This window comes from Pleurodeles waltl, chromosome 6, assembly GCF_031143425.1.
Source record: "Pleurodeles waltl isolate 20211129_DDA chromosome 6, aPleWal1.hap1.20221129, whole genome shotgun sequence".
Lineage (NCBI taxonomy): Eukaryota > Metazoa > Chordata > Amphibia > Caudata > Salamandridae > Pleurodeles > Pleurodeles waltl.
Window position 1 is genome coordinate 421,279,996 of NC_090445.1, and position 72,089 is coordinate 421,352,084.

Genomic DNA, 72,089 nt, shown 5'->3' on the forward strand with positions numbered 1-72,089 from the left:
GACGAGTGTCTGACCTCATGCGGTGAGAGCCTTTGTGCTCTCTGAGGACAGAAACAAAGCCTGCTCTGGGTGGAGGTGCTTCACACCTCCCCCCTGCAGGAACTGTAACACCTAGCAGTGAGCTTCAAAGGCTCAAGCTTCGTGTTACAATGCCCCAGGGCACTCCAGCTAGTGGAGATGCCCGCCCCCTGGACCCAGCCCCCACTTTTGGCGGCAAGTCCAGGAGAGATAATGAGAAAAACAAGGAGGAGTCACTGGCCAGTCAGGACAGCCCCTAAGGTGTCCTGAGCTGAGGTGACTCTGACTTTTAGAAATCCTCCATCTTGTAGAAGGAGGATTCCCCCAATAGGGATAGGAATGTGACCCCCTCCCCTTGGGAGGAGGCACAAAGAGGGTGTACCCACCCTCAGGGCTAGTAGCCATTGGCTACTAACCCCCCAGACCTAAACACACCCTTAAATTTAGTATTTAAGGGCTCCCCCGAACCTAAGAATTTAGATTCCTGAAACTACAAGAAGAAGAGGACTGCTGAGCTGAAAAACCCCTGCAGAGGAAGAACAGAAGACACCAACTGCTTTGGCCCCAGACTTACCGGCCTGTCTCCTGCCTTCCAAAGAAACCTGCTCCAGCGACGCTTTCCAAGGGACCAGCGACCTCTGAATCCTGTGAGGACTGCCCTGCTTCAAGAAAGACAAGAAACTCCCGAGGACAGCGGCACTGCTCCAAAAGAACTGCAACTTTGTTTCAAGGAGCAGATTTAAAGACCCCTGCAACTCCCCGCAAGAAGCGTGAGGCTTTCAACACTGCACCCGGCGACCCCGACTCGACTGGTGGAGAAACAACGCGACAGGGAGGACCCCCAGGCGACTCCAAGACTGTGAGTAACCAAAGTTGTCCCCCCTGAGCCCCCAGAGCGACGCCTGCAGAGGGAATCCCGAGGCTCCCCCTGACCGCGACTGCCTGAACTCCATTTCCCGACAGCTGGAAAAGACCCTGCACCCGCAGCCCCCAGCACCTAAAGGAACGGAACTCCTGTGCAGGAGTGACCCCCAGGAGGCCCTCTCCCTTGCCCAGGTGGTGGCTACCCCGAGGAGCCCCTCCCTTGCCTGCCTGCAACGCTCAAGAGATCCCTTGAACTCTCATTGAAAACCATTGAAAACCCGACGCGTGTTTGCATACTGCACCCGGCCGCCCCCGCGCTGCTGAGGGTGTACTTTTTGTGCTGACTTGTGTCCCCCCCGGTGCCCTACAAAACCCCCCTGGTCTGCCCTTCGAAGACGCGGGTACTTACCTGCTGGCAGACTGGAACCGGGGCACCCCCTTCTCTCCATTGAAGCCTATGTGTTTTGGGCACCTCTTTGACCTTTGCACCTGAGCGGCCCTGAGCTGCTGGTGTGATAACTTTGGGGTTGCTCTGAACCCCCAACGGTGGGCTACCTTGGACCAAAAATTGAAACCTGTAAGTGACTTACTTACCTGTTAAAACTAACAATAACTTACCTCCCCCAGGAACTGTGAAAATTGCACTGTGTCCACTTTTAAAACAGCTTATTGTGTTTTATGTAAAAAGTATACATGCTAATGAAATGATTCAAAGTTCCTAAAGTACTTACCTGCAATACCTTTCAAATGAGATATTACATGTAAAATTTGAACCTGTGGTTCTTAAAATAAACTAAGAAAAGATATTTTTCTATAACAAAACCTATTGGCTGGATTTGTCTCCGAGTGTGTGTTCCTCATTTATTGCCTGTGTGTATGTACAACAAATGCTTAACACTACTCCTTTAATAAGCCTACTGCTCGACCACACTACCACAAAATAGAGCATTAGTATTATCTCTTTTTGCCACTATCTTACCTCTAAGGGGAACCCTTGGACTCTGTGCATACTATTCCTTACTTTGAAATAGTGCATACAGAGCCAACTTCCTACAAGCGGTGCTTGACTTTGCAGTTCCTGACCTGTTCAGCGGTGCTTGCCCTGTTCAGCAGTCATTGCCATGGCGGTCTTTGCCCTGTTCAGCTGTGCTTGAGTTTGCAGTTCCTGACCTGTTCAGCGGTGCTTGCCCTGTTCAGCGGTCATTGCCATGGCAGTCTTTGCCCTCTTCAGCGGTGCTTGAGTTTGCAGTTCCTGACCTGTTCAGTGGTGCTTGCCCTATTTAACGGTGCTTGCCATGGCGGTCTTTGCCCTGGTCAGCGGTGCTTGTCATGGCGGTCTTTGCCCTGTTCAGCGGTGCTTGAGTTTGTAGTTTCTGACCTGTTCAGCGGTGCTTGCCCTGTTCAGGGGTGCTTGCCATGGCGGTCTTTGCCCTGTTCAGTGGTGCTTGAGTTTGCAGTTTCTGACCTGTACAGCGGTGCTTGCCCTGTTCAGCGGAGCTTGCCATGGCGGTCCTTCATTGCCCAGGTGGGCTGGGGCTGGCGGTCCTTCATTGGGCAGCTGGGCTGTGGCTGCCGGGGCCCTCCTGGGCAGCTGGGCTGTGGCTGGCGGTGGCCTCCTGGGCACTGACTCTGGCGGTGGCCTCCTGGCCAGTGACGATCGGGCTGCCCTCCTGGGCACTGACTCTGGCGGTGGCCTCCTGGCCAGTGACGATTGGGCTGGCGGTGGCCTCCTGGGAAGCGGGGATGATGGCGGTCTTCTCAAACGTGCTGCTCCTCCCAGACTTTGGCAAATACTTCTGCCCCTTCCCCACCTTGGGAGGAGTCACAGCTGAGTCGACACTGAGTCGACACTCCCCCCGGGACCATTGTGAGTCACTTTGCTGGCTGGAGTCTTCGCCCTCTCCCGCCGGGCACTGTCCAACTTCTGGTGCTTCACAGGGGGTGGGGGACTGGCTGTGCTGTGGCTCCGTGTCACACTGGCTACCCTGGTGCCCGGTGCACTCCACATACACTGGTCCCGGAGATTTTTTGGCTGAGGTGCTAGTACAGGACCTATGAATTGGAGGGAGGGGTGGGAAAGAGGTCAAGCTTGGTCAGGAAAAGTTTCTTAGGAACACTGGGACGGGTAGCTGGAGGGGGTTTGGGAGTGGAGGAAGAGGTAGTGGTTGTAGGAGGTGTACTTTTGGTGACTTTGGGTGAAGGAGCATGCGCTGGAGGCTGTCGTGAGGTGGATGGCTGTTGGGTGGGTGTGTGCCTGCGTTTGTGTACTTTGGGAGGGGGCGTCACAGACACACTGGGAGAGGACACAGGGGACGTGTAAATGGTAGTGGGGGTGGTGAGTGCACGTGAGCAGGGTGTGGTGGTGGGTGTGCTGGTGCGGGACGTATTGGCTGTAGTGGTAGTGCATGCAGGTGAGAGTGTAGACGAGACTGGGAGGGAGGAGGGAGACGATGAGGAGGGGGACACAGTGGAGGCAGTGGATGTTGCTGTGTCTGTATGTGTGTGATGCTTGCGTGAGTGCCTGTGGGATGTGTGGTGCTTATGTTTGCCTGAGCTTCCCTTGTGTAGTGAGGTGTGTGCATGCTGGCCTGATGGTGTGCTTGGGATAGGCTGGGGTACAGGGGATTGGGTCTGGGTGGAGGAAGTTGTAGGGGGGAGGCTAGACACAGGGACAATGGCTGCCATCAGTGCTGAGGCCAGAGTTTGCAGGGTTCGATGAAGGGCAGCCTGACCAGAATGAATGCCCTCCAGGAATGCATTTGTGTGTTGCAATTCCCTTTATACACCCTGGATGGCATTCAAAATGGTAGACTGCCCAACAGTGAGTGACCTGAGGAGGTCAATGGCCTCCTCACTGAGGGCAGCAGAGGTGACAGGGGCAGGGGCTGAGGTGCCTGGGGCGAAGGGGATGCCCACCCTCCTGGGTGAGCGGGCACGGGGCGAAGGCTGAGGGGCTGCTGGGAGGGCAGTGCTGGTATGGGGGGTGGCAGCTGTACCTGTAGAAGTGGGGGGCACAGATTTTGCCACCACCACTAGGGAGCTCCCATCGGAGGATGAGTCCGTGTCGCTGGTTGCAGATCCTGTGACCGCCGTGAAGCTCCCCTCGCCCTCCGTCCCACTGGTGTATCCCGAGTCCGTGGTGTGGCCCTCCATGGCCATGTGGGATGCAGCTCCCTCGTGCTCCGGTGCCACTGTACCTCCGCCTGATGATGCTCATGCACACAAGAACAGGGAGACCACAAAAAGGGGGGGGACGACAGAAGAAAGACAGGTTGAGTGCATGGCTTACCGCTAGCGTTGGCGGACAATACAGACACAGCAGCCCCCTAAACTACGCGCGCTGTTGGGCTCTACAGATGGAATTCCTGGGATATGGCCTACATGGCTATGGTCGACATCTGCACACATAGATGACACAGGGGCATGTATACCTGTACTTGGCACTCTACAGAGGTGTGGTGGGGTGCCACATGGCCTGCATTACGGAGGGGCCTAGCCTATGGAACTCACCCTGGCCTAAGGAAACCCATAGCCCTCCTCCCCCACCCAGACACCTTCACTGCGCGCAAAGTCCGCTGAATGATGTTGTACTCACCCCCTTGTGTCTGCTGTGATGCCCTCAAGCGCCCATCCGACTCAGGGTAGGCCACCTCCAGGATCCGGAACATCAGGGGGGTCATGGTTCGATTGGCACCCCTCCCACGTTGGGAGGCCATCCCCAGCTGAGCCTCCGCCATCTTCTTGCTCCAGCGGCGAATGTTCTCCCATCTTTTACGGCAGTGGGTGCTCCGTCTGTGGTGGACCCGCAGGGTCCGGACGTCCTTGGCGATGGCACACCAAATATCCTTCTTCTGGTGGGCACTGACCTACATGAAATGTACAGGGGAAGAAGAGAAGTCATTAGCAACTGCACCGTCGAAGTGAGTGGTCCACATCCCTAGCCTTGCCATGTGGCACATGCATTCACAGTCCTTCATGCACACAGAACTGTGCCCCCTTCCTTCTTACAACCAGCCCTCTCCACACAGGCATAGCCCATACAATGTGCTCCCTATGTACTTACCTGTTGGTCTAGAGGACCGTAGAGTAGCGTGTACTGGGGGAGGACCCCGTCCACGAGCTTCTCTAACTCCTCTGCAGTAAAGGCAGGGGCCCTTTCCCCAGACGCACGAGCCATTGTCTCTTCCAGACCGAGGTCACAGCAGCACTTGCAATGTAGGTCCTCTCCTGTTGAAAATCAGGTATCGAGTGATTGAACAGCTAGAAAATGGCGGTCACGTCCACGGCAGTGCGTAGCATCACCGCTGGCATACATCGTCATTGGCTCCTGGGACCCATAGGGTCCATTGTTAACCAATGCAGCATTGCGCCGCAGTCTTCGACCGCCTACCGCAACGGTATACAACGCCAGCGCAGTTACCTCACATCCAATTGTCCCACTTTAGAGGTCAGGCAGCCGCTGTTTCAGGGGCACACATGGCCTAATTACCAACTGCGTCACACAGACCTGGGCCTTGTCGCACAACACAAATACAGGCCAGATTCTGTGTATGAATGGTGTTCTGTGTAGACTGTGGGTACATACCTCTGAGTTGTTAGACTCTGTGGTCGCTGTTGTTCTTCCTAGGCACCGTCCGCTGGGACATGTGAGGAGATGGCGGAATCCTCCGGTGTACCGACCGCTGGTGGACCTGTTGGCAATGGAGGAGCGACATTTGATCATCACCTACAGGTTTGACCGTGCCACAATCCAGGAACTGTGTACCCAGTTGGAGCCAGACATGATGTCAGCAATCCGCCATCCCACAGGGATCCCCCCTCAAGTGCAGGTGCTATCAGTGCTCCATTTCCTTGCAAGTGGGTCATTTCAAACAACAGTGGCCATGGCATCAGGGATGTGCCAGCCTATGTTTTCCAACGTGTTGTCCAGAGTGTTGTCTGCCCTGCTGAAACACATGCGGAGCTAAATCGTTTTCCCTCAGGTGGAGTATTTGACTACAGTGAAAGGTGACTTCTATGCCCTTGGACATATCCCCAACATCATAGGTGCCATTGATGGGAACCATGTAGCTCTGGTCCCCCCCACAGGAGTGAACAGGTGTACAGGAACCAGAAGAGTTATCATTCCATGAATGTACATATGGTATGTTTGGCAGACCAGTACATCTCCCAGGTAAATGCTATGTTCCCTGGCTCTGTGCATGACGCATACATCCTGCGGAATAGCAGCATCCCTTTTGTGATGGGTCAACTCCAGAGGCACCGGGTGTGGCTATTAGGGGACTCTGGTTACCCCAACCTGTCATGGCTACTGACCTCAGTGAGGAATCCCAGGACCAGGGCAGAGGAACGCTACAATGAGGCCCATGGGCGGACTAGGAGGGTGATCGAACGCACCTTCGGCCTCCTGAAGGCCAGGTTCAGGTGCCTCCATATGACAGGTGGTTCCCTATTCTACTCACCAAGGAAGGTGTGCCAGATCATCGTGGCCTGCTGTATGCTTTTTCTGCAGGAGGATGGTCCAGGTGACGGTGTTGTGGCAGCTGTGACGCCTGTGGACAGTGATGAGGAGGAAGCAGTGGAAGAAGACATTGACAACTGGGACTCAGTTATCCAGCAATATTTACTACAATTACTTTCACACTTCTACCTCTATCCTGTCTGTCGATTTCAACCAGTATATGTTAACTGAGTTGTACATTTCCATTACGGTTTCACAGGTGTGGTTTCCAACATGTGTTATCTGCTTAGATTCCTCATGGACTTGAGATGTGTGACATAGGTATGTTGACATTACATTTGAGAACGCATTTTGTCACTGTCATTGCTAATACACATTTTCAAAATCACAGACTGACTCCAGATTGTTTTGTGCTTCAAGGGTGTTTATTGCAGTGCTAATTATTGGAGGGGGGTTGTAAAATGGTGAGGGGTGATGGTGGAGGAATGTCCATGGCAGAGTCCAGTCTATTAGTCTCACAGGTGCATTGCCCATATGGGCATATGAAGTGGAGCTGGGGCAGTTTCAATATGGACAGGGTTACAAAGTGGGACAGTAGGATGACAATCAGGGTGGTCTCATTTCTTGGTGGGGGTCTTGGCATCGTGCTCTGTCTTGCTCCTGGATCTCAGGGACCGTTTGCAGGGTGGTTCTCCATCTGCAGGGGGTGGGGTGCTGGTGTGATGGTCCTGTGGCAGTGCCTCCGGTCCATTAGCGCAGGCGGAGGTGGTGGGCAGTTCATCGTCCATGCTAGTGTCAGGGGCCCCTAGGAGTGCCACAGTGTCTCTCCTTCAGCACCCCTACGATGGTGCCCAGGGCGGTGCTGATGGTTCTGAGTTCCTCCCTGGAGTCCAAATACTGTTCCTCCTGCAGGCGCTGGGTCTCCTGAAACTTGGCCAGTACAGTTGCCATCGTCTCCTGGGAGTGGTGGTATGCTCCCATGATGGAGGAGAGGGCCTCGTGGAGAGTGGGTTCCCTAGGCCTGTCTGCCCCCTGTCGCATAGCAGCCCTCCCAGTTCCCCTGTGTTCCTGTGCCTCCGTCCCCTGGACCGTGTGCCCACTACCACTACCCCAGGTCCCTGTTGTTGTTGGGGTGGTGGGTTATCCTGGGTTCTCTGTAGTGGTGGACACACAGCTGATTGACGTGTCCTGGGTACGGAGGTATGGGCCTGCTGGGTGGGTGCTGTGCTGGTGTTACCAGAGGGTGGAAGGTCTGTGGTGGCCTGTGACTGGGTGTGGGGAACCGACTGTCCCGAGGCCCACGATGGCCCGGGGTGGTCATCTGGATCCAGTTGGACAGAGCTGCTGTCATCAATGTGGGCCTCTTCTGTGGGTGGGGTGGAGATGTCTGGACCCTCCTGTCTGATGACGTTGGGTAGTGGTCCTGCAGGGGTGTAAAGGCATGATTATTGCATCTGTGTGTGTCATGGTGTGCAATGGGTGGGTGAGCGTGTACCCCAGTGCTAGGATTTCTGTGTAGGGGCTTGTGTGATGATGGTTGAGGGGGGTGTTATGGGTATGTGCAGTGGGCATGCTTTAGTGATGGGTGTCCATGCTTTGTTGTGTTATGCAGGGCTTGGTGTTGGGATGGGTGGTTTGTGTTATTAGTACATTAGTGAGGAGTTGGAGTGATAGGGGAGGGGGCGAGGGTGGGGGGCTGTGATAGCATGCAGGTAGGGTGGGGGATATGATAATGTTAAGATTTGACTTACCAGAGTCCATTCCTCCACCGACTCCTGTGAGGCCCTCAGGATGCAGAATAGTCAAGACCTGCTCCTCCCATGTTGTTAGTTGTGGGGGTCCGCCGCCAGTCTGCTGTACCGCAATGTTGTGTCTGGAGACCACGGAACGCACCTTCCCCCGTAGGTCATTCCACCTCTTCCTGATGTTGTCCCTATTTCTTGGGTGCTGTCCCACTGCGTTGGCCCTGTCGACTATTCTCTGCCATAGCTCCATCTTCCTAGCTATGGAGGTGTGCTGCATCTGTGATCCAAATAGCTGTGGCTCTACCCGTATGATTTCCTCCACCATGACCCTGAGCTCCTCCTCCGAGAACCTGGGGTGTCTTTGCCGTGCCATGGGGTGGTGTAGGTGATGTGGGGGGTTGTGTATGTGGTGATAAGTGTGGTGATATGTAGTGGTGTGTGGTGTTTTGTTCGTGGAAGTAGTATGGGTGATGGTGTTGAGTGCCTGTGGCTGCTAGTTTGTGGATGGTGGTGTCTCTCTCTGGCCTTCTTTCAGATTTTTTTGTCGTAGGGGTTTGTGGGTGATGTGGGTGTGTGTTTTATATAGTATTGAGTGTGTGGGAGTGGTGTGTGTATGTGTATCAGGTGTGTGTCTTTCGAATTGTCCAATGTGGTGGTGTTTTGGAGATGTGTGTGTATTTTGAGCCCGGCGGTGTGTACCGCCAATGGAATACCACTGTTGAAAGACCGCCGCATGGATTCATGGGTTGTGATAGCATGGGCGTATTTCTCTTGGCGTGACGGTGTCGGTTTTGTTTTCGCCAGTTTATCACTGACCTTTGGTGTGGCGGACTTGTGTGGGTGTCTGAATTTTGTCGGATTTCGGGATGTGGGTCATAATAGCTGTGGCGGATTTCCACGGCGGTGTGTTGGCGGTCTTCTGCACGGCGGTAAGCGGCTTTTACCGCCAATGTTGTAATGACCCCCAGAGTGGCTATCATCAGCGTCCATTTCCAAGACCCAGCTTTTGTCCTCTGGGTTGCTGGCAACATGAGTAGAATTATGAGGGAGAGGTAAGTGGATGGGGTCCTCAGCCTTAGGGATGGTAAACTCCACCAAGGGGCCAGAGTCACAGAAAATGTGGGTAAGTCAGTAAGGGAAGTAAGTCCGGTGGGAGGGGGAATGAATGGCATCAGGGAGGACTGTTCAGACTGGCAAATTTTTAATGGAGTGGATCTTCTCCTGCCAGGGTGGTGCAGAAGTTTCCTTAGCCATATTGGTGGCTTCTGACATTTTCATGTTCATGTTTACATTTCTGGTTTGGTTAGCACCAAGCCAAACGGAGCCACCTTTAAAATGTGTGAAACTTTAAATGCTGTGGCTATTCTTGCACCAATGAAGTGCGGTGATTTCTCTTTCAACAGATAAGTAGGAAAATCCATATGTCCCAGACTCAAGAAGACCTTAAAGGGGTAATTTAAAAATGGCCAGTATTGGGGCATGTGCCTAATCCTGTGATACCCCCGCCTACCTCTCAGTTTGCCACCTCATTAAGAGGCCAGGGAAGCAATCAATTCTGTTATAGCCAGCTTCCACGTCAGAAACACCCTATTCGTCATTTCTGCACCATCTGAAAAAAGCATCAGTAGGTTCACCAAATTAATTTTCCTGTCCACGTCCACCTTGTGGCCGCAGTAAACCTTACATGCTATGGAATAATTATCAGAAGCACAAGTTACTTTTATAATGCTTTTTCTGATGAAAACTCAAACTAACTGCAGATTACTCGATCCCCAGAGGCCGAAGTGGATCCCAAAAAATTAAAAGCAGTTTTCCTTCATGTTAGATGTTGTCACCGATCAACTCCGCATTGGTGCCTTTTTGCTCTGAAAGTGACGAACAGAGCCACATATAAGCGCCACCCATACACGCTGATGGCAGTCTCTTTCATGAAGTCTTCTTCGCCCTTAGATGTGGACTCCACTGACAAATTAAACAAACTAGTGTACAGATTCCTAGATTAGGCTCTTTTTAGATGGAGGAGATCACAGCATAGAATGAGGAGGCGAGAGGGCAGTGAGGAATTTGCGATTGTCAGAAGATGCCTTGTGCTCTGTGTCTGAGAGTATCCACCAGAAAGAGCACCTGGTGTTCTTTGATGCAATCGATGTAAAAACGGAGTGCCCTCTTGGGGTCTAAACAAAGGAGTTCCTTGTCCTCTTTTGAGGGATGAAGAGTGCTTCAAAGTTGGAAGCGTGATGACTTGTCTAACATGAACAATCGTTAACTACCTTCGGCAGGAAAGCAGCTCTAGTCTGTAACTAACATCAGTTTGTATGGAGAAAAAGGTCCCAGAGCCCTGAAGCGTGTCTGGTGGCCAAAATGACATCAGTGACCTCAGGGGGAAGAACAAAAATGACCAATTGTTGCAGCTCAATCTCCATGCATGGAGGGGCAGGCTGCATAGTCTCTGATGCAAGACCCTGCCCTGCTGCTACAATAAAAGATCCTCCCTAAATGGCAGCCTGATCGGAGGAAAGATTCTCATACCCAGAAGCTCAAAGCAGAAAACTCTCCTGGCCCAATCTGGAGCTACTAGGGTGACGTGGGCCCGGTCATTCCTGATCTTCTTAAGAACTCAGGGTAAGAGCAGTAGAAAGGCATAAAGGAGTCCTATGTACCAATCTAACAGAGAGCTTTCTTGGGAACTCTGGCTTACAAAAGTGCTGACACTGCGCATTCTCAGCGGTGGTGAGAGACTGAGTCAAGGTGCTCCCCACTGCTGGAAGATACCCTGTGCCTTGCATATGGATGTAACTGTCCTTCATGATCTTTTTATACTTTGCGAGCTTTGTTCATTCGCTCTGGCATTCGTAGATCCTGCTAGGTGGGGTATCACCAGAGAAATGCCATGACAATTCAGTCAGTTCCAGAAGCAAACAGCCTCTTGGCATTGGCCCAGGACCCACTCTGCTCTGCTTGTTGCAGTACCACATGTCCATGGGTTTGTCTATGAGACCCTGCACCAGCTGCCACCCCATTGAGGGCATAAATGCATTCAAAGCCACGTAAATTGCCTCAGAGTCCTCTGAGCTCCATTTCTCCCAGATGACCTAGAGCGATGCATCCATCACCATCAACAACTCTGGGTGGGACTGGGAGAGAGGTCTGCTGCTGGTCCAATTGTGGTTGAACAACTACCACTGCAGGTCTGTAGCAGTCTACTCCAGCACCTAAATGGAATCTAACAGGTTCCTTTGGCGTTGTGCCCACTTAGATTTCAGGCCCCACTGCAAGGCCCTCATGTGCCATCTGTCATGGTTGGCAAGCAGAATGCAGAAGGCTAGCAGGTCAAGAAGCCTCAAAGTCATCCTCACTGAGACCCAAGACAGAAGCTGAAACATCAAGATCATAGCTTGATTGTCCTGGACTCATTGGTCCAAACGAAAGGCTTGAAAAAGCTCTAACCAGGATGGCTCTAATGAAGAGGAGCCTCTGCGAAGGAGTCAGGTGTGACATCGGCAGACTGACTGAGAACCCCAAAGATGTCAAGAAGTTTGCCATGGTTTGGAGGTGGCCTGAGACCAGCTGTGGTGAGCTGGCCTTTACCTGCCAGTCATCGAGGTAGGAAAAGACCAGTACTCAAAGATGGACAGCGACCACTACCATCACCTTTGTGAATACCCAAGGGACACTAGTGAGTTCAAAAGAGAGCATGACAAACTTAAAGTGCTCGTGGACCACCTTGAATAACAGGTAGTCTGTGGGCCTGCAAGACGGGGATGTGAAAATAAGCATCCTGCAGGTCCAACGCTACCATCCAGTGTCAAGGATCCAGGGTAGAGAAAACATGGGCAAGGGTGAATATTTTGAATTTGTCCTTGCACAGATAGGAATTGAGATGGCGCAGACCTAGGATAAGATGGAGGCTCATTTCTTCTTCGGCACAAAGAAGTAATAGGAACAGTAGTCCGGACCTCTGAAGCTGGCACCCTCTATATGGCTCTTGTGGCCAAAGAGAGGGTACTTCCTGGCAAAAACCAAGTATATGGTCCTCCCAGAACTGGTCTGATGTAGGTGGCTGGTGCAGTGAGCGGAAAAGGAATGGCAGGGATTAGCCACGCTGGGCAATCTGGAGGACCCACTTGTTGGATGTAATGTGTTGCTACACATGCAAGAAGTGGCTGATCCTGCCCCTACACAGATGGCTGTGAGCAGGTAAGGACATACATAGTGGCCAGGTTATTGTCTGTTGGGCCCACGGTCCACACTTCAAAAGGGCTGTGAGGCCTGTGTTGCAGGCAGTGGGGCCTGACTTTGACAATATCCCAAGACCCTGGCATATGCCCATAAAAAATGAAATTGTTGGAGGGATTGCTTGACAAAAGCTGAAAGGCCCAAGGAGCATGCCGTGGCCTGGCAATCCTCAAAAAGCTCCAGAACCAAATCAATTTTCTCAGTGAACAAGCAGGAGCCACCAAACAGCATGCCCATCTTGGACTCCTGGACATCGCCTGTGAAGCAAGTGGGCCTCATCCAGGTGTGGCATTGAAGCACTACGCTGGTTCCTATAGCCCTACCCAGATAATCTGTGGAGTCCAGGCATGAGTGGATAACAAATTTTGCCACAGCCTGACCATCCTGAATGGTTTGGGATAACAAAGCCCTTAATTCCTCTGTGACTGCATGTTAGTTCTCACCCACCATGTCCCTTAGTGTGTGGGTGTAGTGACCTAGCAGACAGTTTGCGATGACCTTCCTCATGACGAAGCTGACTAAGAACATACACTTTCCAAATGACTCCCTGTAAGGAAATGCCTCCTTGGCATGGTTACCCCCTGACTTTTTGCCTTTGCTGATGCCAAGTTATGAATTGAAAGTGTGCTGAGGCCTGCTAACCAGGCCCCTGCACCAGTGTTCTTTCCCTAAACCTGTACCTTTGTCTCCACAATTGGCACACCCTGGCATCCAGGTAAGTCCCTTGTAACTGGTACCCCTGGTACCAAGGGCCCTCATGCCAGGGAAGGTCTCTAAGGGCTGCAGCATGTCTTATGCCACCCTGGGGACCCCTCACTCAGCACAGACACACTGCTTGCCAGCTTGTGTGTGCTGGTGGGGAGAAAAAGACTAAGTCGACATGGCACTCCCCTCAGAGTGCCATGCCAACCTCACACTGCCTATGGTATAGATAAGCCACCCCTCTAGCAGGCCTTACAGCCCTAAGGCAGGGTGCACTGTACCATAGGTGAGGGCATAGGTGCATGAGCACTATGCCCCTACAGTGTCTAAGCAAAACCTTAGACATTGTAAGTGCAGGGTAGCCATAAGAGTATATGGTCTGGGAGTCTGTCATACATGAACTCCACAGCACCATAATGGCTACACTGAAAACTGGGAAGTTTGGTATCAAACTTCTCAGCACAATAAATGTACACTGATGCCAGTGTACATTTTATTGTGAAATACACCCCAGAGGGCATCTTAGAGATGCCCCCTGAAAACATACCTGACTTCCAGTGTGGGCTGACTAGTTTGCCAGCCTGCCACACACCAGACATGTTGCTGGCCACATGGGGAGAGTGCCTTTGTCACTCTGTGGCTAGTAACAAAGCCTGTACTGGGTGGAGGTGCTTCTCACCTCCCCCTGCAGGAACTGTAACACCTGGCGGTGAGCCTCACAGGCTCACCCCCTTTGTTACAGCGCCCCAGGGCACTCCAGCTAGTGGAGATGCCCACCCCCTCCGGCCACGGTCCCACTTTTGGCGGCAAGGCCGGAGGAGATAGTGAGAAAAACAAGGAGGAGTCACTGGCCAGTCAGGACAACCCCTAAGGTGTCCTGAGCTGAGGTGACTCTGACTTTTAGAAATCCTCCATTTTGCAGATGGAGAATTCCCCCAATAGGATTAGGGATGTGCCCCCCTCCCCTCAGGGAGGAGACACAAAGAGGGTGTAGCCACCCTCAGGGCTGGTAGCCATTGGCTACTAACCCCCCAGACCTAAACACACCCCTAAATTGAGTATTTAGGGGCTCCCAGAACCTAGCAAGATAGATTCCTGCAACCTAAGACGAAGAAGGACTGCTAACCTGAAGCCCTGCAGAGAAGACGGAGACACCAACTGCTTTGGCCCCAGCCCTACCGGCCTGTCTCCCCACTTCAAGAGAAACTGCAACAGCGACGCGTTCCACAGGGTCCAGCGACCTCTGAAGCCTCAGAGGACTACTCTGTATCTAAAAGGACCAAGAACTCCCGAGGACAGCGGCTCTGCTCCAAAGAAGAAACAACTTTGCAACAAAGAAACAACTTTAAAAGGACTCCAAGTTTCCCGCCGTAAACGTGAGACTTTGCGCTCTGCACCCGACGCCCCCGGTTCGACCTGCGGAGAAACAACACTACAGGGAGGACTCCCCGGCGACTGCGACCCTGTGAGTAGCCAGAGTTGACCCCCCTGAGTCCCCACAGCGACGTCTGCAGAGGGAATCCAGAGGTTCCCCCTGACCGCGACTGCCTGCTTCTAAAAACCCGACGCCTGGTAAAGACACTGCACCCGCAGCCCCCAGGACCTGAAGGATCCGGCCTCCAGTGCAGAAGCGACCCCCAGGTGGCCCTCTCCCTTGCCCAGGTGGTGGCTACCCCGAGGAGCCCGCCCCCTTGCCTGCCTGCGTCGCTGAAGAGACCCCTGGGTCTCCCATTGAACTCCATTGCAAACCCGACGCCTGTTTGCACTCTGCACCCGGCCTCCTCCGTGCCGCTGAGGGTGTACTTTTTGTGCTGACTTGTGTCCCCCGCCAGTGCCCTACAAAACCCCCCTGGTCTGCCCTCCGAAGTCGCAGGTACTTACCTGCTGGCAGACTGGAACCGGGGCACCCCCCTTCTCCATTGAAGCCTATGCGTTTTGGGCACCACTTTGACCTCTGCACCTGTCCGGCCCTGATCTGCTGGTGTGGTAACTTTGGGGTTGCCCTGAACCCCCAACGGTGGGCTACCTTGGACCCAACTTTGAACCCTATAGGTGGTTTACCTACCTGCAAAACTAACAAATACTACCTCCCCCAGGAACTGTTGAAATTTGCACTGTGTCTAGTTTTAAAATAGCTTATTGCCATTTTTGTGAAAACTGTACATGCTATTTTGCTGATTCGAAGTTCCTAAGATACCTGAGTGAAATACCTTTCATTTAAAGTATTGTTTGTAAATCTTGAACCTGTGGTTCTTAAAATAAACTAAGAAAATATATTTTTCTATATAAAAACCTATTGGCCTGGAATTGTCTTTGAGTGTGTGTTCCTCATTTATTGCCTGTGTGTGTACAACAAATGCTTAACACTACCGTCTGATAAGCCTACTGCTCGACCACACTACCACAAAATAGAGCATTAAAATTATCTCATTTTGCCACTATCTTACCTCTAAGGGGAACCCTTTGACTCTGTGCATACTATTTCTTACTTTGAAATAGTACATACAGAGCCAACATCCTACACTCCCTGGTTAGGAAGGCATTAGGGGTCACTCTACTGGTGGATGCCTGTGCAACCAGACTTTCAAGTGTTCGATGCTGTGTTAGAACAGGGGTTGGCGGCAGGTGACCTGTGGGTTGCTGTGGGGACCAGGACAACGTTCACCCCATGTGTCCATCAGTGCATCAGTGAGGGTTTTACCGAAGCGCAAAATAGGTTTGGTTGGTGCTTGGCCAGGCTGTAGAACCTCTTTGAATATGTTTGTGTTTACCTCCATTGTGGGAAGGTGGAGTTCACGGATCTCAGCAGCCCTCATAATCACTGTAGCAAATGAAGTGCTTTCCTATGTTGGTGGCCCTGGGGAAGAAACCAATCCAGTTTTGGGTGAGGTGTCCATCCCACTGGCATCCTATAGGTCCAAGTACCATTTATCACCTTCATCAGGTGAGGCAAACTCTTCCCTATCCTCACCATTGTGGACTCCATATATGAATTCAGTAGTGAGACTGGAAGCAGGTCCTTGCTGTTGACTGTGATCTGGAGTGGACCCGCGGACAGTCTTCTGGTGTTTCATCACTTAATGATGAACGTGAGGTGAAGCTTTCACCATAAAAGATGAAAGACTCACCATCAGAGACACAGAGAAGGACAACTCTGCCATGGAACCAGAACTGCAAGTCTTCCTGATGCTCTTCTATGCCATGCTCCAGCTGGAACACCAAGGCCGAAGAAGACGACGACAGGGAGGTGACACGCACACGCACAACACACACCAGACACACACACTATACACACAACCAGCTGCAGACGAAAATACAAGGACAACAAGAAGGCAGTAATGAGAATGTATTGAATGGGAACAGCCACCAAATGAACCAATTGGATAACAAAGAGATATGTACAAACCTCCACAAAGGGCCAATGCCCAGTCCAAAGTACTAAGGGCCCACATGGCCACAGGGCACAGTCCAAGCCCCAACTTGTTTGCTGACATCATCCACACAGAACTCTGCAGGGGCATCATTTTGCAAGTGGGCAGGCACCTCAGGGGGACGAGGGGTAGGGGGCACCTCAGCCAACGTCTGGAACTTCCCGACTGATTCTGGAGGGGGCTCCATGCCCATTATCTTTGCTGGGGAGTGCAAGGTCAGTCTCTCAAGTGGGGAACTTGCCCACTGGTTCTGGAGGGGGCTCCATGCCCATTATCTTTGCTGGGGAGTGCAAGGTCATAGTCTCTCAGGTGGGTGACTTGCCCACTGGTTCTTGACGGGGCTCCATGCCCATTATCTTTGCTGGGAAGTGCAAGGTCACAGTCTCTCAGGTGGGGAACATGCCCACTGGTTCTGGAGGGGGCTCCATGCCCATTATCTTTGCTGGAGAGTGCAAGGTCACAGTCTCTCAGGTGGGTGTCTTGCCCACTGGTTCTGGAGGGGGCTTCATGCCCATTATCTTTGCTGAGGAGTGCAAGGTTACAGTCTCTCAGGTGGGTGACTTGCCCACTGGTTCTGGAGGGGGATCCTTGTGCAGCAGCCCCTGGAGTGTGGCCTACATGCCCTCGGCTGGCGGTAAGAGCTGCACTGTCTCATCTTGAGGTGAGGGCTACACTGTGTCAGCAGGTGAAGGTGCCTCCTGGGCAGCCTCTGCTGGAGGTGAGGGCTGCACTGTCTCAGCAGGTGAAGGTGCAGCCTCTGCAGGATGAGTCGGCTGCACTGCCTCAGCTGGAGGTGAGGGCTCCATGGGTGGTGGTGTCACACTGCCAGCCTCTGCTGGAGAAGAGGGCTGCACTGTGTCAGCAGATGAAGGTGCCTCCTGGAAAGCCTCTTCTGGAGGAAGGGCTGCACTGTTGCATCTGGAGGTGAGGGCTGCACTGTCTCAGCAGGTGAAGGTGCAGTCTCTGCAGGAGGAGAGGGCTGCACTTGTCGCGTAGGCTCTCATTATCCTAATGAGCCTACTGGATTTTGAGCTGCAAGATCGTTCACAGGGTGGGGGACTAAGTCTGACCCACGGTGAAGGACCCTTGTCACTCTAAATCCGGGTTTTGCTCCGGCTAACTAGCAGTGCCTCATCTCTCCCGAAGGGAAGAGACAATTGGGCAGCCGAGCGCATGACATCTTAGTACTTCCCAGGGAAGTCGTGGTCACTCAGGTCACAACCGGTTCTCTCATACACAGTGCGGTCTCACATAGAAATGACAAAGGCAGTTTAAGGTTTAAAGATTGGTTTAATAAAATGACTGCATTTTAGATAGCAAAGCGTGAGCTGCAATAACCAGAACTACACAACACAGTAGGATTAAAATAGTAACGATGAGAGTGAAGCACAAGAATAAGGCTATCATAGTGCCACTAGATTATGTTCTCTCTAAGTTATATTCTGAGCACAGCATGTGAATCTCTAAGCCTGCCTTTCAGGTTCCCCCGGGAGGACATCAACCCTCATACTTGAGCAAAGGCCTGTAATCTGCATCAGCATCTGCAACGGGACAGTCAGCATCTAGTTGTAGGTTCCTGGCCGGAATCTCCCTCTGACCTGTACTAGGACTAGGAAGTGTTTTTATAACTAACTCGCAGATGTTCTAAGAAAATGTTCCTACGTAAGGATGTGTATTTTCTACGAATACTGGAGACTAAACTTCTACCACTTTTACCGGCAATGTACCAGACTGTAGCCTTGACTGAAGCACAGGGCGATCAAGAATGCATTATTTGAGAACACAGTGCTGAACTAAGCTAAACAGTGTGATACAAGGAAACAAAAACAAGACCATAAAACTGGTTATTGTAAAATAACAGTGCGAGGCTGAATAAAATGTATCTAGGGCAAAGTGCACAGTGGCCTAGTATGTTAAACTAACGTGCATGAAGCTATATTAAAAATGGCTACACTACACCCTCCCCTTGTCGGTAGAAAGTGGTTTAAGCCGAAGCTAAAAATGCCCTAAGCTAAAATATATTTAAAACCCTATTCAACTTTAAAAAGTTAAGAGGACACACAAGCATAAGATTTTGCAATTTTAAAGTGAGTATGCGGCCCAATGCCGAATTCAAAGGAAAAAGTCAATTTAGGATAGTTCCAAATCAAGCATTAGTCACGGAAAGCAGGAGATTCTCCACCTCGGCCGATGACAGAACCAGTAGATCCACGCCAAAAACTTCCAAGGAGCAGGTGTGTTCCAGAGCCCCAGTGTCAACCAACGCGGCATCCCGTGCAGTGCCTATGAACGAGTTAATATTAACTTCCTCCAGGAAGGGTAGCTCGGAATCAGCTTCTCTGAGCAAACGCAGCCGCAGCTCGCATGTCTGGTAATGAACCCTCATCGAGAACATCAACAGATCAGCATCAATCACTGAGAGGCGTTGCTGTGAGAGACAGAGTCCAGTGCATGTTCAAAAGAGCACCAACGGCACCGAAACACGGGCTATACACAATCCAAAACCGGTCTGAATGACAGAGACCAGTCACACTCCAAATATTCCAGGAGTGTTGCTCCAAAGTGCTGCATCATGCGTTTACGACACAGCTGCGCTGATGGGAGCGCCGACATTCGTCCTTGTTGCGGCTGGACAGCCATTGCGGAAAAACAACAGCAACAGCAAAATGCCAGCTAATAAAGCCAAAGTTATCAGAAATCCCCCAAAAATGCTTCCGAAAATTGAAGGAATAGCCAAAGGTATTAAACCCAATATGGAGGAAAAGGTGTGAAAAAAACCAATACCAACAGCTTTGAAAAAATTTGCTAATCCAGCCGTGCTGGACGCATAAAATATACGTCCCACAAGTTCACCAAAGTGTCTCTGAAAGTTTGTATTTAACAGGGACTGTATTTCTGCCGATGACCTTGCCACCTGAAGTGCGTAGGTCTCACGTGCAGATGTTAGGGCCACATGCTTCTGAAACAATAAAGTCTTTAGTCTACTTAACTTGTCAAAATTCACCCTGGAAGTAGCAATGTGAGGCCAAATATCTGCTACCTCCCTAATTTTAGTGGGGGGAAACAACACGTTCCCGCAGCATGTAACAACCTTAGTGACCGAAACAACGTAAACTATTCTGGCCCGCATGCACAACAGTCTTTACTATTGAGGAGGACGTAGCTGCCGTTTGAAAGCACCTGGAACGTGCGTTTAATCAAGGGGACTGGAACTCCCTTCAGATAGCAAGCCAAGTTCGCAACCGAGGCATTACACGCCCCATGCAAGGACAGCTGCTCACAAATCATCGAATGGCTGACTGAAGTCTCACATTCACTGCCGCTAAGAAAGACCTCTTTCATGCCATTGAGGCATTTGTACGAGAAGGGAAGCTCTCACACCTCATGGATGTAACTATCTCCCAACTTTTCATATCTGCCTACCGGAACATGTTTCAAACAAGGGTGTGAATTGTAATGTAGAAATAGGCAGATTAATGACCCCGTGTATCAACCACTCTGCTGAGGGAATCTCGGCCACGGTAAAAGGCAATCTTTCTATCTTTTCAGTTTTGAGCATGACATAAGTCACCTCCTTCTTAGCCATTAGTTGTTGTTGTCGCGTTAAATTAAAGGAAAAAAATATTTCCCTGGCACTGATGTGCTGCCACGGAACGCGACCCGCCTTCAATGTCTTAAGCGTCCAACCCAACTGCATAAAGGACCTGGTCTGACTCTGTCCATGATATAAAGAAGACATATCAGATTGTATAATGTCTATGGCAGAAGAAACAATGTTGTTAATTGTATATATCCGGTCGGACAAGGTGTGAATTCCATTATCCACAACAGCTAATGCCATTTTCAGATTTTACTGATCTATCTGCCTTAACCGGGCTGCAGCCTCTTGTTGGGAAAGTTTCCATATTTCATTGTATACCTCATACAAGAAACGCTTCCTACGTGGATATTTTTGGGACTGACAAAAAATCTTGTAAATCAGTGTTGTTAGACAGGAGACTGAGATATGTCTTAACCGCATCTCGTGAGGATGATTTTAGCCACTGTTGGCACAATTTTCCTACACTCTGGGGGTCATTCTGACTTTGGCGGGCGGCAGAGGCCGCCCGCCAAAGTCCCGCCGTCAGAATACCGCTGCGCGGTCAAAAGACCACTGCGGTAATTCTGAGTTTCCCGCTGGGCTGGCGGGCGACCGCCAGAAGGCCGCCAGCCAGCCCAGCGGGAAACCCCCTTCCATGATGATGCCGGCTCCGAATGGAGCCGGCGGAGTGGAAGGGGTGCGACGGGTGCAGTTGCACCCGTCGCGATTTTCAGTGTCTGCTTGGCAGACACTGAAAATCTTGGTGGGGCCCTGTTAGGGGGCCCCTGCAATGCCCATGCCATTGGCATGGGCACTGCAGGGGCCCCCAGGGGCCCCACAACACCCGTTACCGCCAGCCAGGTTCTGGCGGTCAAAACCGCCAGAGCCAGGCTGGCGGTAAGGGGGGTCGGAATCCCCATGGCGGCGCTGCCTGCAGCGCCGCCATGGAGGATTCCCTAGGGCGGCGGGAAACCGGCGGGACACCGCTGGTTTCCCGTTTCTGTCCGCGGCTGTACCGCCGTGGTCAGAATGCCCAAGGATGCACCGCCAGCCTGTTGGCGGTGCATCCGTGGTCCCCGGCCCTGGCGGTTTTTACCGCCAGGGTCGGAATGACCCCCTATATGTTGTAATTATTTCAGCATGTTCTGGTGATATATAGCGAGGGTCTGATCTACTCGTTCGGAAACCCCCGAGGAGGTGACAAAACATTGATGACACCCGTTGGTATCTAATGGCCACAATCACCACCCGCCTGGACGTGACACTGAAGTATTAAATGTACCATTCTGGACCCACTCATTAAGCTCACTAAAGGTTGCATTTGTGTACTTTTGCCAGTTATTACATTTTGCAGGGGCAGGTATGCTGGGCATGTTCAATTCTCTGAGTGTAGCTAAGCCTAAGCAACTAGTCTGTTGTACTGTTTCATTTAAAAAAATCATTTGAACGGGGATGAGACATGCTCTAAACAATGTTTCTCTACCCTTGGTTTGCCAATTTTTTGTTCCCCAAACACTTTTCAAATCAACATTTTTTGACCAATATTCATAACCTTCAATTGATAACCGGGAAACAAAGGAGTCCGAATATATAAATTTTGTGTTGGTCAACAACATTTGTTTATCCCTAGTCGGAGTCATCTTAAAATAATATGACTTAGCATTTTTTTGATGATGCCCATAAAAATACGTAAAGTTTTCAAAATAAGTTTTTGAACTCCCTTGCGGGGGAGTTGGGCAATGTTCCCATTGTATATACTCAAATATTGTTTTTGGACTGCTCGCTTTATGTATGAAGTGGTGAACATGATAATTATAGCTAAACACGTCACCATAATTGTCTTTAAACTGGTAAACATCCTCATTTTCATAGACAGTATAATATTGCAATTCTGTCATCATTGAGTCAACTGTTTTCACATCCCAATCATCATATACAATGCCTGGTATGACAATGTCATTCATGGATAACTTTAGCACATACGGTATTTGAATTATTTCAGTGGGACCATATATATCAAACATTACTTTATCCCACACAATCCCATCTGGAATTGGTACTGCAGAAATGTTCACAAAGGACAAGTCTCTTCGAACCTTGTGTGATGAAAAATGTGGTTTCAATACCTCCTCCACCTGTTCAACCGCTGATCTCTCGGGAAGAAAATGACCATGTATTAACAGAAAAAAGGTAATTGCAAACCCAATCCAAAAAGAAATGCTGGACAGTCAATAAAAGCCACAGATAATTCCATGGAAAAATAAAATATGTTTTTTTAAGCTAATGTATCAGCTTACGTGGACCCGACAGGTCAGCAGTCGAAGAGGCAAACGAGTCCGATAGACCATTGTTGTTGTCGGCAAAGTAACCAGAGGCAGTTCGTGCAAAAGGCGTTGCCGTAGTTCAGTGGAGGAGTCGGTGTTTCCCGTTCTGGTACACTGTAGACAGCACCATCCGTCACGTTTGTAGTCATGGTGACTTGGTCAAATGTTTCTAAGTTGCTCGTTGTTAGTGGAACCAATGCGAGATCATCATCATCCACCCTCCCCAAGCGCGGAGACGCATCAGTGTTAGTATAGATAACTTGAAGCGGAACTTCTTCTCCATTAGTGAGAGGGATTCAGGAACTACTGGACGTTCCTCTTGGTCGGCTGTGTAGAATCGGCCACATGTTGTAACTTGACATTGTCAATAAAAACAAAGCGATTTTCTTTGGCACCTGGCAACGGGGGTAGAATAACAGTTCTGGTTCCGTGTATCCCCAACACAGGGACTGGTGCACGATAAGAAGGGCCAAATTATTTTTTCACTGTGACCTTTTCACGCACAAGATCCCCAACCCTGGGAATCCAGGGACCCTGGTAAGTCCTGCCAAGGGTGGGGAGTAGTACCAGGGTCCGTGCCTCTTCGTAAACCTGGGGTGCTTGCACAGATTACTGCCTGTGTACACCACCAGGGTTACATATTCTTTTACCAACGGATTTACCGAAGATACGGTTGTACACCTGACATCATTCTTTACAGCCTTCCCCAGTTACGTTTACACGTACACCTTGGAGTTACCGCTTTAATTACAGCTTCTATGGCCTTGATAAAGTCACAGGTGTGACGAAACACATGTTGGCTGTACCTATTTGGATCTTACTGGTTGTACCCATTTGGATATTTACTGTGGATTGATGAATACCAGTCTGATTAAAAGATCTACTAGAACTTAAGAAGGACTCTGAATTACTTTCCTTTGGATCTTCGACGTGCAATGATTCACATTTATTTGTAACTAAGCAATACGCTCTATGAGTGCGGTGGTTCTTCTTGTTCATACATTTGTTGAATACCCTCTTCCAGTTCCAAGGCATCTCCATCACTCAGCAGGAGTATGGCCTGAGCGTAAATGAGCCTGGCTCCAACTTCGTCTCCACTCAGTTTGACGGTATCTTGGGCTTGCCGTACCCCACCATCTCTGTGGAAGGGGCGACCACTGTACTGCACGGCCTCATGCAGGAGAACCTGCTCTCGCAGCCCGTCTTCAGCATCTACCTGAGTGGGTGAATACCAAACTTCCAGACAGGCTCCCAGACATCTCTCCTGCATCCCTCTCATACTCATTTCCATCGGTGTTCTCCTTCAGTACAGGTACTGGGGGAGAGGCTTCAACTTTCACGTCTAACTTTCTTTTACGTCTTCTCGTCTGCTACAATTAGAAATGGGACACACAAACCAAATAGCAAGGCGTGAGCACCCCAACTGAAAAAGTTCTGACACATAACTTTTTGATCTTTGGGGGAGTCCATTTGTGCCGCGCCCACTTTTCACATTTTCTCTTGGACCAGAAGGCCCTTGTCACAAGGGTTGCAGTTAACTGCTCACCCATCCCTCTTTGAAAGGAGATCTCTTTTGTGGTGTAATTGCAGCCATACCTTAGTTCACCAATCCGTACTTGTCCGTATGACTCAAATGATGCTCTATGCATTACAGAAGTCTGAAGTAAAGCACTAATTTGCATCTAAATATGTTTGTGTATTCCACCAGCCAATCAAATTCCCAGTACGGAGGCGAGGTCGTCTTTGGAGGAGTGAATTCCAACTACTACACGGGACAGATCTCCTGAACGCCAGTCACACATCAAGCTTACTGGAAAATCTGCCTCGAGGGGTAGGAATCTACAAAATGAACACTCAAGCCATTTCTTTTTCTTCATCTCCCCCGTGTGCCGCCTCCTGGAGTCTGCTGCATCTGTAAGGGGAAGTGCCTCGTTTTGGGGAAAGACTGTCACGAGGCGAGAAGCCTCGAGTGGATCACGCTCCCCCTTATTTCCTAGAACAATGGTTATAAATGTCACATGGCATCCGTGGGACAGTAAACAGTGTGTTTCTCTAGTCGGTTCTGTCCGTTTGCCATGATATACCGGTACATTTTAACCTTAAACAAGCATTGGCAAGGCCAATGGGTCACGCCTATGCGAGAGCTATTGACTTTGGCAATGTGTTTTAGACATGTTGTACAGCAGTGTGGCTGCTGTTCAGCCTGACTAACAGTTAGTGGGGTGGGGTAGATTGGAGTTGGGTAGATTTTGGTAGAGTGGAAGGGGGGAAATTGAGGTAGAGTGGAGTAGATTGTCAAAGAGTGGAGTAGGGGCACCATTGGGGTGGAGTGGGATAGATTGGAGTGGGGAGCTGGGCAGATCAGGATGGTAGATTGGAGTGGGGTAGATTAGAGTGGAGCAGACTGAAGTGGAGGGGCTTGGGGTACACTAGAGTGGGGCAGTGGGGTAGGTTTAGTTGGGGTCGAGTGGACTGGAGTAGATTGAGGTGGAGTGGGGTAGATTGGAGTAGAGTGAGATTTATTGGGGTAGACTGGAGTGGAGTGGGTAGATTGAGGAAGAGTGGATTGAGGTAGATTGGATTGGAGTGGGGTAGACTGGAGTGGAGAGGAGTAGACTGGAGTGGAGTGGGGTTTATTAGGGTGGGGTGGAGTAGATTGGGTGGATTATGGTAGGGTAGGTTGGAGTGAAGTGGGGTAGATTGGAGATAGATAGAAGTGGGGTCGTTTGGATTGGGGTAGATGGCAGTGGAGTAGGCTGCAGTGGTGTTGGATACAGTGGCAGGGTAGACTGGAGTGAGGTAGTTAAGAGTGGGGTAGATTGTGGTGGAGTAGGTTGGAATTGGATAGAGCGGTGTGGGGTAGATTTGGATTGGGCAGAGTAGATTTGAGTGAGGTAGACAGTAGTTTGGGGTGGAGTGGAGTAGGGTAGATTGCAGTGGGGTGGGGTGGGGTGATGTGGATTGGGGTGAAGTGGGTTAGACTGAACTGCAGTGGGGTAGATTTGACTGGAATGTGATAGACTGGAGTGAAGAAGAGTGGGGTAGATTGAGTAGAGTGGAATGGAGTGTGGTAGATTGGGATATAGTGGAGGGGGTAGGTTAGGTGGACTGGAGTGGGTGAATTGGAGTGGAGTAGATTAGAGTAGGGTGAAGTGGGGTAGATTAGAGTGGAGTAGGTAGAGTGGAATTGGATATATTGGAGTGAAGTAGAGATTGGAGAAGAGTGGAGTGGGGTGAATTGGAGTGGAGTGGGGTAGATTAGGGTGGAGTGGGATATATTGGGTGGATTAGAGTAGGGTAGAATAGATTGGAGTGGGGTAGACTGAAGTGGGGCAGATTGAAGAGGAATGGCTGGAGTGGAGTGGGTTGAGTGAGGTGAAGTGGGTTGACTGGGTTAGGGTGAGATAGAATGGAATTGACTGGAGTGGAGCTGTGGCAGAGTGAAGCAGACTAGAGTGGAGTGAGATGGGGTAGATTGGGTGCATTGGAGTGGGGTAGAATGTGGTACAGAGGGGTAGATTAGAGTGAGAAGAATTGAATAGATTGGAGTGGAGTTAAGAGTGGAATAAAGTGGAATGGAATAAACTGGATTGAGTAGATTAGAGTGAAGGTAGACTGGAGTGGATTTGGGTAGACTGGAGCAGACTCAGGTAGTTTGGAGTTGAGTGGTTTGGATCCGGGTACACTGGAGTGGGGTGGATTGAGGTAGATTGGAGTGGAGTGAGGTAGACTGGGGTTGATTGGTGCAGAGTGGGGTAGATCTGAGTGGAACACAGTAGATTGGGGTGGAGTGGAATGGAATGGGGTGGGTTTATGGGTTAGACTGAGTGGAGTGTGGTAGGCTGAAGTGGAGTAGATTGGAGTGGAGTGGGGTACACTGGTGTAGACTGGGGTAGAGTGGGGTGGATTGTGTAGATAGGAGTTGTGTACATTGGATTACAGTGAGGTAGACTGAAGTGGAGTAGATTGGAGTGGTGTAGGGTAGATTGGGGTGAGGTGGAATGGGTACATTGGGGAGGGGTAGCTTGCAGAGGGGTAGACTGGAGTGGAGTAGATTGGGGTACACTGGAGTAGGATAGATTGGAGTGGATTGGGGTAGATTGGAGTGGGCAAGAGTTGAGTGGGGTGAGTGGAGGGGCATAGAATGGAGTACAGTGTTGTGTTGTGGAGTGAGTGGCATAGTTAGGAGTGGAGTAGAGTGGAGTAGCGTATCACAGAGTCTCTTAGAGTGGAGGGGTGTAGAGTAGAGTGGCATGTTGTGGAGGGGCATAGAATGGAGTGGCGTGACACAGAGTGAAAGGTCATAGAGTAATGGAGTGGCATAGTCTAGAGTATGCATGGTGTTGTAGCGCACTGCCTTTACAGACAACACTTGTTCAATTAAAATGACCATTACCTTTGCACCAAAATGGATTTTACTGCATACAAACGATAATGTGTACAAATGCCATCACCTAGTGTATTGATGTGTTTTGATTATATTCAAATATATGTTTCCACCACACTTCAGAATTACAAAAAATGTGCTTCATCAGCACAGTTCATTTTGTTTTTACTTTGATTCCTCCTCCTGTGCAGGGAAGCTTCACTTTTCATTTGCAGAGCATTCTTCTGCTGAGCTTAGCTATAAACAAGGCTGTTATCTTGTTTCCATTTGGTTTTGTGGGCTCTCTGCACCCTCTCTCAGACTCTTCCTTGGCTTGGATTTTCTATACCAAGTGTGCCTGCCTGTGTGCTGAGAGCAAGGGCGGAGGATCGCTTGTAATTCCTTACAGCAGTGGTTCCCAACCTGTGGTCCGGGAACCCTTGGGGTCCGTGAAGCCTCCTCAGGGGGTCCATGACTGCTTAGAAAATGTAATAATTTTAACAGATTAGGTCCCCATCTTTAAGTAATGACTCAGTGGGGGGGTCCCCTCATTCCAATAATGATTTAGTGGGGGGTCCCCGGGTTCCAATATTGATAAAGTTGGGGTCCACAGAAGTCAAAAGGTTGGGAACCACTGGCTTATAGCCTAGGCACCCAGCTCTACCAGGGCTCTGCAATCCTTAGAGACAGTGCTCACTTCTGCTCCATACTGGGACCCCACTCGCAGCTCCATCAATGCACCTCAGTTCACACAACCCAAGCCATCAGATGTGCCTGTGCCAGGAACCCCACACACGCTGTCTTCCAGAGAACCGAAGTTCTTGCAGTCAGTACACTCTGCTTATCCAACACTGGGACCTCGGACACAGCTCCGTCAGTGCATCGCAGTTCACACACTCCAAGCTCTCAGCCTTGCCAGTGCCATGAACCCCACACAAGCTATCTGGCAAAGCACCTCAGTTTTTACAGTCAGTACACTCTGCTGTTTCAGTACTAGGACTTTGGGCGCAGCTCCATCACTGCACCTCAGTTCACAAACTCTAAGCCCTTAGCTGTGCCAGAACCCCACGCACGCTGTCTGCCAGCGCACCTCAGTTTTTACAGGCAGTGCACTCTGCTGTTTCAGTACTAGGACCTTGGGCGCAGCTCCATCATTGCACCTCAGTTCGACCCCCGTGAGGTCACTTCCTTTCCTATACTGGGACCCCGCTCACATACAGTTCCATTATAGAAGTTCAATTCTAATATTTAGTCCCACTACCAAGTCAATACTGGACCCAAAAGAGCAAAACATAGCTCAGCCAGTGCACCTCATGTCCAACGCCACTGTTGATGGGAACCACCACAGCTCTGCCAGAATTTATCAATTCTAACATTAAGTGCACATTTATTCTCAGAACTAAGGCTCACACACACACGCCCTTCAGGACTCCTCGCTTCTGTGGTTCAGAGGTTAATGCCACTCCCATACTAGGCCCCACTCGCAACTTCACCAGGGCACCTCCAGGCTAACACTCTGCAACAATGGCACGCCAATACTAGGTTCCACACATAGCTCCATTAACATACCTCATTTCTGACCTTGTATGCCCATTACTATTCCGGTACTGCAGCCCACATACAACTCTGTCGGTGCACCTCAACCCCAACCTGCAGTATTCCATTATTCCAATACCAGGAATTACACAGCACTCTGTTTCTCATTTCTCACCGCTGCCTTCTGTTATTCCAGCACTGGGCTGGGACACAGCTCTGTCTATACCCCCAATCCCAATCTGAATCGCCCCAATATTGCTGTATAGGGGTTCACATACAACTCTGCTAATGCACCTCTTGCTGTTCTGCAGTGCCCCCTGCTGTTCCACACTCTGATTTCTGTTTGAGGACGTGGCGGAGCCACTTAAATCTATTCTTAGCTGCCATCTTTATTTGGGAGGTGTGTTCCACCTATTTCTCTCTGTTCTTTATCTTTTCTAAATGTTTTCTTTCACACCCACTTTTCTCTTTGTAGCTCTTAAAATCTACAGATTAACAGTTTCGCTCTTTCTTTCAACTGTTTATTTGTTCTCCTCTCTTTTTTTTTATTTCCCTCTTTCTTTTGCTATCTCCTCTTTCAAACTCACAAAAACGTGATTATTTCTTTCACTGTTTCATTCTTCTCTTTTTTTCTTCAACAGGCATTCGTTCTTTCACTATTTTTTCCCTTCATTCATTCTTTCTTTTTTTCTTTGCTTTTTCCTTTCACTCTGTATGCAGCCTTTCACATTTTTTAAGATCTTTCTTTCTTCCTTCCTTTCTCTGGTGTTTTTCTTATCTTTATCTGTCAATTCACTTTTTACTATAAATCCCTCTTTTTCCTGTCTGTATGTGGAAGCCACAAGCTACTTGTCGGGACCGGACATGTCAAAGTGGTTTTCCCATTCTTTGTCTGTGGGAAATGTGTCAGTACATACATGCCTGGTTCTTTCGCTGCTTGTTTCTCTCACTTTCATTCTTTTTTCTCTAATGTTCATGTTTCTCTTTCTTTTCATACTTCTTTCGTGATTTTTTCCTCTTTATCTTTCGTTCGCTACCTTCTTTCCCTTTTTTCTTTCGTCTCATTTGCTCTATTTCTTCTCTTAATTGTTTTCATTTTTTCATTCTTTTTTTCCCTTCTTTCTTTTATTTCTTTGCGACCCCTTCTCTTTCTTCCTTTTGTCTGTTGTATTCCTTTCACTTCTCTTTTTCTGCCCCATCCACTTTCTCTCCTGAGGCCTAGTTATCAATGGAGCAACAGGTGCAGTGACACTGGGGCCCAAAGACCTATGGACCTCACTCAACTCTAATTACTCCTCTATTTTCCTACCAAAATTGCAGTCAATCATGTTCCTTTCTTACTCCAGAACCCATGACACAGTTACTACGCCACTTGTCCTTTTCATCTTTACTCACGGCTCTCTCTTTCCTTTCACCCTCCAATCCATCACAAGTTATATTTTTGTTATGGTGTTTTGAGCATTACACTCTAATGCCAAAAATGTATGTCTGCTAAAGGTTTATATGATAATTGTATATTTTTTTTAAGATAGAGGAAGAAGGTAAATGGAAGTGCTTTAGTTAAATGGTTGGCCACTGGAATCATATGGTGGGAAAAGACGAAATTAGGAGGCAGGGTTGAACAATTTATGTGGTAAGAAAAGTCCAGTTATGAATTTACAATGCCAATAGCTCTAACTCAAGAAAGTGCGAGACCTATTCCATAACAAATGCTTGTTTTTGTTGTAAGCTACAAAAAAAAATCCCACACCCTCTCCTCTTACATGGCTCCTCAGCAGGATTGCCACAAAAATTATTTCACTTTGAAGTCAGAGAAACAAAAATAAACAGCAAGCTCCCTGGTAGAGAGAACTTGACATTTGACCTGTCTTTGAATGCAGAAGATAAGAGCAAGATTTAACGGCCTGTTTACAGAAAGCAAGTTTGTGGAAGAATACACTAAACAAGGTTTGGGCAATGGGTGGAACAAACTCAGGCTGGCTGGACAGCCTAAAGCAAATAAAGCCAGCAAATAGAAAGCAGTAAATTGTGAGTTACAAACCACAAAGCCAATGGTAAGGAGGAGGTGGAATGCATTAATAGGCCAGCTTTCTGAATATATGTGTTATCTGGTAGGCTTTGATCTAAAAAGAGGAAGTGCATGCAAAGCGCAATTAAGTATGCGAGCAGCCTTAAAAGCACTTTGCAGCTGCAGAGCCCAAATAAAAAGTTAATAACTAAGTAAAAATAAATAGACAAAAAGATAAATACATTTATTATGAGGAGTGGGATTCAGATTGGGTGTGGGAGTGATAGCAAAGGGGGATAGACAATAAGCTAGCATTATCAGCAAGCGGCTGATCCCGTCGGATAGATCACAGAATTGATGGTAGGTAAGTTCAAAAGTTACAACGTCTTCTAGTACATACTCAATGTCGTAGCCAAGGGAGACACCCACTGAGATTTCGGATCCCCTGGCAGTTTTCCTCCGTATGCTTCCTGAACGTAGATGATCACTAGAACTGGTTTACGCACTTTGCCTTGGTCTGATACAGATACATTTCTCAATTGACCACAAGAGGGCACTGTTACACAATTATTTCTTCACCTTCGGGTATTGTTAAATCCTCTGTCGTGGTGGTCAAGACTTCCATTGTAAATCTTCCTACATCCAGTAACAACCAAAGTTAACCCTTCATTAAAGACATGTTTTTGTTATTGAAATAGTGCACAGCTCAGTGTCATGAGATGGAATAACCACAAGTTTATGCCCCCGTCTCTCCAGATTCTCCATCAATGGACAGGCCACGGTCTGGTGCAGACAAGGGTGCCAGGCTATCGTGGACACCGGAACCTCCTTGCTCTCCACCCCTCAGCAGGCCTTCTCTACCCTCACGCAGTACCTTGGAGCCCAACAGGATCAAAGTGGGCAGGTAAGTCAGAAATGCTGGACCGCACCCTTGCCACCTGTCACGCTGTATATGAATAACATTTATTTCATCACACACATAGGGTGTGGGGGGAGGGGGCTTAGGAGTCACAAAACAAACAGTTATGAGGGTCCATGTAATGCGGAGCAATGGCAATGATAGGTAGTCTGTCGTCTGACGGTACACACTGATTTTTTTAAATCAAATTCTGCCATAAAGAGATGAGCAAAGAACATTGGATTTTGTAGTCATTATGGTTTAAATTAGGCCTGGGCATTAGTCACGGAGTTTGACTTTGTGGAATTCTGCGAAGTTTAAAAAATCTCAGCGAGATTCCATGGAATTCTGCGAACGGGTGGAAATAGGCAAGTCGCGCTGCTCGCGCTGTGATTTAGCACCGGTTGCTCATTCCCCCCTGAAAATTAGAGCAAATGACACCACGGGGTGCGCCAAAGGGCGCAGTTTCTTGAGTTGATTTTACTGCCGAATGAGTGGATTTCCTACTAGAGTGGCAGTTTTCTGACCACAAACGGTCGCGACCACCCACGTTGGAGAAATCTCGCCCAGTGCCCTCCTAGTGACCAAAAATTGCACTAGGAGTCGCCAAATTTTGCTCTCACTCGTTAACGTACAGTACGTGTGATAAAAAAACTCCACCACACAGCAGGGGGCGGAATTTGTCCAGAACTTCGAGTTACAAGCATAATGCAGAGTGGCCAAAACTCTGAAAACTCCACCAGCGGAGCAGAATATATTGTCCTCCCCTAGTTTACACCCAAAACAGCAAGGCACTACACAACACCAGCCCCACCTACCTAAACAGTCATATTTTCTTCCACAAACCCTCCAGATACCTCAGCTCATCTGGACACCTACTCGCACAAACCGCATGGACACATGCAAACACAGAAACGGATCTGGAGCCCGGGCCTTCTCATACATTGCTCCTAAAGCATAGAACAACCTCTCACTACACATCAGAATCTCCTTCTCTAGTCTCGAGTTCCCCAAGAAGCCAAGACCTGACTTTTCTAATAGTCCAACCTGCTCTTAGCAGGCTAGTCTCTCATCTGCTAATCTCCAGGATACTCTCACAAGTGATAGTGCTGTCTACAAGGCCATATTTTTTTCCAAGTAACTCTTTATTGGTTTTGCAATATATAATAAAGTAGTTTTGCGTTCCAGTTCTGTCACAGTACAGCATAGTATAATGTATTGTTCATTTCCACATCTCATTTTCTTGTGTACAATTTACACATTACCTTGCCTATACATTGTGAACGAGACCGGCATATACCATAAAATAAAATACAACAGCAAAAACAAAGAAACGTCCAGGAGACACCCTAACAATATAACTCTAGGACTATGGCTCAGCACAGCAACAACTCATTGAGATGCTGCACACTTCTTTATCGCACCTCACTAAAACAGTGACAATATCAAAGGTTATGCTCTACAAATCCACATAATATGACAGGAGTATTAAGTCACTTGATGTAAACATCTATGTGTATCCAACCAGTCTACTAGTACAATAGCGGTATGATAAATCATTTGATTAATGCACTTCTAGCAGAGATCTGTATTTAGGTTTTGGTCACATGTCTGAGTAACCACAAAACAGATTGAACGGTTAATGTGTCTGCCTGACAACATTTAATGTATCATGCCAGTCACAAATACGTATTGTAGCAAAGCAGTTCAGAGGGTCAGCCATTGAGACATAACCTTGCACAATACCCACACACCACTAATATTCAAAACAGTAAGGTATGAAGGATTAGTCCATCTCCTAAGTAGAGGATTCAGTGGCGCTCTATTGGTTTTCTCCACATTCCAGTCCTGTAAGGTTCCCAGCCACACTTTTCATCATATGGACAAGTAGTCCTCAGATGTTCAAATCACACAACACAGAATTGCCTCATATTATCTATCAGAGGCATAAATGTTATTTAGTACTGATTGTGTGGCAAGGAACTTCACCACCAATTGTGGTTAATACGTGGTACTTACAAAGTCCAAAAGACTTACTTCTTAGTGTATTACACTATGCACTGTTGGTTTATTTCCAATTTGGGGATCACTGGGGTGAGTGATTTCCCACCCAGCTAATTGTACTTATTAGGTGCAAATTAAAAACAATCAGGAACATGAGTGCTGCACTATATCTCTTGCCATCCCTCTACTTTTGTTTTACATATATAATCTGCAGGTCACAAGTTCCTGACCTGGTCATTTTTTTAATTGTTCTATAGCACAAACCTGACTCTAACTTTACAAATGTGTTTTTCTTTTTAGGCAGAGGGAGATGAAGTGATTTGCTCAGAATCTCGGGATGTTGAGATAATGCTGGGATCTGAAGCTGGTTGTCCTTGTTCCAAATTCGGCTCCCCTAGCAACTATCCTACATCTCCTCCTCCCTCCTATTCCTAGTCATAGAGATCACGTCATACTGTGGCCTCTGAAACCGCCTGCACAAGTCACCCAAGGCATAAGTATGAGTCCTCGCACGGTTTGAGTTAGTCTTTCAAAGGTTTATAAACTTAGTTTGTTTGACTTTAGTAGTAAGTGACATATTTTACAAGACACTACTGGTAACTCGGTAATTAGGTTTATAATGTGTTCATATAAATGATTATTTGATAGTTACACACAGACCATATACGCCTCGCCTACACACTTAGCATGAGGCAATAAAACCCTTTTATATCTCGGCTGATCACTTGACAAACTTGCAAAGTGACTCGTCTGCAGTTTGCAGATTTAGGTGGCAGAGCACACATTGAGTGTGTGCGGCCCCAGTGCAAGTTCATCTGCCTGGGTGCGCTACACTCGGACACAGTCAAGGCACTTTATTAGTGCCAGCCATGAAGCCAGAGCCCGCTTACCTCATACACATCACGAGTTACCAGATCATTCTTTCCTGGATTCAAACATGCAATTTAATGACGTGTAAATATAATTGTAATTGTATCGCACTTCAGTCCCTCACGAGGTTGCTGGTGCACATTATGGGAAAGGTGCGGGGGATGGGGCGAGCTCCAGGGGAGGGCCCTCAGCACAGTTCACTGTGCACGGACGACAGGTTCCTGACAGGATACAGGGGGCCCTGCAGGTACTTTGAAGGGTCCCCGCTTAGGTTTCATTACGCCACTGGTGCCAGAACCATGTCTCCGATTCCGCACAGGATGCTGAGTCCATCTCCCCCTACAAGTTCGTTCACCCCCTGTAGTTGCTTCAAGGTCTGAGAAGGGGACCCAAGGGTAACGTGCAAAAGGGAGAGGGGGAGGGGGAAATAGACAGGCGCCTGCAGGACGGGTGATGGAAAACCAGGCCTGGCAGATTCTGAAGCAGCCTCGGGTACCTCAATGCAAGAGGTCGGGCAATCTCGGCCTCGGGAGGAAAAGCACAATTACTGAAGCGAAACACACCGAGGGATATAAATACAGGTATGATAGGAAGACGGTCTGGATTTACCGGGTACCGAGTGCACGCAGGTTGTAGCTAGCCCCAAGAGACGAAGTTTGAGGGACTGACCCTGCCGCACAAGGAAGGGACCTGGCAGCTCAACACATCACAGCAATCATAAGACGTGGGGAACTTTTAAGGCAAGAAAGATAAGGGGACGAGTACATAGAGTGAACTGAATCGTAAGCGTAGAAGTCGTAACTGCTGTTGGCAGAACAAAATAAATACATAATAAAACTGCTGTTGGCCGCCCGCTGCTCTGCGCAGGGAAGGCCCTTGTACCATGCGTGATGAGTGCCGCTGCTCACCGGGAGGTGCTGGTGCTAACATGAACGGGGCAGGTCAGCAGACATGCCTGCCTCTGGAAGTGTTTGCCCTTACTGTGCGTGTTTTATTTTCCACTGGCCTGTTTTCACCTTCTCCAACTGTGAAGTTTTCAAGGTCTTTCTAAGACCTTGCCTGGTGACCTGGCTGATAGCATGCCACATCAAGGACCTTATGCATTTGCCAATCCAATGCATGATTTGGAGATTTTCTGCTAAACCAAAGGAACAATTTGTTCTGTGCTTGAAAATCAGTACATAGGGCCAAATGTGTCTTAGAAGGTATCCAGCAGGACTGGCAATTGTCTGGGTGGTTGGATCTGCTTTCATTAGTTGCTGTTTGTTCCTATGTTTTTCTTCCTCCTATATACTTTCTCACCTTTCTGATTCTCTCCGTTGCTCTGGGTCAAAGTCTGATGATGAAAAATAAGTTTTCTGTTCACCAAAAATATGTGCTGTTGCCCACCGCCTACACACTTTAAGCACTCAAAGTACTGTATACAAGGCAGATTAATGATAAACTCACTTGTTGCTGAATGCACTTAAGTGCTTCAGTGTAATGGCACAAACCTGCCTCTCTTATATGTACAGGTAGAGCTACTATGTTAATTTTGTATTGCAGATGTTCTTTTTCTTGTGTTCTCCTCTGTAGTACGCAGTAAGCTGTGGTAATATTCAGAACATGCCAACCCTCGGCTTCACCATTAGTGGGGTCTCCTTCCCTCTGCAAGCATCTTCTTACGTCCTCCAGGTAAGGATGTTCAAGACAACAAGGAAACATGACATGTTGTAGCTGATTTGGCCTGATTGATGTGTGTGCAAGCGTTTGAATCCTTATACCTGCAATATAGTATTTATAGTGCCTACCTCCTAGTTGTGTTCCGGTTCACAGTACAGAAGCATCCCTTTAAGATGAGGTTCCTAGGACTGGACCCATTACTGAAGGCGCTGTCCCCACATACCGCTTCTTGGCCCTCTTCTTCTACCTGTTTCTGTTGGATCAGCATTCTCCTCACTTATTATGATGCTTGATGTTTATGAGACTCTGCATTATGGTCCCTTACACCCCTTATATCCCAGCTGCTGTTTGCACTTCCCTTTCCCTCACGTTTGGCGGGGGTGGGGAGTGATGTTTCCAAATGGCGTGACCTTGCGGCAAGGACCAGCAGCACAGGCCAGGAGATAATGGGGAGGAGGGACGAATATATCACAGAATATCAGAGCGCTGATTGTGTCCTGTACAGATCCAACATGCTCTCTTGTCTAGCGCTAACACAAAGTGTGTCATGCACTGTCTTCTAGAGTTCTCAGCGTAGCCCTTCTTGATGTGCTGGGCAGCATGTTACAGTCTCAGGGTATGTGGTCAGTTCGTTATTGCTGCCTATCGTCTTTTTGCGATCTCTCTTGTCTTGAGAGGCATCAGCTTACGCTTCTCAAAATGCTGTCAGATTCTAAATCACTTATAGTGATCTTTATTGGAACTGCAGTCTGTTGGAGAGCTCTTGCTTAGTCCTCATGTCTTACAAAACTCTCCCTTAGCCCTAATGTGGATGTGTAGGCCTAGAGTATCATATAGCTCTTGCGTGATCCAACCATCTTACTGAGCTCACTCGTATAGCACAATTGTCCTCTAACATTTTTCTACAACACTAATGCCCTGTAGAGGTTACCTGTATGGTCCAGGTGTCCTACAAAGCCCACGTATTAACCGTTTTGTAGACCTTACACTCACAGTCCTAGTGTCTTCAGGAGCTCACATATAAACCTAGACCCAGATTCACTAATGCTTTGCACCTGGCTTGTGTCACAATCCGGCACATAGCGCTGGGGTGGGATTTATTATCCAACTCAAACCAAGACTTGTGTTGGGAAGTTCCCAAAGTAAAGTTGTGCATTGCGCTTCTTTGCATTAAGGGGGTGTTCCAGAGGTGGGACAAGAGCATTTCCATGTAACTAGCCATGGGTTTTGGTGCAAATCTCTATCTACTACCATTCGTTGACAGGGATTTGCACTAGAACGCTACTCCTCCTTAAAGCAGGGGGTAACAATGAGAATTGTTTTTAAATCTCATTTTTCTAACATTGCATGTACGTTGCGCTGTAAAGCACACATACAAAGTGGCAAATTCTTAAAGAATAGTTCTTGTACAAGAAGTGTCCTCTTCCAGTACAAAACCTAGGGCCAGATGTATGAAAGAATTTTGCATTCGCAAACAGTGCGAATGCCCGTTTGCGAATGCAAAATGCCATTTCAGAATGTATGAAATACATTCTGAACGCAATTTTAAGGAATCGCTAAAATAGCGATTCCTTAAATTGCAACCCTGTTTAGTGAGTCGCAAATTGCGACTCTCTAAATTAGAAATCGCAAATAAGGCTTCCTTATTTGTGATTTCTTAGCACATGTATGAAGCAATTCCTAAATGCGATTTTGGCATTTAGGAATTGCTAATTACCACCAAGTTGAACTTGGTGGTAACCATGTGCAAAATTAAAAAATGCATTTAAAATGCATTTTTTAATTGTACATGTAAAACACACATGCCCTTTTGTCATGTGTGCACCTTACATGTCCCCCCAATTTTTTTTGGGGTGCAGCAGAGGGGGCGTTAGCCCCACAGCACCCTGGGGTTTTGCATTTCCAAAATTGTGATTTCTGGTTCTGAAATCGCAATTTTGGAAATGCAAAAAATTCGCAGATATGGGCCAACAGGCCCATAGCTGCGAATGGGGCCGGTATCGCAATTTGCGATACGGTAATAGCATTTGCGATTTTTAAGAAATCGATATTACCGATTCGCAAATGTGATACATGGCACTTTGCGAGTCAGAAATAGCGATTTCTTAAAAATGATACACCTGGCCCCTATTCTTTACTTCTCACACACACACTCTTACACTATGGCACGAGGGTGTGTGTTGGCATATGGCAGTCAAACGTGCACCAGCGTAAGGGGAGGGAAAAAAATGCACCCTATCTTGTAGATATTGTGCATGTTCTCGCTCTCCATTTGAAGCAGGGCGGAGCAGCGACTTTGGTTGCTGTGCTGCACTGCGTCAAATATTAATGCATCTGAGTCCTACCATATAGTAGAGCTGACTCAATTACCCTTGCAGAAATTTGTAGTTAGTTGTACTGACTTGTAGTTTTCTCCTTTACCTGAAGTACGTTCTTCATACAATAGCTTAGCAGGGTCATTAGATCTGGATGCAAACGTGCATAGAAATATTTCAAATTTATAACTAGAGTGTCTTCTTTATTTCAACAGAACAACGGTTACTGGACAGTGGGCATCATGCCGACCTACCTGCCCTCCCAGAAGGGGCAGCCCCTCTGGATACTGGGTGATGTCTTCCTCCTTGCATGCTACTCAGTCTACGATTTTGGCAACAACCAAGTAGGCTTTGCCACCGCGCCCTAGAATGACTGTGGCATCATCTCCAGCTTTAGATGTCAGTCGTTTAATTCTGCTATTACACCCCTTAGTCAGTGTCTGCAGCAGCTGTAGTGTTGTGTCATGTTATGTCCATTTTTGTGCCCAAGTAAAGTCAATAAAAACATGTATTAAACACCATGCTACTTTATTATTGAATCACCCAGTCAAACATTTTGTGATAAATTTCGCAGAGTTGGAGGTGGGGTAAACACACATTCTGCTCTCAAAAAGTCTTGGTTTGAACAGTAAATTGAAGTCACCCCCATTCACTCACCCAGCAACTTCATTTTTAGGTTTCACCTGCACGCGCGATTGCTTGTGAAATCTTATGTTAGTGAAAAAATGTAAAAGGGGCTTGGAACCAGCCCCTTACTTACCTAAACTTACTAGTGGCTTACTCCAACGTCGCTCTGATTTACCTACCTCAGATTGGCCAGCACGTCGTCTTTAAGTCACTTCCTGTCATCGTCTTCGTCTTCTTCGCCAATATTGCCGTCAAGTTGCCTGTGGACCTAGTACTCCTTCCAGTCACTTCCTATTCAACACTGGCCAGTGTCCATCCCGCTGGCTGCGAGGCACAAGATACTTATTTTTTTTTATCTTGCATGCCGTCTTCCTTCTTCTCTGACATCTTTTTTCTTCGCTGACGTCTTCTCTGTCTTCTTTTTTCATTGCTGTCTTCTTTTTTCTTCCAACATGCTGTCTTCTTACTTCGCTGACATCTTCTTTCTTCTTGGTCTTCTTTCTTTGTTGTTGTTCTTTTTTCTTTCTGCATACCTTCTTCTGTCTTCGCTATCTTCTTTACCACATTCTGTCTTCTCACGTCTGCACTCTTCTGATGTCTTTTGTCGTCTCACGACTTCTGTCTTCTGCTGTCTTCTCTCTTCTACCGTTTTCTTTCTTCATCCATCTTCTCTCTTCTTCCCTCTTCTCTCTTCTTCCCTCTTCTCTCTTCTTCCGTCTTGTCTTTCCATGCCTTTCATCATCTTCTTCCCACTTCAGTTTTCTTCCATCTTCTGTCTTTCATCTTCCATCTTCTGTCTTGTCTTCTTTCTTCTCTTTTCTTACACGCATGCCAATACGTATTACCTTTGTCTTTTTTTCTAGGCAACTGGCTAACAACAATTAGGAAAATGTTATAATAATGTTTGTTTTTAATTTAATAAAACAAACATAATTATAACATTTCTCTAATATTTGTAATCCAGTTACATTGAACAACAAGGACAAAGGCGAAACCTTATGGCTTTGCCAATGCTTGTTTCATTGAGGTGCAAACTGGAAAAGTAAGGCGAGGAATTGACTCTGACTGGTATAATAAGGAGCACACAATAAGGCAAATTAGATGCACAAGAAAGCAGTGTGTGGACACGGTGAAGCTACATGAAGCACAAGCTGCAGCAGAGCCAAACTGTAAAGAGTAACAGTCTGTGCCAGGGAACACTCACTAGTAAGAGTTCTGATAAGTAACAAAGTTTTAAAAAGTTGATAATTTGGGTGGGCAGTCACCCACCTCAAAGAATAATAACACTAACTTGTCAGAAAACCCCCCAAAACACTAAATCACCCTGAACTCAACCTGCACATAGCTATAGCACAGTGCAAACAGCCTTAACGTAGGTCAATGTGTAGAGCATGTAGTCGGATCACCACGGAAACCCAGGTGGATATGATCTGTATAAAGGAAGCCATACTCATCTGGAGCCACCATGGAACCACAACTAGACGTCATCCAGCTGCTCCTGCTCGAGGAAAGACAACGGAATCTTCGCCACGACACAACCGTAAGTACACACACTCACCTGTTACAGTTGTATATTGTGACATTTTGTACACTTACATAGCATACCATAGGGAGGGGGCTGCAGAGGCAACACACACACGTACCAGTACACTGATACGCACACTCACATACAACAACAAAGACACCCACACATACACAGCTTTGGCTTGGGGGGGATGTTTTGGCTTAGGCTTGGGGGAGAGTTGGGTCTTCTTGGGAGGGGTTGACATTTTGGTGGGGGAGGTGCATGGGTACTGGCACAGGGGTAGGGGAGGCCTTGGAGGTAGAAGGTAGGGCCTTGAGGAGGGGAACGGATCGGCTAGGGGTGTCACGGGGGGAGGTGTAGGGGAAAGGTCGAACTCCAAGAGGAAAGCTTTCTTAGACACACAGGGACGGCCATAACAAAAGGGTTTGGGTGTGGAGGGAGAGGGAGTGGTTGTATGAGGTGTTGCTGTGAATGTCTTGGGTGCAAGGTTGGTGGAGGTATGCTTGTGGGTGGTGGGTGTCTGTTGGGTGGGTGAGTGAGGGGGTGTATGTGTTTTGGGCTGAGGTGTGGTGGAGGTGCTGGGGGATGGTGTGGGGGGGAGTGGCTGTCTGTTGGGGTGGTGACTGCAGGTATGGTGAATGTGCTGCATGTAGGCGTGCCAGTGGTTGTGGTGTCTGCGGGTGTAGTGACTAGGGTGGATGTCTGAGGGTCTGCTGGGGTGATGTCTGCAGGTAGGATAGATGTGGTGGCTGGATCAATGAATGTTGGTGTGGTGTCTACAGGTGTGTCAGGGGTTGTGTAAGTGGTGCTGGCGGTGGTGAGGGTGCCGGGCAGGTTGTGACTGTTGCTGTGTGTGCAGGTGTATGTTGCTTGTGTGTATGCCGTGGTGTGTCTTGTGATGCTTATGTTTGTCTGTGCTACCCTTGGATGTTGAGGTGGATGCATACCTTTTTATTTGTGTGTTTTGGCTGGGTTGGGGAAGGGAGGATTGGGAAGAGGAAGGTCAAGGGGGAACGGTAGACAAAGCATGACTGGCTGTCATCAGTGTGGAGGCCAGTGCCTGAAATTATCTCTGTCAACCAGCCAGGGCACCGTGAATGCCCTCCAGGAATGTATTACTCTGTTATATCTGAGTTGCCAGTCCCTGGATGGCATTCAGGATGGTCGACTGACCCACAGAGATTGACCTCAAGAGGTCAATATCCTCCTCACTGAAGGCAGTAAGGCTAACAGGGACTGGGGCAGAGGTGCCTGCAGCAAAAGAGACACCAACCCTCTTGGTTGAGCGGGCACAGCAAACTGGATGAGGAGCTACAGGGAGGGCAGTGATAGAAAGGGGGGTGGCTTCCTATATTGTGTTGGGGTGGTCCCAGATGGGTCCGCACCACCAGGGAGTGTCCACTGGAGGAGGATTCCGAAGATGATGAACTGGATCCAGTCTCCCCTGTGGCACTCCCCTCGCCCTCCAGGCCACTGGGTCCCTCGGTGTCAGTGTTCTTGTGACTGGAGGTCCAGTGGCCAGAAGCTTCCCCACTCGGCTGTGCCCTGTCTCCTTTGCCTGCTGATGCTGATGCTGAGAAACAGAAAGTGAGGTAGGGTCATCACATTCTTAACATACAACTTACATCACATTGTAAACATTAGTAACATCACATCTAGTTGTACAACACCGCCAGGCATTACCAGTTTAGAGGCAACATCATGTCACAACAAGATACAATGTACATCCCTCAAACATAACATAGTCACACACCAACTAAGCTACCTATCTCACAACTACAATATCATGATATCACTACAGCCATTGCACTAACCATTCCATGACAAGGTGCCTTGGCCACATGACACTGGGTCCCTATCCATAGCAACATAGTCAACCAGCAACCAATCTATGGAAAATAGATGTAACATAGATTTCCACATATCACAAACACAAACTAAACACATACTGACTAATTGGCCTGATGTCATGTAATAGGTAAGGAAACATATGGCATAGTAAACACAAGACAGTATGTTGCACACAAGCCATGCCCACTTCATGTCACTGAGTTCACAACCTTCACAAATGGAAATGTGCAAACATGCAAGAACCTTAATTGGCATAACCAAACGTTAGAAGAAAAGTCAGAACACATGTCACCTACACATGTACCAAAAGTGATGTAGGAAAGGATTATATATGCTTTGAGGATCAAGTTATCTAAGTCCTTGTCCTCCTGAAAACAAAGTATAGCACTCATATAAAGGTCTAATAAGCTCAGAGCATTTACTCACACATGGAGTAGTGTGCAGCTTTTTGATCACCTTAGTCTAATTTTCTCGCAATGCACATTCTGAGTTACCATTGTATATATGAATTGGCTGTATAATGTAATTGTTTCAATGCGGCCCATACCTTATGTTTGACATTTAAGATTTGCAGATTACTTCACAAGGTCATCCTCATTTGGTAATATCAGACAGTGTCACAGGCAGGTGGGATTTACAGACTGACAAGTGAAGTGAACATTGATTGAACCAGGTACTGTCAGGCATGAGAATTGTGGTGGGTGAATTCTATGCCCAGACTGTCAAAAAAGTGGTATGGTAGTGTCCTTTTCCACTCAATAGACCTGTTTGGCATTTGAGGTTTGTTCAATGGTGCCAGGTGTATGTACATTAGTCTCACACGCATGTTATCCTGTGCTGTCCATAACCTCACGCATCAGAATGGTTTGTATTGGTAACTGTGCATGCGTATCAAGACTGACATCAGTGAGTGACACGTCTACTGATACCTGACCAAGTGGAAGGCTCTGTGACTGGGGGCATTTGTAATAACTTCTGTTTGTATCTTGGGGTATGGTCATTTGGGAGCTATGGTATGGGTATGTGATGAGGATTTAGCTGATGATACATTGAAACAATATGTTTGCTCATGGGGATAGTGAAAGACTGACATGTCCGTAACTTCAGTAGTCTGTGGGTTGGTAATGATTGACACCTGTGCTGAAACTCTGAAGTGAGCTGCAGAACTTCACTGTGTGATCATTGGCATTCTCTCAACCTCTATGTAGAAAGTTAAATGAAAGTGATTTGAGTTATGTCTAACTTGATTATTCAATGCAAATTTTACCCTGATTAAACAGTTCATGTGAGATGGAACATCACAAATCTATTTTTGTGTGTGCATGTGGTGCTATAGATGGCAGTTAAACATGGTTGATACATGACTCTCACACATGATCTGTGGTTAAGTGGTATTTATTGAGAAGTGCACAGCAAAAATAGTGAATTGGATCAATTATGATGCAAAGGAAACAGTGAAGGGTTCTGTCATGGTGGATAAAATCATCCGGGTAGCTGCTACAACATTTGGAGACACAAGTCCAGTGTCCTTGTACCATAGGAAAATGGAGATAGGTTTCAGAAAAGTCAACAGGGTGTATCTGTGCCACACAAGGGGAACCAGTCAATAGAGGTTGACTTCCTGGCAGTGGTTTTGGTCTTGGCATCTGCTCCTCCTGGATGTTTTGGGGGATGTCCACGTTTGCAGGTGGTTCTTCAGCTTCAGAGGCAGGGGTGTTTGAGGCATGTCCTTCTCATGGCAGGGCCTCCATTACACTAGTAGCCACAGATGTAGAAGGGGCTGGTGTCTCATTTCTAGTGGAAGGGGCCAGCTGATGTGTACAAAACCTATTCAGTGTGGTATATTCATGCCTCTCAGCACCCCTGCAATGGAAGCAAAGTGGGCATTTTGGGCCTGCCACTGCTGCATGACTTCTTGATGGTTGTCCCTCTACAGCTGCTCGATCTCCACCATCATGGTAAGTACCTGGCCCATCACGCCTCAGAATTGTTGGTAAACTCCCCAGACTTGAGAGATGGTGTCCTGGTCTGTTGTATCCCTTGGGGCCTCCATTCTCTTGGCCATGCCATCCCTCCCACGCATCCTCCCCCTACATACCTGTGTCCCTGGAAAAGTTTGGCCACTCTCACTGGTGCCTGGTCTATTTTTGTCGGGGTTTTCGACAGGAGACTCAGGTACGTGTACTGGGGGCACAAGATGGTGGACACTTTTCTTGTAACACAGGTTTGGAGGCAAATGGTTGTCTGTGATGTTAAAGCAACAGGGCTGGGAGGAGTCGATGTGGGCAAGGTGAGGCTCACAGTTGTTGACTGACCATGTGTCCCCGATGGGCCAGCTTCATTCTCCATGTCCACATATCCAGGGGTGTAGCCCTCAATGAGGGCTTCATCCAGAGGGGTAGTGGGAGTCTCTGGTGTCCTTTCCATGGTGACATTGGCTAGGTTACCTGTAGGAGAAGTGGAACACAAAGTTGCTGACAGTAATGCAACAAGTGATATCATCGTTTGAGCACAACATGCTATGTGACATGCATACAAAGCCTTTATTTGATCCCCTGATATGACAATGACACCTGCTTCCAAATTCGGGTTAGGGCTATATGGGACACAGAGATTTCCAATTGCATGCACCTTGCTAGAAGATGTTGGAGTATCTTGGTGGTTAGATGCCTGTTCATTGACTCATATCTTGTCTGATTGATGACTTGACATTTTGAAGTGATCTCCAAGTTAGGTGTATAGCATCATTGAGTCACCTAAAAGCTGCAAAAAGTACTATGGCAACAGTGCTGGCCAACACTATAGGAGTAACCATGATACCTGGTCCTCTGTACGGATGTATTCCGAGTACATCCAGCTTCCTATATTGGTGCGCCCCCCACGCCCCAGGTGAGTACATGACATTGTTTGGATGGTGATTTAAAGGCCAGTTTAGTAGGGAACACAGCTGTAGCTGTGTGTTGCTTGTAATAGTACTGGCAGATGGGCATAGCATGGTTGTCATTCCTATGGACTGTACAATAGTGGAGAGTTTAGGTGGGTTGAATTGATTATTAGTTTCACATGCAAGGGTATTTAACTTGTAGTACAATATTCTGATTCCCTTAATGGTAGAACAGTGCATGCTGGGAGTTGTAGTGCTGCCTGTCCCTGTACTACCCATGCCATACACAGACAGTGTGCCCCCCAGGTAAGTTTAGGTGACATGTGGTGTGCTAGAGAGGGGTATGTGGACACAGGGGTGGTGAGTGGGTTGTCTGTTAAGGTGGCCAAAGGTGATCAGTAAGCATGGTGGACATAGCGGTTTGGTGACAGCTGTTGTATTGTGACATACCTGACTTCACTCTCCCAGGTATTCCTGTCAAGCCCTCAGGATGCAGGACGTCCAAGACCTTCTCCTCTAATGATGTGAAAGTTGGGGGAGGAGGTGGGGGCCCACAGCCAGTCTTGAGGACCCTCAGCTGGTGCCTCTGGGCCATGGAACGTACCTTGCACCTAGGGGTTGTTCCACATCTTCCTGATTTCCTCCCTTGTATGTGAATAGCTGCCTACAGAATTGTCCCTGTCAACTATTCTTTGCCACAGCTCCATTTTCCTGCTGATAGATGTTTGCTCGACTTGCGCTCCAAATAGGTGTGGCTCTATTTTGTTTATTTCGTCCACCATAACCCTCAGTTCATCATCTGTGAGAGGGGGATGTTTTTGTGGGGACATGATAGTGGTGGACAAGATGGCGAGGAAGAATAAAATAACTTTTTAAAAAAATGGTGATAAGGTGTGGATGCTGTGATGTGAGTTGTTGACCAGTGCTGTTGAACGTTTAGGGTACTAATGTATGTGTTGGATGTGTTGTGCAGGTGTGGGATGAGTGCTATGTGAAGTGTGTAGGGGTGCCTATTTTATGGTTGTTATTTTTTTGTGCGGCCTCTATCTAGCAGTGAATGGCGTTCTGGTTGCAAAGGGTTGTGGGGTATGAAGGGATGTATTTTATAGTGCAGTGTGTAGGTGTGACGGGTGTGTGGCTGTGTGTCAGGTGTGGGGTTTTCAAACTATCCAATGTGGTGTGGTGTTTTACTGATGTGACCACCGACCACTACAGTTCGCACTGCCATTGGTCTTCTGCCATGGAAGAACTGCTATAAGGATTTGTGGGTCGTAATTAGAACTGAAGTTTTGTGGCTGGCTGGTGGGGGGACCGCCTCTTTTCCACCCTCCATCGTCCTGGCAGAATCAGTTTTTGCTGGATTTAGGCAGACTTTGCTGTGTGATTCATAAGACGGCGGTCGGATTACCGCCAACAGGGTGGTCTCTGGACGGCTGCCCCTGCGGTGATCTTACTGTCAGACCGCCAAACTCCTAATGAGGCCCTTAGTCTCTGAAATGGAGGTCCTTTTCTTCCAGAGGGGTGAGACAGAAGGCTGTGTCTGACAATGTCTCAGCGAGGTTGGGTACCTTCTTGCCGAGTGCCCGCCGAAACACGCCTGCTGCTGCGGAGATGCTCCAAGCAATTATCTAAGCTCCAGGCACTTCTTCAGCCCAGCAAAGTCTCACCTTCTCTGGATTGCCTTTGGTGCTGGCTGGAAGACAGAATTTTTCCAAGTCCCAAAACTTGCAGTGGTAAGTCCTTTTAACTCTGCTCTTCACCTTATACTCCCAGACTTCAGGAGGGGGCTTGATTTAGGAAAGGCCTAGAGCAGGGTCCAATGCACATCCACTTGTGACTCTGCAAGTGGGAATCAAAGAGAAGAGTTTTTTTTAGCCTTTGTGTCCATGTTGCCACACATAAGGTCAGGCCCATGACCCCTGGAAACACATATTTGTCCTGGGTACAAGCAGGAGCAGATCCGGTCCTTCAGGGCTCTTCCACAGGTTAAGAAAGTGTTCTGAGGATGGTTCCTTCAGGAGCCACATTTATGAGTTGTACAGGTAAATGGGTGGGGGTGCCCAGCCTGGTGCCCACTCCAAACTGGTGTTGGGGCAGCTTCCCTCTCATTGGATTTCAAGCAACCCTGGCTATTGTAGGCCTGGAGGACAAAGGATTGCTTTCCTCCAGGTCTCCCCTTACAGCTCTCTGTGAAAGGGCAGGCCTTTGTATTTGTCATTTTCAAGGTAATGAGGTTCCTGGACTTACCCCAACTGACCTTCCCGCAAGGGGAGACAAACACCACCCCACATCCAACTTACTGTCTGGGCTGCAAGAGGTTTTCACACTTCGTGCTCAGGGAGGTACTGGCAGGCCAGCTGTCACAGGCTAATCCTATTAACTTAACTGGGGTTCAGGCAGAAAAAGCATAACTTTCTAAAATGTATTTTTTCCCACATATTTAATATAAATTTGACTTCACTAAGGAATTGGAAGTTTAGCAAATATGAAAAATAGTCTTTGAATTACTATTCTAGCTGTGTCCTGTCAAACATTAGATATGGAAATTTATATTCCATACTTTAACATTCTGCGTGATCCAGATACAACCCTGCCCATGTAAATAGCTCTTGGGGGGCTCATCACAGAAGGAACTTGTCAGCTTTAATTTCATACACAGTCTAGTATTAAATATTTGGTACCCTACCTTGTGACAACAAGGTGTAGTTAGGGGTTAGATCAAAATTTACAAGCAGTTTTTCCAGTATGTCAGAAAGGCTTATTTTGACAGGTTTATTAGCAGGTTTTAAGCTATTGCAGTCAGGCTGCACATGGTAAGTCTGAAAACATGTTTTAGTGGCTCAATCTGTGGATTGTACAATAAGTGCTACAGTTCAAAGATGGCATTTAACTTTCAGGCCGAGGGTGCATTTTCTATACCATATACTAGAAGCTTGTAGGCAAGTTGAATATGTCAATCTGGGGTAAGAGGTGAGCTAATTTAACCGTGTTTAAAGGGCAAGCACGGGTGCTTTACTGTTGTTTAGCAGGGGTAAAGTGCACATAGTTCAAAGTCCTGCAAAACATATAGGGCGAAAATTGTGGAGACATTACACCAAACATGGTAATCTCCTACACACAGAGTGATTGAAGACATTGAAAGAAGAATAGACTTTCACCACTGGCTGAAATGTGATACTGCTAACCAATGGCAGTACTCTGTCTCAGTGATCACCATGCTTATGTATCATTCTACCATGCATGGCCACTGTGCTATCAGCCTCCTATCAATGGACATAAGCAGCTCCCCTTATGAACAGAACAGGCCCCTCCTTGCACTCAGCAGTGCAAGCTTCCCACACTCACACAGCAAGTACAACTTGGCCATCACTAGTGCAAGCTGAAAATTAACCAATAGGGACTTTCTGGTCTGGGAAACATCACAGGCTCACATCTCAGTGTCTTATCAGTTGTGGATCCCTTGACTATTCTTGAACTGGTAAGGGACATGCAGGCCACAGGGAACTTTAAGTCTTCATTTTCGGTGGGGGGAAATCAGTATTCACTATGAATAGCACCTGTGCAGAGGCTAATACTTATTGTACCTCAATATCATAACAGAAGTCAAGGGGAGACAATATCAACAGACATTCTCACAGCACACAGGTGGAGATGGAGAGATTACAACCACAGCTCTACACCATGCAAGGAGAAGAAAGTGTGTTGTGGTATAATGGATGAATCTGTTTATTCAGATTAATTCCAGGCTACTCACATTCATTTGACATTTGTTTATCAGGCTATTCAGTCTTCAATGTGGAACGTTCTTGGACCAATAGAGTTTTCTCAGGAGGCTTCAAATATGGTTCTGGTTAAAGTTGAAACATGCTGCAGTGTACTTCAAGTCCACAGGCACTTAAAAGTCAGGGATCATGCAGAATTGCCTTGCTTGGTCCACTGTAAGAAAGTATTGCACAGCACACAGCTCTAACATCCAGGACGCACTCTGCTGGTTGAAGTACATCTTCTGGGTGTATTTCAACAAAGTACTGAATACAGAAGGGAAGTTCTTGGTTACTCCAGGAGAGGTGGACAGGGGCCAAATTTCCAATCAGCATAGCACTGTATTTGGTATTGAAAGGCACCCAGAATCTCGAAGAAGGGGATTTCTTGTGAGATCATTTTGGTATGCTGTCCTTTACAGCCCCAATCCAGAAGTCATATGGGATCAGACAGGCTGTTGGTAATGGCTCAGAGGTTTCTTCTATAGTGCTAATCCACTAGTGAGAGCCACACTGCAAGTATGCATTAGTTATGCGGTTATCACAAGGTTAGTAGGATTGTGCATATGGCAAACATGAACTTCAAAATATAGAGACTTAAACTGACCAGGGTAAATAGATGTTATGGGTAAGCTCGAACACGGCACTGATTCCCAAGGAATCCGTAGAAGCAGATCTAACCCTTTTGTTTGCTTACTCCTGCATGCCCAAGGTAAGCACAAGAAAGATACAAAAATGCATTTTCAAAACATTTTATTGAAATTATTGTATTCTTACATAAAAAGCATGAGCTGCTATTTTTAGAAAGATGAGGCATGTTACTGTAATCAGCATTGTTAGAACGGTAAACAATATAAACAATTTGACCTTGGCAATTGTTAGTAATGTTGCCTTACTCCTATCTGTATCTAATACTATACTAAAGCGATTGTTACTAATGTTGCCTAACTCCTATCTGTATCTAATACTACACTAAAGAGAGCATAGCAGGAGTCCCCTTATGCCAGATCAGTTGGGATAGTCTAACCCCCATTCCTTGGTCTCAGATGTCAGGAAGTCAATCTCAGTGTACAGGATATCCCTTGCAGGATAGAGGATGGAGTCAGCAAGGCTGCATCTCAGTCACAGGTCACAACGGTTCCATGATCAGCTGGTGTGAAGAGTATAGCATGGAAATTGTTTATGTAGTGAAATACTCTTCTTATCACACTGTGACAGAGGTGCAGAACTGGTAATGTGGTTCACCTAGTACAAACAGGTTGTCTCCTAACGCGCACAGAAAAAGAAAAGAAGGCATCGCGTTCTGAATGTATGTCCCTAGGCTGAATGTGCAGAGTACAGGGCGACAAGCCTTCAAAGAACAAATATGTAAACAGCACATTCTCATGTTAGTGGAAAAATATGTAAAAAGTCATCATTTAGAAAAATGTCAAGCTAAAGTTCAAACCTGAAAACCAAACATGGGCCATGTAACACCCACCCCTTGGTCGGAAGGAAACTATGCTAAAACAGTATAATAGCACTAAAAAGAATATATAAGAACTAAAATACATAGTACAAATCTTACATAATCCAAGCGGATACCAAAATCCAGTAAAAAATGGCAATTAAAATCCATGCAAACTGATAAAACAAACTGTAAAACAAAAAGCCAGTGTATAAGAGGCACAAGAAGTGGAGGGCAGTATCCCGGAACGTGTTTCGTATCCTGTAGGAAGTTGGCTCTGTATGTGCTATTTCAAAGTAAGGAATAGCATGCACAGAGTCCAAGGGTTCCCCTTAGAGGTAAAATAGTGGTAAAAATAGATAATACTAATGCTCTATTTTGTGGTAGTGTGGTCGAGCAGTAGGCTTATCCAAGGAGTAGTGTTAAGCATTTGTTGTACATACACATAGCCAATAAATGAGGTACACACACTCAGAGACAAATCCAGCCAATAGGTTTTTATATAGAAAAATATCTTTTCTTAGTTTATTTTAAGAACCACAGGTTCAAATTCTACATGTAATATCTCATTCGAAAGGTATTGCAGGTAAGTACTTTAGGAACTTTAAATCATAAAAATTGCATGTATACTTTTCAAGTTATTGACAAATAGCTGTTTTAAAAGTGGACACAGTGCAATTTTCACAGTTCCTAGGGGAGGTAAGTATTTGCTAGGTTAACCAGGTAAGTAAGACACTTACAGGGCTTAGTTCTTGGCCCAAGGTAGCCCACCGTTGGGGGTTCAGAGCAACCCCAAAGTCATCACACCAGCAGCTCAGGGCCGGTCAGGTGCAGAGTTCAAAGTGGTGCCCAAAACGCATAGGCTAGAATGGAGAGAAGGGGGTGCCCCGGTTCCGGTCTGCTTGCAGGTAAGTACCCGCGTCTTCGGAGGGCAGACCAGGGGGGTTTTGTAGGGCACCGGGGGGGACACAAGTCCACACAGAAATTTCACCCTCAGCGACGCGGGGGCGGCCGGGTGCAGTGTAGAAACAAGCGTCGGGTTCGCAATGTTAGTCTATGAGAGATCTCGGGATCTCTTCAGCGCTGCAGGCAGGCAAGGGGGGGGTTCCTCGGGGAAACCTCCACTTGGGCAAGGGAGAGGGACTCCTGGGGGTCACTTCTCCAGTGAAAGTCCGGTCCTTCAGGTCCTGGGGGCTGCGGGTGCAGGGTCTCTCCCAGGCGTCGGGACTTTAGGTTCAAAGAGTCGCGGTCAGGGGAAGCCTCGGGATTCCCTCTGCAGGCGGCGCTGTGGGGGCTCAGGGGGGACAGGTTTTGGTACTCACAGTATCAGAGTAGTCCTGGGGTCCCTCCTGAGGTGTTGGATCGCCACCAGCCGAGTCGGGGTCGCCGGGTGCAGTGTTGCAAGTCTCACGCTTCTTGCGGGGAGCTTGCAGGGTTCTTTAAAGCTGCTGGAAACAAAGTTGCAGCTTTTCTTGGAGCAGGTCCGCTGTCCTCGGGAGTTTCTTGTCTTTTCGAAGCAGGGGCAGTCCTCAGAGGATGTCGAGGTCGCTGGTCCCTTTGGAAGGCGTCGCTGGAGCAGGATCTTTGGAAGGCAGGAGACAGGCCGGTGAGTTTCTGGAGTCAAGGCAGTTGTCGTCTTCTGGTCTTCCGCTGCAGGGGTTTTCAGCTGGGCAGTCCTTCTTCTTGTAGTTGCAGGAATCTAATTTTCTAGGGTTCAGGGTAGCCCTTAAATACTAAATTTAAGGGCGTGTTTAGGTCTGGGGGGGTTAGTAGCCAATGGCTACTAGCCCTGAGGGTGGGTACACCCTCTTTGTGCCTCCTCCCAAGGGGAGGGGGTCACAATCCTAACCCTATTGGGGGAATCCTCCATCTGCAAGATGGAGGATTTCTAAAAGTTAGAGTCACCTCAGCTCAGGACACCTTAGGGGCTGTCCTGACTGGCCAGTGACTCCTCCTTGTTTTTCTCATTATTTTCTCCGGCCTTGCCGCCAAAAGTGGGGCCTGGCCGGAGGGGGCGGGCAACTCCACTAGCTGGAGTGTCCTGCTGGGTTGGCACAAAGGAGGTGAGCCTTTGAGGCTCACCGCCAGGTGTGACAATTCCTGCCTGGGAGAGGTGTTAGCATCTCCACCCAGTGCAGGCTTTGTTACTGGCCTCAGAGTGACAAAGGCACTCTCCCCATGGGGCCAGCAACATGTCTCGGTTTGTGGCAGGCTGCTAAAACTAGTCAGCCTACACAGATAGTCGGTTAAGTTTCAGGGGGCACCTCTAAGGTGCCCTCTGTGGTGTATTTTACAATAAAATGTACACTGGCATCAGTGTGCATTTATTGTGCTGAGAAGTTTGATACCAAACTTCCCAGTTTTCAGTGTAGCCATTATGGTGCTGTGGAGTTCGTGTTTGACAGACTCCCAGACCATATACTCTTATGGCTACCCTGCACTTACAATGTCTAAGGTTTTGTTTAGACACTGTAGGGGTACCATGCTCATGCACTGGTACCCTCACCTATGGTATAGTGCACCCTGCCTTAGGGCTGTAAGGCCTGCTAGAGGGGTGTCTTACCTATACTGCATAGGCAGTGAGAGGCTGGCATGGCACCCTGAGGGGAGTGCCATGTCGACTTACTCGTTTTGTTCTCACTAGCACACACAAGCTGGCAAGCAGTGTGTCTGTGCTGAGTGAGAGGTCTCCAGGGTGGCATAAGACATGCTGCAGCCCTTAGAGACCTTCCTTGGCATCAGGGCCCTTGGTACTAGAAGTACCAGTTACAAGGGACTTATCTGGATGCCAGGGTCTGCCAATTGTGGATACAATGGTACATTTTAGGTGAAGGAACACTGGTGCTGGGGCCTGGTTAGCAGGGTCCCAGCACTCTTCTCAGTCAAGTCAGCATCAGTATCAGGCAAAAAGTGGGGGGTAACTGCAACAGGGAGCCATTTCTTTACACAAGCCCCCCCCAGCCCACAGGCCAGGAGACTCAGCCCAAGCTGGGAGAGTCTTCCTAGTCTGTCAGGCGAGGAAGAGTAGGAGAAATAGGCTGGTTAGTTGCAGGGCCTACTCTGCCTTACATCCTTCTGTTCAGGTCATTCCCTTTGGGGAACTGACCCACTTCCACAGTGATAGGACCTAGTCTGAATTGCCTCTTGTCTGCTTCTTCAATGTCTCCACCCATTCTTTTTATTTTGGGTTTAGAGGTATCCACCTCTGCTAATCTTATCTTAGCCAGGGTCATCCCTAGCTTACCCAAAGAGGTTACCCAGAGCTGGAGTAACCCCACCATGACCAACAGGGTCAGGGGGCCTAACTTGCTATTTGGCATGGGGTCTGACCACCATGCCAAGGATAGTGCAGCCACAAAGGCTAACACCCAGCAGAGGCCACTGACAGCTGTCAGTGCCCAGAACCACACCTTTAGCTCTTCACCTAAAAGGGAAGGGGCTAAGTTACAGGCTTCTTTGGGTTCAGGTTGCCTGTCTGCTGTATTGGAGTGGGGGGTTACCACATCTTGTAGTAAACACCCTTCTTCCACTCTTTCTTCTGTTAGCTGAGGAGCCACCCACTCAGGTTTAACAGTTGCCTGACTAGCCAGGACTTCTTGTGGGTCAGGTTGGACTTTATCAGGGCCATTTTTGGAGTTCTCCCCTACTGGAGCAGAATCTCCTTGGCTTGCTGTAACCTTGGCTAAAGGTTGTCCACCCTTCCTACTCTGTTTTCTTTTCTTCTTCTTCTGGGGCCTGCTTGCATTTACTGCAGAGGCAGGACTTCCAGAATCCTTGGGAGAGGACTGGCACTGGACCAGTTCCTCTCTTGGGCTCTGACTAACCTCTGGGTAGTCATTTCCAAGGAGACAATCAAGGGGGAGGTCTGTACTGACTACTACCCTTCTCCAGTTAAGAGTGCCACCCACTTCTATGGGCACTAAAGCCACAGGCCTCTTAGTGACCCTGTCTAGGCTAACTCTTACCCTGGCAGTCTCACCTGGGATGTACTGGTTTGAGAGCACCAGCCTGTCATGCACAATAGTGTGACTGGCACAAGTGTCTCTCAGGGCAGTGGTTGGGATTCCATTCACCAGTAGGTGGTGGAAGTGTCTACTTCCCTCTGGAATCTCCAACTCACCTGTTGGGCCCAGTTTCCAGTTGAAGGCTATGAAGACCTCCTCATCTGAGGAGTCATCTCCCATGGCTACACTGGTTACCCCTGGAATTTTGTTCTGGGGTTTGTTTTTGGGACAAGAAGTGTCCTTGGTGTGGTGCCCAGACTGTTTACAGTTGTGGCACCATGCCTTAGTGGCATCCCAGTTCTTACCCTGGTACCCACCTTTGTTTTGGGTTGTGTCTTGGGGCCCACCCACCTGTTCTGGTTTTTGGGGGCCTACAGAGGACTCTTTTTCTTTGTTTCTAGTGTCACCCACTTTCTCCTGGGGAGTTTTGGTAACCCCTTTCTTTTGGTCACCCCCAGTGGAAGTTTTGGTTACCCTAGTCTTGACCCAGTGGTCTGCCTTCTTTCCCAATTCTTGGGGAGAAATTGGACCTAGGTCTACCAGATACTGATGCAACTTTTCATTGAAGCAGTTACTTAAAATGTGTTCTTTCATAAACAAATTATAAAGCCCAACATAGTCACACACTTCATTTCCAGTTAACCAACCATCTAGTGTTTTTACTGAGTAGTCTACAAAATCAACCCAGGTCTGGCTCGAGGATTTTTGAGCCCCCCTGAATCTAATTCTATACTCCTCAGTGGAGAATCCAAAGCCCTCAATCAGGGTACCCTTCATGAGGTCATAAGATTCTGCATCTTTTCCAGAGAGTGTGAGGAGTCTATCCCTACACTTTCCAGTGAACATTTCCCAAAGGAGAGCACCCCAGTGAGATCTGTTTACTTTTCTGGTTACACAAGCCCTCTCAAAAGCTGTGAACCATTTGGTGATGTCATCACCATCTTCATATTTTGTTACAATCCCTTTGGGGATTTTTAGGATGTCAGGAGAATCTCTGACCCTATTTAAGTTGCTGCCACCATCGATGGGACCTAGGCCCATCTCTTTTCTTTCCCTTTCTATGGCTAGGAGCTGCTTTTCCAAAGCCAATCTTTTGGCCATCCTGGCTAACTGGATGTCCTCTTCACTGGAGTTATCCTCAGTGATTTCAGAGGTGTTGGTCTCTCCTGTGAGGGAACCAGCATCTCTGACTATTATTTTTGGAGTCAGGGTTTGAGAGACCCTGTTCTCCCTAGATAGGACTGGTAGGGGGGAATTTTCCTCCAAGTCACTATCCTCTTCCTCTGAGTTGCCACCCTCAGAGGGGTTGGCCTTTTCAAACTCTGCCAAAAGCTCCTGGAGCTGTATTTTGGTAGGTTTGGGGCCCATTGTTATTTTCTTTATTTTACAGAGTGACCTTAGCTCCCTCATCTTAAGATGGAGGTAAGGTGTGGTGTCGAGTTCCACCACAGTCACATCTGTGCTAGACATTTTGCTTCTAAAAGTTGGAATACTTTTTAAGAATCTACAACTGGTTCTAGAATCTAATTCAAACTTTTACAAACTTTTAAACTCTAAAAGAAATGCTAAACAGGATGTAACACAAGGCCCTAGCAGGTCTTTTAAGAATTTAGAAAACTTTTCAAATTGCAAAAATCAATTTCTAATGACAATTTTGGAATTTGTCGTGTGATCAGGTATTGGCTGAGTAGTCCAGCAAATGCAAAGTCTTGTACCCCACCGCTGATCCACCAATGTAGGAAGTTGGCTCTGTATGTGCTATTTCAAAGTAAGGAATAGCATGCACAGAGTCCAAGGGTTCCCCTTAGAGGTAAAATAGTGGTAAAAATAGATAATACTAATGCTCTATTTTGTGGTAGTGTGGTCGAGCAGTAGGCTTATCCAAGGAGTAGTGTTAAGCATTTGTTGTACATACACATAGCCAATAAATGAGGTACACACACTCAGAGACAAATCCAGCCAATAGGTTTTTATATAGAAAAATATCTTTTCTTAGTTTATTTTAAGAACCACAGGTTCAAATTCTACATGTAATATCTCATTCGAAAGGTATTGCAGGTAAGTACTTTAGGAACTTTAAATCATAAAAATTGCATGTATACTTTTCAAGTTATTGACAAATAGCTGTTTTAAAAGTGGACACAGTGCAATTTTCACAGTTCCTAGGGGAGGTAAGTATTTGCTAGGTTAACCAGGTAAGTAAGACACTTACAGGGCTTAGTTCTTGGCCCAAGGTAGCCCACCGTTGGGGGTTCAGAGCAACCCCAAAGTCACCACACCAGCAGCTCAGGGCCGGTCAGGTGCAGAGTTCAAAGTGGTGCCCAAAACGCATAGGCTAGAATGGAGAGAAGGGGGTGCCCCGGTTCCGGTCTGCTTGCAGGTAAGTACCCGCGTCTTCGGAGGGCAGACCAGGGGGGTTTTGTAGGGCACCGGGGGGGACACAAGTCCACACAGAAATTTCACCCTCAGCGACGCGGGGGCGGCCGGGTGCAGTGTAGAAACAAGCGTCGGGTTCGCAATGTTAGTCTATGAGAGATCTCGGGATCTCTTCAGCGCTGCAGGCAGGCAAGGGGGGGGTTCCTCGGGGAAACCTCCACTTGGGCAAGGGAGAGGGACTCCTGGGGGTCACTTCTCCAGTGAAAGTCCGGTCCTTCAGGTCCTGGGGGCTGCGGGTGCAGGGTCTCTCCCAGGCGTCGGGACTTTAGGTTCAAAGAGTCGCGGTCAGGGGAAGCCTCGGGATTCCCTCTGCAGGCGGCGCTGTGGGGGCTCAGGGGGGACAGGTTTTGGTACTCACAGTATCAGAGTAGTCCTGGGGTCCCTCCTGAGGTGTTGGATCGCCACCAGCCGAGTCGGGGTCGCCGGGTGCAGTGTTGCAAGTCTCACGCTTCTTGCAGGGAGCTTGCAGGGTTCTTTAAAGCTGCTGGAAACAAAGTTGCAGCTTTTCTTGGAGCAGGTCCGCTGTCCTCGGGAGTTTCTTGTCTTTTCGAAGCAGGGGCAGTCCTCAGAGGATGTCGAGGTCGCTGGTCCCTTTGGAAGGCGTCGCTGGAGCAGGATCTTTGGAAGGCAGGAGACAGGCCGGTGAGTTTCTGGAGCCAAGGCAGTTGTCGTCTTCTGGTCTTCCGCTGCAGGGGTTTTCAGCTGGGCAGTCCTTCTTCTTGTAGTTGCAGGAATCTAATTTTCTAGGGTTCAGGGTAGCCCTTAAATACTAAATTTAAGGGCGTGTTTAGGTCTGGGGGGGTTAGTAGCCAATGGCTACTAGCCCTGAGGGTGGGTACACCCTCTTTGTGCCTCCTCCCAAGGGGAGGGGGTCACAATCCTAACCCTATTGGGGGAATCCTCCATCTGCAAGATGGAGGATTTCTAAAAGTTAGAGTCACCTCAGCTCAGGACACCTTAGGGGCTGTCCTGACTGGCCAGTGACTCCTCCTTGTTTTTCTCATTATTTTCTCCGGCCTTGCCGCCAAAAGTGGGGCCTGGCCGGAGGGGGCGGGCAACTCCACTAGCTGGAGTGTCCTGCTGGGTTGGCACAAAGGAGGTGAGCCTTTGAGGCTCACCGCCAGGTGTGACAATTCCTGCCTGGGAGAGGTGTTAGCATCTCCACCCAGTGCAGGCTTTGTTACTGGCCTCAGAGTGACAAAGGCACTCTCCCCATGGGGCCAGCAACATGTCTCGGTTTGTGGCAGGCTGCTAAAACTAGTCAGCCTACACAGATAGTCGGTTAAGTTTCAGGGGGCACCTCTAAGGTGCCCTCTGTGGTGTATTTTACAATAAAATGTACACTGGCATCAGTGTGCATTTATTGTGCTGAGAAGTTTGATACCAAACTTCCCAGTTTTCAGTGTAGCCATTATGGTGCTGTGGAGTTCGTGTTTGACAGACTCCCAGACCATATACTCTTATGGCTACCCTGCACTTACAATGTCTAAGGTTTTGTTTAGACACTGTAGGGGTACCATGCTCATGCACTGGTACCCTCACCTATGGTATAGTGCACCCTGCCTTAGGGCTGTAAGGCCTGCTAGAGGGGTGTCTTACCTATACTGCATAGGCAGTGAGAGGCTGGCATGGCACCCTGAGGGGAGTGCCATGTCGACTTACTCGTTTTGTTCTCACTAGCACACACAAGCTGGCAAGCAGTGTGTCTGTGCTGAGTGAGAGGTCTCCAGGGTGGCATAAGACATGCTGCAGCCCTTAGAGACCTTCCTTGGCATCAGGGCCCTTGGTACTAGAAGTACCAGTTACAAGGGACTTATCTGGATGCCAGGGTCTGCCAATTGTGGATACAATGGTACATTTTAGGTGAAGGAACACTGGTGCTGGGGCCTGGTTAGCAGGGTCCCAGCACTCTTCTCAGTCAAGTCAGCATCAGTATCAGGCAAAAAGTGGGGGGTAACTGCAACAGGGAGCCATTTCTTTACATATCCATATAGTCATTTGGGTCCAGAAAGGAACCCGCATCTGCAGACAACAGATCCACAGAGACCAGAAGAACAAGTTCTAAGGAACCAACATGGTCAGCACCAATCCATTCAGAAGACATCATAGTCGGGAGTGTAGTCTCAAACGAGGAGCCAGATGCCATGCAGCGGTGTGCGCTGTGTTGCATTACTCTGGATTTATCAAGCCACTAAGGGCCACGTAAGGTGGCTTTGCGTGGCTTGATAAATCACATTTTAAGAGTTATGTCGCTTTTGCACCCCATTGCACAGTGCAAAAGAAACGCAGTCCCTTGATAAATCTGCCCCTTAGTCTGTTGAACTGTTTTGTTCAAAAATATAATTTGTCAAGGAATTAGACAACCCATGAATAAAGCATCAATGCCCTAGACCTGCCAGTATTGTGTACCCCATATTGATTTCAAGTCAACATTTTCCAATATTCATAACCTTTCAGTGTTGATTGGGAAATAAAAGAATCAGAATAAATTAATTTTATCTTGTGTTAGCATACTTTTCTTTGCTGGAGAACGTGTATGCCTATAATATAAGGAAACCAGATCTGTGTGGACATGACCAGAAAAATAAGGAAACCTTTTTAATTATTGCAGTGGACTCCCTGCAGGTGTTGGTAAGGAAGTGCTCCCCCTGTGCCTAATTAAAAAACAGCACATGGAGTACTGCCTCTGTGTAAGTAATGGTATGCATAATGATGATAACAAACCATTTCTCCATAATTTTCAGAATTTAAGTACAAATCCTCATTTTTGTATATTGTATAGTATTCTAGTAGTTCAGATAATGTTTGAAACAGTTGCAATGTCCCATTTATCTGAGAAAGAACCCAGGGTGATGAAATCATCATTGCAATCTTAAAAAACAGAATTTGCAAAGTTTCAGTGGGACCAAAAATATCATAGGCACCTTACCCCTAACAATACCATCATAGACAGGAAACACAGTAATGCTCACAAGGGACAAGTCTCTTTGGACCTTATGTGAAGAAGGACTTGTTAAGTGCTTCAGGTGTTAGGCGCCATGTTATACAGTTTCTACAAGGTTAGTAGGATTGTGTAAATGACAACAAGAACTTCAAAAGATAGAGACTTAGTTTACCTGCATAATCAGTAATTGCTTGTTTCTTTTGGCTAGCTCACAGTACCCCATCCAAACACATAAACTGACCAGGGTAAATAGATGTTATGGGTAACAAGCTGTTCCAAAACTGATGCATCTGAGGAATCATCCGTGTTACACAGTTCATAGAAGAATATAAAGCCTCCTAAATAAACACTTAAGCTGATAAAATGTGTATACAGCAGAGGAAACCTTGATGCAGGTAAGAACGAAGGACATGCCCTTCACCCATATATTGCTGAGCATGGCTATACAGAGCACAGCGAGCTTACTGGTCATGACCTGCACCCAGAGCTTTCGACACATGGCTGAAAGTCATGCACGGAGAGATGCTGTTCAAAGTGCTTTCCTGCTATGGCCAATGTATATTATTTAAAAAACGTAACAATTCACCTAAAAAGTTTGCGAAACAGAAGTTATGGTTCTTTATTCATAGGAAAAATATAGGGCCAGATGTAGAAAGCTTTTTGCATGGTGCAAACTGCAAAAATCGCAGTTTGCGCCATGCAAAAAGCCTTTTGCGATGCACATTCACAATTTGCGAGTCGGTACCGACTCGCAAATTGTGAATGCGACTCGCAAATAGGAAGGGGTGTTCTCTTCCTATTTGAGACTCGCATCGCAATGCTAAATTGCTTTATGACCGCGAATGCGGTCGCAAAGCAATTCGCAGTTACCACCAGTGTCACACTGGTGGTAACCCATTCGCAAACATTGTGAATGTTGCCAATAAGGGTTTTTCAGAGCAGGCAGTGGTCCAATGGACCACTGCCTGCTCTGAAAAACCAAAACCAAAAGGTTTCGTTATTTTTTTTATTTTGCAACTCGTTTTTCTTTAAGGAAAACGGGTTGCAAAATCAAAAAAATAAAAACTGCTTTATTTAAAAAGCAGTCACAGACATGGGGGTCTGCTGACTTCAGCAGGCCACCATCCCTGTGAGTGCAGGGACTCGCTATGGGGTCGCAAAATGCGACCCACCTCATTAATATTAATGAGGTGGGTCTTTGCAACCCCATAGCTACTCGCAGTCGGTGTCTGAGACACCGTACTGCATCCGATTTTGCGAATCGGAAATTGCGAGTCGGACCGACTCGCAATTTCCGATTCGCAAAATCGGACTTTGCTACATCTGGCCCATAGTTCGTTAGAGAAAAGTAAATATATCCTTCAAGAAAAACTACTGAAATGGTGTTTTGTCGATAATGTAAAACTTTAAAACTGAAAGAAATGAACATTCATTCAGTCTTATGGTCACGCGAAAATGCACAGCCCGTCTAATGTCCTTTTATTCAGAATCTCTACTGCCTGGGACTGCCTCTGAAAGCATGGTGGGCCCACCCAGGAATATTTTAAATGTTTCCCACGCACATAGAAATAACTCCGAGCATGCTGTTATGTAGGTCCAGGAAATCTACTTTCACTTTGGGTCTATTTTCAGTATTTACGCAAGTAATGGTGGGTAAAGTTTTTATTTTTCATTCTGTGAATTGAACATGAAATCCGGCACATAATATGCAGGTTTCCACATTTACCTACCATGACTGGAAAAAGTGTGAACTACAGGGGAAATGACTGAACCTCCCGCAGCTCTCTTCTGCTGATACATGCCATCACCGTTACGTCCCTAGTCCTCATCCCAGTCATTACTAAAATTGTGAATCTGCCCTTTATCACCCCCTCAGGTGGGAACCTGTTATGCTCAGGTTCGGCGCGCGCTGCTGCGTGCCGAACCCGGACTGCCTCGGTCGCGTCGGTGGCTCGAGCGAGGCAGTACGGCAGTTGGAGAGAGATGAAGCCGGAGATCAGACGCGGTTTCTGCGCTCTTCGTCTATTAATTATTAAATAATAAAGACGACATAAAACGATACCTCGGAGTCTCCGGACGTGGTTATAACATCATTTAAGTGGCGACGAGCTGGTTTCCTGCTACGCGTGCATCGGAAGAAGATTAGGTCGTTATTCATTGGCAGTTTCTTCCTACATATCATTTCTGTGAAAAAAACAGACCTATTCTGGGTGTTCCCTTCCGGAGGTTGGTGAATCAGCAAGTATAGAATGTGTACTTATTTTTACTGGAATTGGCCATTTCAGGTGCCATCTTGGAAGAATTTCTTGCATGAACCTTTACTGAATTGGATTACCAATTGAACTTTATTGTTACATTGTCATAACACATTGTCTGTGAACGTCACGCCTGGTTTTAGTAATGCAGTCTGTCAATCCCCCACCACCGTTCTTGGAAACTCCTGGGGCTCCTCCTATTCCATGGAGACAGTGGTTTGATGGTTTTGAAACCTACCTGGGTGCAATAGGTGCCTCTCGTTTTCGTCCTGAGAGAAAGAAATGTTTGCTGTTGCATTCATTGGGGTATGATGGGAGAGAGATTTTCAAACACTTACCTGAGCTACCGCAAAGTGATGAAGAAGAACTAGATGAATATTTGATGACTACAAAAAAATTGTCCACAAGATTTGATGTTTCACCTAGTCTTGTAGTTTTGCGGCACAAATTCTTCAAGCGTCAGCAGTTTCAAAGCGAGGATGTTGATGCATATGTCAGTGCTCTAAGACAACTGGCTTCCAAGTGTGAATTTCAGGATTTTCAAGACCAACTCATAAGGGACCAGTTCATCGGTCATTGTTCGAATAAACATATTCAGCAGAAATTACTCACCATGGGAAATCCTACGTTGGATGAAGCTATCAAAGTAGCCAAGAGTGTGGAGCTTGCACAGATCTCTTTGATGGAACTTTCTTCTAGCTCTACTGTGAAGGGTTCGGATCCTCTTCATGTCAGCGTGGTTACAAAAAGGGGTGTGGCAAAGAATACTGATATGAAGAAGAGTGACAATGTTTTTTTTAGATCTTCGAACATTTGTTTTAGATGTGGTAACATGCCCCATTTCAAAGATGGCAAGTCTTGTCCTGCAAAGAACGTTATGTGTAGAAAATGTGGTAAAGTCGGTCACTTTGCTAGAGTCTGTCAATCCACTAGTAATAAGCAAACTAATGTCACGTCCATAGGGGAGGAAGAAGAAGAAAATAGAGAAGAATCTTTTGTAAAAGCCTTCCAAGACATGATTGTTGTAGTCACAGATAAAGTATTAGGGGTCAAGGAACATAACCAATGCATAGATCCCATGGTGGATATTTGGGTTGGTGATAAGAGGCTTTGCTTATTGGTGGATTCTGGGGCACGCATTACTATGATTTCATCAGAGCTGTTTCATAATACTTGGGGTGACAGAAAGTTGTTCCCTCCTGATAGGTCTCCGGTCTCGTATGAAGGCAGGAAAATTGAGTTAGAAGGTTACATAGAAGACATTTTGGTGTTCAAGGGTCGCAAGATTTTTGGTAAAATATATGTGGCCTACAAGGGTTTGAACATTTTGGGGTGGTATCATCAGGGTTTGTTTGGCATGGTGCTGAAACCTGGAACGAAAGAGCAGGTTTTGGTGGTGGAGTGTGCAGATTCCAAGACACCGTTTGAGGATGAGTTTCCTGGTATTTTTGCCCAGGGTGTGGGGAAGATTACAGGATTCAAGCATAGAATAAAGGTTAAGGATAGGGCCATTCCGGTAAGACATAAAGTCAGGTCAGTACCATTTAGTTTAAGAGAAGATCTTAAATCTGAATTGGACAAGCTTCAACAGAATGGGGTAATTGAGCCAATTGAGTCAAGTTTGTGGCTTTCTCCTTTGGTTGTTGCCCGTAAACGTAATGGAGACCTGCGTTTATGTGTGGATCTCAGGAGTCTCAATAAGGAAATATGGGTAGACTCATATCCTTTACCCAAGATCAGTGACCTTCTTGAAGGGCTAAGGGGCTCAGTATGGTTTTCAAAGATTGATCTGGCGTCCGCTTATCACCAGGTTGAACTGGATGAGGATTCGCGCCATTACACTGCTTTCAATTCTCCCTTTGGCACTTTCCAGTTTTGCAGGATGCCATTTGGGTTGGCTTCTGCGGCATCAGCGTTCCAACGCATCATGCACAAAATTCTGGGGGGTATGCAAGGTATTTTGATCTTTCAGGATGATGTGTTGATTCACACAAGGGGTTTAGAAGATCACAATGAGAAGATTAGATCAGTGTTTAATATTTTTCAGTCCTTTGGAGTCTGTGTGAAGAAGGAAAAGTGTGAGTTTTATAAGCAAAAAATAGAATTCTTGGGCCATTGTGTGTCTGGGGAAGGTATTACACCTCGTCCTGGGTTAGTAAAGGCGATTGTAGATTCCCCTAACCCTAAAGATAAAGATGAGTTACGATCTTTTGTTGGCATGTGTGAGTACTATTCAAAGTTCATTTCCAACTATGCTAGCAAAATGAAAGTTTTGTCCAATATGCTCAAAAACAAAGTTCCGTTTAAATGGGACAGTGAGTGTAAAACCATTTTCGAAGATGTGAAGCAGGAGTTGGTAAACGCCAGGCCACTGAGTCCTTACGACCTCAGCCAACTGTGTACGATTACGGTGGATGCTAGTAGGTATGGTTTGGGGGCGGTGTTGTCGCAAGGTCTTGGGAAAGAAGAGAAAATCATAAGTTATGCTTCTAGAGTTTTACGTGATCCTGAATTGAATTATTCAGTGATTGAAAAAGAGTTGCTAGCATGCTATTGGGCTAGCGAAAAATTTAGGAGTTATGTATGGGGCAGAAAATATGTTGTTCAAACAGATCATAAACCGTTGGTTTACATTTTAAATGGTGATAAAATTAATTATACGACTCCTCGTATCGCACGCCTCACCACAAAATTGTTGCAGTATGACTTTCAGGTCAAGTATATTCCGGGGAAAGACAATTTCACAGCAGATTTTCTTTCTCGTCTACCTATATGTGAAGAAAGTAATCTTGATTTGGAGGATGATGTGGAAGATTGTTTCATAGCTGCAATTGATGCTGATGAGGCCAAGGTGTGCACTGAGACTGTATGGAGGGATGCTGAAAGCAGTGATGAGGTGTTGTCCATTGTTAAGCAGCATATAATCAATGGTTGGCCTAAGGAAAGAAATGTGAATCCTGAAGTTCAGCCATATGTCAAGGTGGGTGATGAATTGTCAATTGAAAGTGGAATCATTTTGAGGAATGATAAATGTGTTCCCCCATGTGAGATTCGTACAAGGTTGGTGGACCGTGCTCATGAGGGTCATCTTGGTGCCACTATGACTAAGAGGCGTATTAGAGCTCACTATTGGTGGCCATCTATGGACAAGGATGTAGAAAGAGTGGTTGGTGGGTGTGTTGTGTGTAATGGTGCAGAAAAAGGGTTGAGGATTGCAAAACCTCCATTACAACCCATATCGTTACCGGACAAAGCTTGGATCAAAGTTGGGGTCGATATGGTTGGACCTTTCAATTCTCTCCCCATCCAGATGCGTTATGCTTTTGTGTTAATGGACTATTACAGTAAGTGGCCAGAAGTGCGTTTTTTTGCAAAGCCTACTGCGGGTAGTGCAATTCAGTTTCTCAAAGAGATTTTTTGGAGGGAAGGTTTCCCGGAAACCTTGATTTCAGATAATGGTGTACAGTTTGTGGGTCATGACATGGAAATGTTTCTGAGAGAATCTGGTGTGAAACATTTGAAAAGTTCTCTGTACCATCCTCAAACCAATGGTTTAGTAGAGAGAATGAATAGGGTAGTTGTGGAGTGTGTCAAATGGGCTAAAGCGAGTAAACTGGATGTGGAGAAGCAGTGAATTCGATGTTGGGGTTCTATCGCACCACTCCACATTCTGTGACAAAAATTTCTCCTTTTGAACTGCTCAAAGGAAGACGTAGTACCTCAAGACTGTTTCCAGCATGGTTAGCCAGAGCTGTCTCTGGTAAAATTCCTGATTCGGTGGACAAGGACGGGGTGTTGGGTGAAGTAAAAAAAAATCAAGAAAAGGTAAAAGCTAGGTATGACCTGAAGAATTCTACAAAAAAACTCTTATTTCAACCTGGAGATCTGGTGCGTATCAAGTTACAGACATTTGTGAAGAAAGGGGAAGCCTGCTATGGTTCTCCTGTGAGGGTAAAGAAAGTATGTGGAAATGCCATCATGGTTGAGGGTGGTCAATGGTGGAATATGGGGAAGGTTGTTAAGGTTAAGGATGTTGGGACCTGTGGAGTGGGTGGAAGTGACACCTCTGGGTCAGAGGGTATTCATCAAGAACTCAGGGTGCTAAACAATCATTTGTTAGACAATCATTTGTTAGACAATCATTTGTTAGGACCTGAAACCTTGAGGAGGTCTGTCCGTGAGAAACGGGTTCCGATCAAACTCAGGGAACATCACAGTATGTAGCAAGTATGTTTTAAGTTTTTTATCTCATGGTCACACTGATCTGATTGTAAAATGGTATGTAATGCATAGATTGTCCAATGCTGTTATGTATTTCCTTCTTATGTATGTAAGTTGTTCTTTTTGTTCAATAGAAAAAAAAAAAGGAGATAATATGTTATGCTCAGGTTCGGCGCGCGCTGCTGCGTGCCGAACCCGGACTGCCTCGGTCGCGTCGGTGGCTCGAGCGAGGCAGTACGGCAGTTGGAGAGAGATGAAGCCGGAGATCAGACGCGGTTTCTGCGCTCTTCGTCTATTAATTATTAAATAATAAAGACGACATAAAACGATACCTCGGAGTCTCCGGACGTGGATATAACAGAACCATAAATAGGTTAGCATAACCCAGCACTTCCTGTTAGGTTTCCAGTTAGAACAAGGACATAGAGGTGTAACTGGGCTACTGTCTCCACCGTTGGATTGTATTAAGTTTATCTCCCTGCAGAGTTTTGAGAGCTTCTAGTACCTACGGTGAAGTAGAGGACAGGAAGTGTGGCAACGAATCCCCGAACTCTTGTTATAGTAAGAGAAAATGCAGCTTTTGACGTACATGTATTAAATAGGGAGAAAATGTTGTGATAGTTTACATTTTGCCAGTCTTTGCAACCCGGTGTAATGGAGAGTCAGTTGTGGCTAGTGGTTGGTATCATACACTCTCACCCTGAAGATTAACTATTCAAGACTTTCAAAAGACGAGGCGGAAGGAGCACATTGTGAGAAAGTAGCCTCTTTCTAGCCTTGTTACCCCCACTTTTGGCCTGTTTGTGAGTGTATGTCAGGGTGTTTTCACTGTCTCACTTGTATCCTGCTAGCCAGGACCCAGTGCTCATAGTGAAAACCCTATGTTTTCAGTATGTTTGTTATGTGTCACTGGGACCCTGCTAGCCAGGATCCCAGTGCTCATACGTTTGTGACCTATATGTATGTGATCCCTGTGTGATGCCTAACTGTCTCACTGAGGCTCTGCTAACCAGAACCTCAGTGGTTATGCTCTCTCTTTACAAATTGTCACTAACAGGCTAGTGACCAATTTCACCAATTTACATTGGCATACTGGAACACCCTTATAATTCCCTAGTATATGGTACTGAGGTACCCAGGGTATTGGGGTTCCAGGAGATCCCTATGGGCTGCAGCATTTCTTTTGCCACACATAGGGAGCTCTGACAAATCTTACACAGGCCTGCCACTGCAGCCTGAGTGACATAACGTCCACGTTATTTCACAGCCATTTTACACTGCACTTAAGTAACTTATAAGTCACCCATATGTCTAACCTTTACCTGGTAAAGGTTGGGTGCTAAGTTACTTAGTGTGTGGGCACCCTGGCACTAGCCAAGGTGCTCCCACATTGTTCAGGGCCAATTCCCCGGACTTTGTGAGTGCGGGGACACCATTACACGCGTGCACTACATATAGGTCACTACCTATGTGTAGCTTCACAATGGTAACTCCGAATATGGCCATGTAACATGTCTAAGATCATGGAATTGCTCCACCAATGCCATCCTGGTATTGGGGAGACAATCCCATGATTCCCCGGGTCTCTAGCACAGACCCGGGTACTGCCAAACTGCCTTTCCCGGGGTTTCACTGCAGCTACTGCTTCTGCCAACCCCTCAGACAGGTTTCTGCCCTCCTGGGGTCCAGCCAGGTTTGGCCCAGGAAGGCAGAACAAAGGACTTCCTCAGAGAGAGGGTGTTACACCCTCTCCCTTTGGAATAAGGTGTCAGGGCTGGGGAGGAGTAGCCTCCCTCAGCCTCTGGAAATGCTTTGATGGGCACAGAGGGTGCCCATCTCTGCATAAGCCAGTCTACACCGGTTCAGGGACCCCTCAGCCCTGCTCTGGGGCGAAACTGGACAAAGGAAAGGGGAGTGACCACTCCCCTGACATGCACCTCCCCTGGGAGGTGCCCAGAGCTCCTCCAGTGTGCTCCAGACCTCTGCCATCTTGGAAACAGAGGTGCTGCTGGCGCACTGGACTGCTCTGAGTGGCCATGGCCAGCAGGTGACGTCAGAGACTCCTTCTGATAGGCTCCTTCAGGTGTTGCTAGCCTATCCTCTCTTCTAAGTAGCCAAACCTCCTTTTCTGGCTATTTAGGGTCTCTGCTTTGGGGAATTCCTTAGATAACGAATGCAAGAGCTCATCAGAGTTCCTCTGCATCTCTCTCTTCACCTTCTGCCAAGGAATCGACTGCTGACCGCGCTGGAAGCCTGCAAAACTGCAACAAAGTAGCAATGATGACTACTGCGACACTGTAACGCAGATCCAGCCGCCTTCTCGACTGTTTTCCTGGTGGTGCATGCTGTGGGGGTAGTCTGTCTCCTCTCTGCACTAGAAGTTCCCGAAGAAATCTCCCGTGGGTCGACGGAATCTTCCCCCTGCAACCGCAGGCACCAAAGAACTGCATCACCGGTCCTCTGGGTCTCCTCTCAGCACGACGAGCGAGGTCCCTTGAACTCAGCAACTCTGTCCAAGTGACTCCCACAGTCCAGTGACTCTTCAGTCCAAGTTTGGTGGAGGTAAGTCCTTGCCTCCCCACGCCAGACTGCATTGCTGAGAACTGCGTGTTTTGCAGCTACTCCGGCTCCTGTGCACTCACCGAGGATTTCCTTCGTGCACAGCCAAGCCTGGGTCCCCGGCACTCTAACCTGCATTGCACGACCTCCTGAGTTGTCCTCTGGCGGCGTGGGACTCTCTTGTGCAACTTCGGGTGAGCACCGATTCACTCCACTTCGTAGTGCCTGTTCCGGCACTTCTGCGGGTGCTGCTTGCTTATGAGTGGGCTCCTTCTCTTGCTGGACGCCCCCTCTGTCCCCTGACGCAATTGGTGACATCCTGGTCCCTCCTGGGCCACAGCAGCATCCAAAAACCCTAACAGCAACCCTTGCAACTAGCAAGGCTTGTTTGTGATTTTTCTGCGGGAAAACACTTCTGCACAACTTTTCACGACGTGGGACATCCATCCTCCAAAGGGGAAGTTTCTAGCCCTTGTCGTTCATGCAGAATCCTCAGCTTCTACCATCCAGTGGCAGCTTCTTTGCATCCACAGCTGGCATTTCCTGGGCATCTGCCCACTCCCGACTTGATCGTGACTTTTGGACTTGGTCCCCTTGCTCCACAGGTACTCCCGTCTGGAAATCCATCGTTGTTGCATTGCTGGTGTTGGTCTTTCCTGCAGAATTCCCCTATCACGACTTCTGTGCTCTTTGGGGAACTTAGGTGCACTTTGCACCCACTTTTCAGGGTCTTAGGGTGGGCTATTTTTCTAACCCTCACTGTTTTCTTACAGTCCCAGAGACCCTCTACAAGATCACATAGGTTTGGGGCCCATTCATGGTTTGTATTCCACTTCTAGAGTATATGGTTTGTGTTGCCCCTATCCCTATGTGCCCCCATTGCATTCTATTGTGACTATACATTGTTTGCGCTGTTTTCTATTGCTATTACTGCATATTTTGGTATTGTGTACATATATCTTGTGTATATTTGCTATCCTCATACTGAGGGTACTCACTGAGATACTTTTGGCATATTGTCATAAAAATAAAGTACCTTTATTTTTAGTATATCTGTGTATTGTGTTTTCTTATGATATTGTGCATATGACACTAGTGGCACTGTAGGAGCTTCACTCGTCTCCTAGTTCAGCCTAAGCTGCTCTGCTAAGCTACCTTTTCTATCATCCTAAGCTGCAAGACACCCCTCTACACTAATAAGGGATAACTGGACCTGGTGCAAAGTGTAAGTACCCCTTGGTACTCACTACAAGCCAGGCCAGCCTCCTACGTTGGTTGTGCAGCGGTGGGATAAGTACTTTGCAACTACTTACCACTTTTGTCATTGTACTTTTCATAAGAGAAAAATATACAAAACAAGTTCAGTGTATGTACACCAAACCAAAAAGTTTTGCTTTTCTTCTCTCACTTCTTTTCTAAGTGCTGAAAAGTACCTCTAAAACTTTCAAAAAGTTCTTAAAAAGTTTTAAAAGTTTTTTCCTGTTCTTTAAAAAGTTCTAAAAACATTTTCTTTCTTTTTCTATCCCTTAAACACTTTCTATATTGTCTGGCACAGGCCAAACTGTTGATCTGTCCAAGACTGCTTATGGTCACCTTAGCTGGAAGGCAGCAAGGAGTCTCTGTGTAGAAAGAGGTTTAGGGGTAGGGAATAATCCCTCTAGAGAACTATTAGTTAACATGCTAGTTGAACAAGACAAGACTTTTATTGGTACTTCTGGTGAGAAATTAGCTGATGGCTCCCACTCTTATTCTGGGGCACCCCTAGCAAAAGAGATGGGAGGGAATCTTTCCAACCTGCCCCCTAGCAAGCCACCTAGCATAGCTGGTACTGATGTGAATTCACATCACAGTAAGAGTGTTGTCTCACATCACAGTAATAGTGTTGTTTCTCATCACAGTAGAAGTATGACTTCTGTAGGCCAGAATGTTAGTGTGACATCTGTTAGGGCCAGGTCTCTGATGTGAATAAACTCAAATCTGTCACAGAGGTAAGTTCAAGTAGAAGGTTTATTTCTACAAGCGACCTAGCATCCAGCCACTCTGGCAAGCTTCAGTAACTGTCGCCTCTAGAATCCTTAGACGCCAACATTCCGCCGAACACAGCGCGGAATCAAAACATAACATATCCTCTTATCTTCACACTAAGTAACTAATTAAAAATAATAAACAAAAACAACAAGAGAAATGGAAAACAAGTCGTACTTAAGAATACATGTTACAAATGACATAGTTCTTCAAATAAGTAATACATTAATAAAGAAAACAATAAAGCAATAATTTAGAACAAAAGTTACAAATGTTATTTCATAACACAGTTCAACAGATAACTTAGGACACTACATAGTCCTTCAAATAACTAGGACACTTATGGATCCTCATTGGTTGTTTACGAATGGATGTTTCCACTTGAGGTGTACTTGCACCTTGTTTTTCACCCTCTTGAAATGCACTTGTACTTTGTATCCCACCTCCCCGAGCTGTACTCGTGCTTTGTATCACAACCTCTCCAGCATTTTCACAGGTTCCATCACTCACACCAAAGGCAAAAGCTTCTGAATCAACATCCATCTTACTCCCATTTCCCAAGAAAAATGAACTCGAGCACTCTTCCACCTCTTGACTACGGGCACATGCTCCACTTCTCTGATACAAAGCCACATTTCTCAGATTCCACTTCTCCCCTCCTTCAATCTCAACTTGAAACTTCCCCACCTTCTTCACACGAAAAGGGCCTCTAAATCTCGAAACACCCCCCTTGACTCTTCCTGACTTGACTTTAACCCAATCCCCAACCTTCAACTTATAGTTGTGATGAGGGATAACAACCTTCTCACCACTTGACATCTTGACTCCTCCTGAAGCAACCCACTCTTGAAGCCAGGGGGGAATCAATTTCGACCCTATCGATCGCCCCCTCATCACTCGAAAAGGAGACTTGCCAGTAACACTGTGAATTGTGGAACGATAGGCACGTACCACATCAACAATCATTTTCCGCACACAACAACGATTAGCAAGAGCTAGCTGTACTGTCCCCTTGATTAATCTATTGATTCTTTCTACAATTCCATTACCCTGAGGATAATATAGGGACGTTCTAGTGTGACGCACTCCACAATTCTTCAGAAACAAACACATCTCATTCGAAGTTAATTGAGTGCCATTGTCCGTAATCATGACCATAGGAATACCTTCTTCCATAAAAATGTCCTCCAATACCTTTATGGTCGTGGTTGTGGTCACATCACGTACGAATTTAACCACTAACCATCTTGAATGTACATCCACCACCACTACTGCAAAACGCATCTGAAGAGGAAGTTCAAAAAGTGGACCAATAAAATCTAAACAAATCGTGTGCCAGGGTTTCCCAGGATCTTCAATGTGCCCTTCCATCCTGCCCACTCCGACTTTCAACCTCTTCTCACTCTCCTTGCACAGTCTACACTGCTCCACCCAACACTTGACCTGACCATCTAAACCAGGCCACCAAAAAAACTCTTTCAACCTCCTGCTTGTCATCCCCTGACCCAAGTGACCTTCATGAGCTAAGGA

General features: G+C 47.3%; 1 pseudogene; it reads left to right on the forward strand.

Moving 5' to 3' along the window:
- The first annotated feature begins 21,399 nt into the window (after positions 1-21,399).
- On the forward strand, positions 21,400-38,388 carry LOC138301606 (gastricsin-like; annotated as a pseudogene).
- Positions 38,389-72,089: the final 33,701 nt, after the last annotated feature.